The following is a 72,089-nucleotide window of genomic DNA, read 5'->3' as shown; positions in this document are numbered from 1 at the left end:
GTTACCATTACCATTGTGTAAGCTGCACTTATCAATTGTTAGGAGAAAATACCTATTTAGTGAATTTACAGTCATTTTTTTTTCACCATCTGCTTCTTATTTAGGTTTCTTAGTTTCTTCCATGAATAGACATTGATTATTTGACATGCAAGACAAGTCACGTGTATTTCGCAAGTAATTCAGGAAGACATATTTCATGCAACGCATTTAGCTGCTTGAAAAAGATATATATTTAAAATATAAAATGAAAACTTGTTAGCTAGTTTTTTTTTTAATTTATGTTTATATTTTTATGAATTTGTTTTTTTACTTGGATTTTCTTTTTCTGAAGAAAGGAAGTAAATTAATGATAGACCTACAATTAGATCTGCCAAAGTGGGTGAATACCTAAGAAAGTTGATGTTTTTCGCTGATAAATAATGTGAGTGTGAAAGTTTAATCATATTTATGGTAATTTGAGTTGTTTTTCCAATTAAAGTAAAAAAAAACAAAACCCAAATTATGGTATTTCATATATAATAATATTCCATTATAGAAAATAAATCTTGTAACAATTCATCAACTAATTCTTGCAAATCTGACTTGGTTTATATTGGTATATTAACAGGTATGTTATGGTTAAACTATCAAAAGAACCCACCTCATCACAACCAACGCTAACATAGTAACTAATTATATAAATAAATTGCCAGTTGCCATCTCATGGAACATGTATGATTTAAATAAAAAAAAAATTCAGTCATGAGTTGAAGTATATGATGATTTTCTAATTATACATGAATTGATGCTACTATTTGTTTACTTATGGTGATGGGAATTACTATTATTTATAGTATTAAAAGAATAATCTAAGGTTGCAAGAAATATCCCTCAGATGAGAGATTAGGTATTTTAGGTTCCCAATCCAATCATGCTTTGTGGCATGGCGGTGATTAACATACACCCAAAATTCTTACATTATAAATTAATTTTGACTTTAAAGCTAATGTTACTAATACTACTAAATTAATCTATCCGGAAACAAACTTTGTTTTCTTCATTTTATGTTGTCGTTCTTCTTTCTTTTGTTTTTTTTTTTTTTTTATTAAAGATAGGAGACTCGAATCCGCAACCTCTTAATTGAGTATGGGGAGACTATGTCATTTGAGCTATTACTCATTGGTTCTTTCTTTTGTTTCTCTCAACATTTAGATCATTTGAATTAATTAAAACATTACCCTTTTTTTCATTTTACAAGTAATAGTAGTTATTGTAAGATTTTTTATTTTAATTTATTTTGTAAAGTTAAAATCACTAAATTGTTACGGATGAGATAAATAAATAGAGGCCATCAATTGTGATGTCCTTAATGGTTTGATTACATCATCAAAATAGCAAAATTGCAAAATGAACATAGAGAGATGAAAACTTGAAAAGTATAGAATAAGTGCCAAAGCATATTCTTTCTCCCCTACCTCTTCCTCCTCCTGCTTATTTTCTTTTTTTTTTTTCACCTTAAATGGAACATTTAAAGATGACTCTAACAAATTAGCAAATATCAAATTTGTCAAATAACGAGAAAATTTTTTTTTTCTGTATAAATCAAATTATAATTCTAATGCAAGGAAATACATTATATAAAAAATCATCATAGTTATTTAAGTTGAACTAATTACATTTCTAATAATAGAATGTAGATATTAGTAATTAATTTAAAAAATAAAGAATGCTAATTTGATAACCATAACATTTCCAACAATTAATAATTAAATATATATTTAGATAAATAGTTATCGAAAATAATGTAATTGTCAAATCAATAATTAAAAAAAAAGAAGGAAATTGCATGCAATAAAGATGACATGAGGTGGCCTTTTTTAATTGGGTTCTCTCTTCACCAAGCTGCAAACAAATGATTAAAGTGGGCCTTCTCACTTCATCCCATTCCCATGTGCGCCCAAGGACTCTATTCATGAACAATGCCACAAAACTACTTGTGCATAGTACCATATTTTAATGCGCAAAAGAAACATCAATTATGATTAAATTTTGTATAAAATAAAATATAAGATAATGACAAAAAATATTTAAAATAAATTAATTATTTACTGATATATTTTTTAATTTTTGTTTATATATATTTTTTTACTAGGTATATTGCTGGTAATGCCCAACAAGATATAGTACACATATTTTATTACTAAGCTTTTTTTTTTGAAAGATAGATATTATTTTATTATTATAAAATAATAATATTTCTATAAGGAAGTACAAAAAAAATTGGGTATTTTCAATTATCACCAAATGTGATCGAAAGATAAATAGTTTAAGAAAGAGTAAAGTAAGAATAAAGAGAAATTATTAGCATTCATCAGGTATGGCTATTGAGTTCACGCACTGCTGGCTTCTTGCACTATCTCCGATACTGGGCTTATTAGCTTCTCAAAGATACACCTATTCCTCGCTTTCCAAGTGCTCCAACACAGCGTCGCGATGAAGAGGATCTTTTGTCTACCTTCGATTTGAGCCGCTGTCCAAGATAAGGCTCGTTGCCACCAATTGATGAAGGTCTCCTCTTCTCTGTCATAAGTCAGGGGTTATTAAGCTTAGACTCCAGATTATTGAAGACAGAGGGCATTGGAACAAGGCATGAGAAATTGATTCATCTTTCAGCATGCATCTTGGGCAAGTGGCGGGGGTGGATGCAAACCGGCTATAGATTTGTTACAAAACCGGAAGCTTTTCATGAAGACTCTTCCATAAAAAAATATTAATTTTATGAGGTAATTTCAATTCTCAAATGCTATTCCATACTCTGTTGTTCTGTATGTTCTGAGGCATCAATGAACTAGAAGAATGAAAGAACCTATAAGCAACTTTGTATCCTGACCCAACTTCGTATATATCAGATTTTTTCCAGCACCAATTAACTTCATCCTCCTCCTCTGTTGGTTTGATGGAAAAAATTTTATTGCATATATCAACTGGAAAAATTGACTCAATCAGGTTTCTGTTCCATCTTCTATCAGGATTTAGTAGTGCACTAACATAATACACTTGCAGATTCAGTGAGATTGTCACGGCAGCTTGAGGGACATTAAAGGACAATGGTGGTGGGAGCCAGGGATCATGAAAGATGCGGACATTAGCACCAGAGCCTATTTTTCATAACAAGCCTTTCTCAATCACCTTGCGGCCTTCAAGAACACCTCCAGCCCCACGACGGTATGCTTCCTATCTCTGCATGTAAGAAATCTGTATATCTGAAATATTTAGCTTTGAACATTCTTGACAGTGTAGAATTAGGGTATTTCATTAGACGCCAACATTACTTGTCCAATAAGGCCAAATTTTGTGCTCTTAGATCTTTGATCCCCAACACTCCATCTTTCTTCGATCTCGTCATTGTGTCCCATTTAATCCAAACCATTCTTCGTTCTGCGCCTTTTTGACCCCACCAAAATTGCGAGAGCATGCTATGAATCTCAGTTAACAGCGTGTCCGGGAGCTTGAAACAAGAGAATGTGTAAATAGGAATCGCTTCCCCCACCGCTCTCAATAGCGTGTGCCTGCCACCTGAGGACAATAAACATCTTTTCCAACCCATAATCCTCTTCTGAACTTTATCCTTGATAGCTCCAAAGGTTGCTTTCTTTGATTTCTGAACTATGGAGGACAGCCCCAAGTATTTGTCTTAGGCTCCGATATGTTCAATATTTAGTGTCTGCGCAATTGCTAGTCTTGTGTTCTGAGGTGTGTTGTGACTGAAAAAGATGGCCGACTTGTTCAAATTGACTTTTTGCCCACTGAAACCCTCGTAGATCTCTAGCAATTCCAAAATGCTTTGGCTTGTATTAGGTGAGCCATTGCAAAAAAGGATTGAATTATCAGCAAACAAAAGGTGATTAACTGTTTGGCATCTCCGATTAACTTGAACTCCTTGAATAAATTTGTTTTGCTCTGCCTTGTGTAATAAGAAGGAAAGCCCTTCCGCACAAAAAAGAAATAGATATGGAGATAGGGGGTCACCCTGTCGGATGTCCCTATTTGGCCTAAAGTAGTCAAAAGGTTGCCCTTCCACAACAACAGAGTAAGAAACAGTCATTACTAATTCCTTAGTCCAGTTAATCCATTTAGCATCAAAGCCCAGTTTTTCCATGATGTACCATAAGAAGTATCATTCAAGCCTATCATAAGCCTTGCTCATATCTAGTTTAATAGCCATCTCATGATCTGCTCCACTTCTCTTATTTTTCAAATAGTGCATATATTCGTGGGCAATTAGAATATTATCTGAAATGAGTCTACCTTTGAGAAAAGCACTCTGATTTGGGCTTATAATTTTATTCATAATACCTTGTAGTCGGTGCACCATCACTTTAGAAATAATTTTATACATAACTGAGGACAAACTAATCAGTCGTACCTGAGTCATGTCACTGGCATCTGGCACCTTTGGAATCAAACGAATTTGAGTATGGTTGAAACTTTTTAGAATTCTGCCACTGTGAAAGAAATTTTGCACTGCCTTAAAAATGTCACCTCCAACTATATCCCAGAAAAAGTGAAAAAACTTAGCTGTAAACTCGTCATCACCAGGAGCACACTGAGCATGAACACTGAACGTAGCTCTTTTGACCTTGTCCATAGTTACCAGCCTTTGGAGCCTACGGTTCATGGAAGCTGTAACCTTAGGCTCCAAATCCTCCAAATATGGATTCGGATCAACCGAACAAGAAGAAGTAAAAATATCGCAGTAGTCTTCAGCTACCTTTGTAATATCCTCCGATTTCGATGCAATCTCTTTGTTCCTCCCAACTAATCTCCAAATTCTGTTCCTTCGCACCCTTGATTGAAATTTCTAGTGAAAGAATCTGGTATTCTGATCTCCTTCTTTTAGCCATTTGACTCTAGATTTTTCTCTCCAATAGCTCTCTTCTTTCATATATGCTAGCTCCAACTTCTCTTCCAATCTGGTAATCTCCTCTCCCCCATTGATTCCAGCCACCCGCAGCTCCTCTAGGCTAGCTTGAAGGTCCTTAATTTCTTTTCGAGAGTTTGCTTTGTGAGTTATCTGCCATTGAACTAATCTATGTCTACATTCTTTCAACTTTTGGGCCAAGGAGAACATAGCCGAGCCTACTACTTCCATTTTTCACACTTCGCTGATAATTATTTTGACATCATCTTCTCCACACCAACGTTCCTAGTATTTAAAATGCCTTTTACTATGCCAGGATTGAGGTTCAGTTTCCATCAAGATAGGAGCATGATCCGAGCCTGATTCTGTGAGCCTGTGCACCACTGCATTCAAAAACTTTAGCTTCCATCCCATCCCTACTAAATAGCGGTCAAGCCTCTCCTTCACCAAATCCTCTCCTTGTCTTCGGTTTGTCCATGTGAAAGGCCGTCCCACCATTCCAATATCCACTAATTCATTACTATCAATAAAATTAATGAATGTTGCAATGGTAGTTGCTAATTTTTTGCCTCCACCCTCCTTTTTCACTTGATTTATTATAGCATTAAAATCTCCCGCTATTACCACTTTTCCAGTTGTTGACTCATTGTTGTAAGCTCCTCAAACTGTAAGGCTCGAATTTGTTCCGAACAGCTCAAATGGATACCAATGAACGTCCATACCCCATTGTTTCCAAACTCCTTAACTTCAGCTGCTACAAAGAATTCCCTGCTATTTATAATTTGAACATTGATGCTGTCCTTCCAAGATAGTGCAAATCCTCCTGCCATTCCTGACGGGTTAACAATATGCCAGTTTTCATAGCTGCATGCCCGGAGTTTTGCTTCCACCTGTCGAGATTGGTTCTTTGTTTCACTTATGAACACAATCTCGGGGGAGTGGGATTTACATATCCCTTTTAGGGTGTGAATTGTCAAAGGTCTCCCCAAACCCCGACAATTTCAAACTATAGTTCTCATGGCGCCTTGGGTGCCATTTGTAGGCTGGCACCCTCCACCCCCTATTCAACTGCATTTTCATCCTCTGTTCTTTCTTTCTTTGTAGATCCTTCAACTATACCACTCATCAACCTTTTTTTGGATCCAACTTTAGTATCCAACCCTCCAGTACCTTGTCTTGCTAATTTTTTCCACTTCCTGCCTTCTTCTGTTGTGAGACATTGCCCAATAGTGAATTGCATAGGTTGTCCTTCATCCTCCTTGGCATTGGACTGACCAGCTATGATAACCTCCATGCATTCTGTTCTAAAGTTGGCTGATTGAGGTGACTCAGGTGCTGCCTTGTTGCCAGCGTTTTGTGGTTTCAAACTTTGTTCCTCCTCTTGCATTGACATCCCTGCAAATTTCTCCAATAAGCAGTTTAAGACTGGATTTTTTTTACGTTGAGTAGCCTTATTCTGATTCTGAGCTGAGTTATTGAATGTTCTTTCTCTTTTAGAGTTAATTCGTATTCCCACTTGGCTGGCTTTAACCCATTCGCCAATGTCATCCTCTGTTACCCTATCACTCTCTGTGTCCTTCAGCAGATCATGGCAGTTTTCACCTCGTGCCCCAATTTTGCGCAGTAGGTACAGAACTTTCCAAGTCTCTCATAGCGCAATGCCACCTCTACCTCCTTTTTATTAGGTCCTGCAATAATTAACTGATCCCTCACTTTCTTGGTAGCTTCAATATTGATCTTGGCCTTTACAATCCTAGTTTCTCTGCCTCTCATATGAAATTTACCTACCTCCAACACTGTGCCCAACCTCTCTCCCAATTTACGTCCAACTTCGAGGGTTTTAAACGATTCTGGCAAACCCCAAAATTAAACCCAAACTGGAAAATTAGAAACAATCTCTTCATCACCGTTCTGATCTTCCTTCCATCTCTTGACATGGAGCACGTAATCCTTGAAGAGTCATGGAGAACCACATTCAACATGCAAGACATCCACCTCTTTATTAAAAAAGAATTGGAAGTAATTGTCCCCTTTGTCACTCACGCTAAATCCCTCTGGATTTTCCCATATAGCCTTTAAAACATTCCCCATGGTTTCAACTGAGAAGGTTTTGGAAGCAAAGAGTGTGCCATAGAGACTATTGGAGCAAGTGTTAATACCTTCTGATATGTTTGCCTCTTCCAGTAGAATCACATTCCTACCTCCTTTTTGGTTGTCTTCCTCGGTCCGATCTTCACCCCTCCTTGCCTCAGCCATGCTGATTATGTAGATTATCTTTGTCAAACTAGTTGTCAGAGATTTGTTTTGAAATTTAATTGACATTGATAGTGTAGCCTTGACGGCAAAGACTCTGTTAAAAATCCTAACAGAGTACTAAAAAATCCTAACAGATCACTTTAAAATTTTTTTGTTGGAATATATTTTATTATTAAGTTAAATTTTAAAATGATCTCTAAATTTATAATTGAATTTTAATTTTGTCCCTTAATTTATAATTGTCTCAAACTTTTTCTTAAATTTAATAATTGTGACTCATGGTCAACACATTGAATTAGTAAAATGTTACTGTTTTATTTTTGACACACAAATAGAATAAAAACGACATCATTTAGAATATTTAGAGAATTTTAACATGTTAGTATTATTTTTTGTCTCTCTCACAAAATCTCTTCTCATATTTTTTTTAATGGTACCACTTTAGGGATTTTCTTGGCGTTCTCTCTGAATAGATCCTTTATATACATCGACACAAAATTGAAAATCTCTATAGATTCTTCCGGGTCTCTGTTCTCAGAAGAAAAAATATCATCTAACTCTATTAAATACACTGAAAGAATTAGAAGCAGCATGCTAAGAGATTGAATTAGGTGACAAACTCGAGCGCATCATGTCCGAAAATATCGACAACCAGGGCCACAACACGGGATCTTGAACATAGAAAACTCAATTCTTATTTGATGTGAGGGAGAGAGTCGGTTACGCTGAGTTCAATTTGGACAGCAATGTTTTGCTCAGCTTGCATGTGATCTTTGTTTACTGGAGGAAGAAGAATTGAATGAATGGTTGGAGGAAGGGCTTGAAGGTAAGATTGGGAGGAAGGTGAGAGTGATAAACCAACGGAGGGGATGAGTCACATGACTTGGAAGTGTGGGTGGAGATTAAGGAGACATTTGGAGAATTCAAGAACTAAAACAAAGTGGGTGAAGCCATCACAAGGAACCACTACGATATTAGATCAATTGTTTTAGGGTTTCTAATCTTGTTGTTTATCCAAAAGATTTAATGGAGCTACCAACAACGGTGCTGCCTCCACCCATCATCACCCTTTTGAAATGCGCCTAATAATGATAGAAAAGAAGGAGAGTGGCTTCTAATGATGGAAGTAACTCTCAATAGGATTAGGGTTATAAACTACTAAGAGAGACTAAATTGAGTTAAATAGGTATAATAGCTATGTAATATAACCGTGTTTGTCCAGTGTGACTTCCCTTCATACGGGTCATCATTTCGATACTTCAAGGACAACCGTGAATCACTATTATTAAGTTTTAGCAAGAAAATTGTAAATTGAGGGACGAAATTGAGGCTCGATTACAAATTGAGGAACTATTTTAAAATTCAACTCTTTATTATTGCTGCTAATGAAATAAGTAATAAACATGTTTAGTAAAAACTAGATATATTAAAAAATTATATCCAACGTATTCCATTGATAGTGAAAACAAGACATGTATATTAATATTTCTTTTGTACGAATAACAAGATAAGATCATGTTTACATTATGGTTTGAATCAATTTTAAAAAAAAAATCAATGTAATTTATTACAATTTGAATGATATCAAATTGATTTTTATTTTTTTAATTCAATTTAATTTTATTCAAAAATAATAATTTATATTGTATCAATTTAAATTTATTTATTAATTTAATCTGACTCAAACTATTGTCATTTAGACTAACTGATTTCAATTATAAAAAATAATAATGTAAAACTTTTAAAATTATAAAATTTTTAGTTCCCCCTTATTACATTAATTTTATTTAAAATACTGATTTATAGATGATAAAATCATAATTATAAATTAAATTTGCGAGAAAATAAAACAACTATTTTAATAAGTTAAGCATCAATGTAATTCTTAAATTTTTCATATGAATTTCAAATCGTTTTTCGAATTTTTGATTGACTTAATTTAGAAACTAAATTTTCATTTTATGACTCATCTTAGTATCTCTAATATTTTTCATGCATTATTGACATATTAACGTTATATACTGTCTAACATAGACCGTTAGTATCACATGTCAAAACATGATTCAATCACATATAAAATGGAGTTGACATGCACTTAGTGATACGTAGTATGTCGACGTACTATTGTAACATGAATTATTCACATGCATATTACTGACATGTCATTATCTTAAATTATTTAAATTAATCAATTGAATTTCAATATCCGAAAAATTCTGACCATGATAAAAATAATCTCAAAAAATGTAAACGAATAAAATAATCCATAAAAATAATAAATTTTGATAAAAATAATCAAATATTAGTTATTTTTGTTTCTGTTAATAAAAATATTGAGTAGCTAATAAAAAAATAACTACTTAATATTTTTAATTATTTTAAAAATTACACAACATTTTTAATTATTTTAAAATATTAAAAAAATTTTCCAAATCAAAATCCCTACCTTCATCTCCTTTCTTTATTTAGGCTGCCTCCAAATTAGTGAAATCACACCACACACTATGCCAACTCCATCAACCACCATGGATGGAGCAACAACGAAAATTAGGAATGGATCCTTTCAATTGTTAAAAAAAATTAAGAGTGTAAAGTGTAATTTTTAATTTTTTATTGTTCTCTTTTATATTTATTTTTAGTTCAATTTATAAAATTAATGATGAAATATCACACTTTAACCTCTCAATTGTTAAAAAAAATTGAGAGGATCCATTTCCACGAAAATGCCTTTCACGCTTTTCAGGATTTCGATCCAAGCCCTTTACTAGGTTGGGCTCCATTCAGAAGCTCAATCAGTTGCCGGTACTCCTTCATCAGCTGTGGGATGCTTAGACGGTACTAGTGCTTGAGTAAACGGTGAATACGGAATAACTCGACCAAAAAAAAAGGGTTCAGAAGTGAAAATAGATAATAAGTGAAGAAAGGAATCGGGACTCGCCCTGGATCTCCGAATAGCCTCACCTGAAACTGGTATACACACTGAGCCACCACGTACCCCTCTTGCCCGTCGTATGCTATGGATGGTCACACTAGCCACCGGCTATTTTATGGACACCAATCCATACATTTTGACCTCCAATTGGTTTGACACGGTGTATCCCCTCGGATTTTGTCATAAATGAATTCTCATAGCTAGACACATGTTGATAATAACTTCGAAGCATCCGGAGAAGCACCTAAAAGTTAGTAACCATAATCATGTGTCAAGCTAGATATGCAACAAGCAAAATTCAGATTTGCATATAGCCAAAAAGTCAGTAACAATAATCATGTGTGGTATGTTTTTACCAATTTGGAAACACAGGAAGTAGAAAAAGGAGTTGGGGGTAGAATTTTTTATTTAAATATTTTTATTTTTTTAAAATAATTAAAAATGGTTCGTAATTATTATTTTAAAATAATTAAAAAAGCTAAATTATCTTTTTTATTAGTCAATTCACTGTTTTCTATTAACGAAAACAAGAATAACTGACTTTTAGTTATTTTTTTTGTCAAAATTTAAACTTTGGATTATTTTTTTATTGTATCTTTTGTGGTTATTTTTATTCCGTCGAAATCTTTTGGATATTAATTTGGTAGTTAAGTCGCAACTTAAAAGTCAACTTGAATTGCCTTTTGAAAAAAGTATTTACTTTTTTATCTTTAAAAAAAATTTAACCAACAATTTTTTATATTTGGATAGACTTTTTAAAAAGAATTTTTAAGTATTAAAAACATCTATTGTTTATACTTTTTTTAAAAGTAAGGTATTACTAGTTTTTAGAAAAAACAAATAATTTACTTTTTTTTAATAAAAGTACCTTTTTTAAAAAACGTATCTAAATAAATTTTAAATTGAATAAAATTACTTTATTTAAAAAAAATACTTTTTTTACTAAAAAAATCAATTAAACTGGCAATTAATTTATTCCTTAAAATTAAATGTTATGAATCAAATTAGTCTCAAAACCGAATTTTTCATTTTTCCCTCAATAATTCAAACTTCTTTTTAGTTTTTAAACCTATTAATTTTCTATGTATTTTTCACATGTACCTTAAATAAAATTCTTGTCACCTAATAAAAAAATATTTCAAAAAACTTAAGATACAACAAATTATTTTATAAAAATAAGAACTGTAACACCCTAACTATCAAAATGTCACGTTTCTGGCTGCATTACTATGATAGATCGGATATTACAATGACCCTTAAACTATTTAATGCTAAAATATAAGCCTATTTAAAACTTAAACCGTATAATCGCTCAAAAGACTTTTTAATTGATAACATACATTCATACTTGCGATGCAAAAATCAATACTTAATATATATATATAAAAGTTTTACAAGCATTACATAATCAAATTCCTATTCCTCTTATAACATAGATGCATATGATGAAAGCCTGTCCTACTAGCCATGAGCTCACGCATCGGTTATGTTACTAAATCCGACTCAGATAAGCGGGATTAGACTACCATCCTTATCCGTAGGTTCCATAGACAAGCAGGATTAAACCACCATCCTTGCCCGGAACATGCAAGCGGGATTAAACCACCGTCCTTGCCTCCACAGTAAGCGGGATTAAACCACCATTCTTACTGGGTACACATAACAATATACAAGCGGGATCACACCACCATCCTTGCTAAACAATTCATCAATACGTGAGGGGAATAACACCAACATCCTCATTGCAGGCGGGATAAAACCACCATCCCTGCACAACGGTTTACGTACTGAGCAAGCGGGACTATACCACTATCCTTGTCAGGATAGAAATCCTCATCATATTCTCAATAATATCCACAATCAATCAGACTTAAAATCTTATTTCAAAAAAAAATCATTCTTGACCCATTTACTTTCAATAACAAACATATTCAAGGACCACTTTTTCTCAATTCAATTTTCTTTCAAAACAAAGCCACTTTTCACAATATCTGTCCAAAACTCCCAAAAGACTTCAAAACAAAGCCAAATTTAAATTCTCTTCTGAAAACTCAAAATCATTCATTCTAAATCAAAATTTGGTCATAAAATTTCTCAACAGAGTCTCAAGACTTTAGGGGAGACTAACCTAACTCATTTCCTTAAATTCATTGAAAACCTCTAAAACCTTAGCTTCTTAATTTGAATAAAGAAAAGAAAATTTAAACCAAAATCAAGTCATGTATCCAAATATTCCAAACCAATTTCAAAACTAACTTACTTAAACCAAAACCAAATTATTTAATCCAAAAACTAATTTCAATTTCATTCTTAAATCGGAAATCTTTTCAAAGGCTCAGAATTGTTTAGTCTTGCTAAGCCGAAATTTAAAGAACATTTCAAAAACAAAACGAATTTAATTAATCAAAGTTCAATCTCTTTTAAAATCCACTAAAACTCCTCCAAAGGCACTTCCTTAATCAAACTTCAAAACATAGGCCCTTTCATATTTAAATCAATCGAAAAACATAAACTTTTCTTAAACAGCTTAAACTCAAAACACCCATTTCTTAATATATCAAAAACCAAATAATAGGACCTCTCAAATCCAAATTCTTTTCTAAATCATATTTTAAAATAGGATCTTAATTTCATAAAAATTCAGCAGCATTTCTCCTAAAACTTGGACTTTGCCACTCTTTTTGGGTCCCAACCAAACCTTTTTGCAACCTTTTCCACGGTTTCAAAACCAAATCAGTTTAAAATCAGACTAATTCCAAAAATTCATATCATTCTTGATAAGGACCGTTATAAGATCGGCATTACAGACCATAACTCGGCAATTTACGTTATTAATTGGCGCTACATTATTAATCGGCGTTACAGTTACTAATCGGCAATCAACGTCATTAATCGGCAACTTACGTTATAAATCAGCTTAACGGACTGCTTTACAAAAGTGAAACGTCCAACCTAACATTTCACCCTTATTATTGCTCTATAATACAGGCAATAAAGCAGAAGCATAACGGACTGATACATTTTCACCTACAAATGGTATGATCTCCTATCCTAAAGGGAGATTGAATTCTCAATACTGACTTAAGTTTCGGAGTGCCTTTGCAGGTACACTCCCTCCTGTTTCTTGCTCAAAGCTCTACGCGATTGGACATCCTCTTGGAGTAAAACTTGGATTACCACAAAGCTTAAAGGTCGGCACCGAAGATAACAACTCGGCGTCGATTCTCAGAGACCGAGCTCTCCCTTCAGGTATCCATACAAGAACAACTGGCTCCCACCGTGGGGCCGAGAATATAATCTCTTCCATATATCGTCGGCCTCGAGGTTCTCGTTTGAAGTCATGGTTGAACAACTTCTGCCCACACCATCCGAGCTCCTTCAGATGGTGACCGAGTTGCGGCAAGCCAACCAGCGCATGGCTGAAGAGAACCAAAGAATGGCAAATCAAATTGCCAACTTGAATAACACCTGGATCGAAAACAACAACGATCGGCAAGAACCGACAGGAGAAACCGAGCATCAATCAGGACCAACACACGTCTCTGGCACTGCTCGGCATGAGGAAGACCAACCCGAGCATGATGAGAAAGCTCGGCCAGAAGATGAGAATGACCACTTGGAAAGCTCCCCTGGGCCCTTTACGGCCGAAGTGATGAATTTCGTGCTGCCTAGGAGATTCACTTTGCCGACCACCCTGACTCCCTATGACGGGTTGGGTGATCCGAAGAAATACATCAAAAAATTCACCTCCATAATGATAGTAAACGGTGCATCTGATAAAGTTTTATGTCGTTGCTTTCCATCTTACTTAGACGATCCTGCACTTGATTGGTTTTGTTCTTTGCCTGCAGGTTCTATTTCTCGCTTTCGAGACCTATCAAAGCCTTTTGATGAGCACTTTGCTGGATCAGCAATTTTCCTACACGACTCTGATTACCTGAATACAATCAGGAAAGGCAAGCAAGAAAGCCTGAGGGATTACATGACGCGCTTCACAAAGATAGCCATGAGTATACCCGACCTCCACCCCGAGTTGGAACTGCACGCCATAAAAAGCGGACTGCGACCAGGAAAATTCCAGGAAACTATTGCTGTAGCCAAACCTAAGACTATGGCCGAGTTCCGTGAAAAGGCTAAAGGATATATCGACATCGAGGAACTCCAACAAGCTCGGAAAACAGAAAAGTCTCACTACAGAGACGACGACAAAATGCGAGACAACAAGAAGAATTTCAAACTAACTCCACGATATGAGTCCTATACTAAATTCAACACCAAGCGCGACGACATCATCAAGGAGATCTTGAATTTAAAATTAATCAAGCCACCAAAAAAATCCGGCAGTTACTCAGATTCAAAAGGCGCGGACCGATCAAAATACTGCTCTTTCCACCAGAAGCACGGACACACTACCGATGACTGTGTCATCGTCAAAGACCTACTGAAACAACTAGCTCGGCAAGGTCACCTGGACAAATACATCAGCGGCCACATATAGCGGCGAGCACCCCCTTCTGGAGACCAAAGCTCGGCCACGTAGCATGGCCGAGATAAAGACCGACCAAACAACAACCATCCCGAACAACCAACACGTATAATTAACTGTATTTCCGGAGGTTTTGCAAGTGGAAGAGCCACAAACTCGGCAAGAAAGAGATCTTACCGAGCTATGCTTTCCATCAACGTCGATCAAACTCAACAGCAGACACTACCATACTTCCTGCAAATAACATTCCAGACAGTCGATCATAACAACAGTATAGCAAATCTCGATGACCCGGTCGTAATCTCCTTGCAAGTCGGAGATCTCCTAGTAAAAAAGGTGTTGCTAGAGCCTGGGAGCAGTGATGATGTCCTATTTTACTCCACATTCCAGAAAATGAAATTGAGCAGCAACATCCTCCAACCTTCTACTGTAGACCTGGTAGGTTTCTCAGGTGAGCGAGTCCCGATTATGGGCTCTGTGTGGTTACAAACTACACTCGGTGAGTTTCCCTCGTCAAAAACTTCAGACATTTAATACTTAGTTGTTGATTGCTTCAGTCCTTACAATTTAATACTTGGCCGACCTTTCTTAAATAGGTTCGGTGCTATAGTATCTACAATTCATCTTTGTGTTAAGTTCCCTTTGCAGGATAACACAATTGTAACCATTCACAGTGATGCCCGAGAAGTCAGGGAATGCTACAACAACAGTCTCAAAAGACCTAACTCAAACACAAAAGCCCATGTTTACAACATCGGCAGCCTAGATGACCTACCAGCTCTGGCCGATCTTGATCCCAGAGGAGGAACCCTCGAAAGACCAACCCCAACAGAAGATCTGTATAAAATCTCTTTCACAGAAACCACGGACAAATTCACATACGTCGGCTCAACATTATCCTCAGAAGAGAAATCGTCCTTCCAAGTATTCTTACAGCGAAATGCCGACCTGTTTGCTTGGACCCCAGCTGATATGCTAGGCATCGATCCATCAATTATATCCCACAAATTGGCATTAGATCCATCTGTCCGACCAGTAGCACAGAAAAAGAGAAACCTCGGCCAAGACCGAAAACAAGCTTCCTTGGAAGAAACCAAGAAGCTCCTCAACGCGGGCTTCATCCAAGAAATCTGATTCACAACATGGCTGGCAAATGTCGTCATGGTGAAAAAACATAATGGTAAATGGCATATGTGTGTTGATTTCACCGATCTCAACAAAGCATGCCCCAAAGATTCCTATCCTTTGCCCTCTATTTATTGCTTAGTTGATAATGCCTCTGGTTATGAAAAACTCAGCTTTATGAATGCATATTCTGGCTATAACTAGATCCAAATGCATCCATCCGATCAAAATAAGACAGCCTTTATTACTGAATATGGAAACTATTGTTATAAAGTCATGCCATTTAACCTTAAGAATGCAGGTGGAATATATCAACGTCTAATGGACAAAGTCTTCGCCAAACAGATCGGCAGAAACATTGAGGTCTACGTTGATGATATGGTCGCCAAGACAAAGTTCGGCAACAATCACCTTAACGACCTTGCAGAAATCTTCGCTCAACTAAGAAAATATAACATGCAGTTAAATTCTGAAAAGTGCACATTCGGCGTCCAGAGCGGCAAATTTCTCGGCTTCATGCTCACAAACCGAGGTATCGAGGCAAATCCAGAAAAATGCTGAGCTATTTTAGACATGACAAGCCCACAAACCATCAAAGAAGTCCAGCGATTAACAGGGAAACTTGCTGCACTCTCTAGATTTTTACCCTGCCTAACTTCTAAATCTTTATATTTTTTCCAAACTTTAAAAAAGAAAAAAAGCTTTCCAATGGACTGATGAATCTGAACAAGCATTCACAACTATCAAAGAAACTCTTTCAAAATCACCAATTTTACAAACCCCCCCTCCAAGGGGAACCATTATACTTATATTTATCTATCACTAACTGGGCTATAATCTCTGCTCTTATTGCAGAAAGGGAAAAGAAACAATACCCGATCTATTTTACCAGCAAAACATTACAGAATGCCGAGCTTCGATATCCGAGCATTGAGAAGCTAGCTCTAGCCCTGGTCTTCTCAGCCAGAAGACTCTGACCATATTTTCAGAGCCATGAAATTTATGTTCGGACAGATCATCCTTTGCGACAAGTCCTTCAGAAACCTGAGTTGGCTGGCTGATTAGTAAAACGGTTGGTGGAGCTATCAGAATTTGATATCAAGTATGAAGGCCGATCATCCATCAAATCCTAGTTCTTGGCCGACTTTATCGCCGAATTCTTGGTACCAAGTACAACTGAAGACTACATCGAATGGTCTTTATACGTCGATGGGTCCTCGAACCCACAAGGGTGTGGAACAAGTATCATTCTTGATGATAGCCACGGCAACGTCATCGAACATTCCCTCAATTTTTTATTTAAAGCAAGCAACAATCAAAGTGAGTATGAAGCGCTAATTGCTGGCCTTAGACTCGCTGCCGACCTAAACATCACCGAACTTAAGGTATATTGCGACTCCTTACTTATTGTCCAGCAGGTAAACAACTTATACCAAGTAAAGGACCCTTTGCTTTCTAAATACTTGGATATCGTACAAAATTTACTTTCAAAATTTTCTAAATACGAAATATAGCACATACCAAGGGAGAGTAATGGCCGAGCTGACATTCTGTCTAAACTCGCCAGCACTCAACCAAACGGATCATCACTTTATCAGTCAACACTGTTCAAGCCAAGCATTGAACTAACACAAATCTTAAGTGTAACACAGGAAGCAGACTGTAGATCTCCATACATAGAATATCTCCGGACAGGGATCTTGCCAGGCGACGTCAAAAATGCTCGAAACTTCCGCCGACAAGCCTCTTTTTTTACAATTTATAATAATTGCCTATATAGACGAGGATTCTCTCGTCCATTACTTAAATGTCTTTGCAGAACAGAAGCCGAGCTTGCACTTGCTGAGGCGCATGAAGGGATTTGTGGTACACACCTCGGAGCCCGAAGTCTATCTTCAAAAATCCTTAGAGCTGGATTATACTGGCCGATAATTCGTCAAGATTGCCAAGCAAAAGTTAAAAGCTGTAAAAACTACTAGAAACACAGTCTAATCACACATCTCCCGGCTGAACTCCTACACAGTTCCGAGGTAAGTGGGCCTTTTAACCAATGGGGCATAGATATCCTCGGCCCTTTCCCCACAGCAACAGGACAGGTAAAATTCCTGGTTGTATCAATTGATTATTTTTTCAAATGGATAGAGGCACAGCTCCTAGCCAAGATCACATCACAACAAATGCTTTTTTTTGTCTGAAAATATATTATTTGTCGATTCGGCATTCCTCGGCACATTATCACAGATAATGGTCACCAGTTTGCCGATAAAAAATTCACATCGTTCTTGCAGGACTTGAAAATAAAACAACACTTTTCATTAGTAGAGCATCCACAAACAAACGGGCTAAGAGAAGCTGCAAATAAGGCAATACTACATGCTCTAAGAAAGAAACTAGATGATGCAAAAGGCCTCTGGGCCGAGCTTATCCCAAAGATCATATGGGGATACAACACCACAATTCACTCAACCACAAAGGAGACACCCTTCCGGTTAGTCTACGGTTCAGACGCAATGATACCAGTGGAGATCTCTCAATCCTCACTGCGCACCGAAATGGCCGACCATACTACAAAAGACATAGCTCGGCAATCCAAACTCGACCTCGTAGAAGAAGTCAGATCGTCGACAGCAATCAAACATCTGGCCATGCAACAGCACATAGCTCGAAGGTATAATAAAAGACTTCACCCAAGGTCTTTCCAAGTAAATGACCTTGTACTCAGGAAAACAGAACAAGCTAGACGACCATCAACACATGGCAAACTAGCAGCCAATTGGGAAGGCCCTTACCGAGTCACAGAAGTCATCGGCAATGGAGCTTACTGACTACAAACCTTAGATGGTAAAGATCTTCTTAATACTTGGAATGTATCTTCTTTTAAGCTATATTACAGTTAAAACCAGGGATAGGCAAGTACTCTTTTCCCACTACCAATATTTTTTCCAAAAAGGGTTTTGCTTGGAGAGGTTTTAACGAGGCTAGCCTACCTGGGCCTTTGAAATCAAAGGTTTCACAATAAATAAATTTATTATCCAGTCCATACTCTTTGTATTTCATACTTTTCATTTATTTGATATTTATACCATCGATCTATACTCCGAACCGACTATTCGGTAACAATCAGTCCAGACAGTCGAACTATAATCTTACTCCGACCATTCTGATACTATCAATCAAACGAACTACCAATCTATATTCTGAATCTAATCATTCAGATTCTATCCTTCAAACAACTAACTGATCTAACTCAAAATCCGATCAATCAGACTCTATCAGTCAAACAAACCGAACTTACTCCAAAACCGATCATTCGGAACCTCTCAGTCAAACTAAATATCCGATCTTAATCGGAAGCCAATCATTCAGAATTTATCAATCAAATAACCGATCTAACTCGGAATCTGATCATTCAGAGTTCATCAATCAATCCATCAAATAACTGATCTTAGTCAGAATTTAAACACTATGATACTATCATTTCAATCAGATAGCCAATTACAATTCGAACACAACCGTTCGGCAAATATCAGTCAAAACAAATATCCGATCTTAATAACAGATCGCCGAGCAAATACTTAGAAACTATCTTTATCAAAAATTGCTGCCGACCATTAAATAGAATCCAGTTACACAAAATATTATCAATGCCTATTAATCGGCATCTCAATAAACTCGGCCTACTCGGCCTTTCCATGATACTTCTCCATCAAAATAATGGCATTTCACCATTAACACGATTTTACCTAATAAACATGTTTGGCTCAAAGCCACAGTCACAAACCAGATAAACACCCATAGAAACAATAATATTATCTCATAATCATAACATGCACAAAAAGCATGTAACCAAAAACACCAAGAGTTATTTTTCACAAAACAGTAGCAACATAATATCACAAAATTAAGCTCAACTCAGGAGCAAAATAAGTCTACCAACAAAAAGCAAAAGTATAACAGCAGCAAAACAAAACCCTACTAAGCATTTTCATTTCTTTACTCAACAGCACCATCATCTTCGACCATAACGCCATCCTGCACTATTTTAACTGGATCCATCGATGAGAAATCCACACCAGGAGCTAGAAATCTCGCCTGAAGGGAAGCCCTCTCAAATCCTTCAAGGAAGGAATTAAGAATTTCTCATTGCTTGTTCTTCTCCACCTCCTTCAACTGAGCGGTAACCTCAATCATACGAGTACTCAGAGCAGATAAGTCAGATTCTTTCTTATTTAAATCTTCAACATCTTTGGTATAACTATCCTTCACCTCTTTCAAATGCTTCTCAACCTCAACTAACTTCACCTCTAGCTCTAAAATCTTAGCAGCCTTTATAGCCAACTCTTCCTTCAAACTCGGATCCTCCTTTTTCTCAACAAACTTCCGATGAATTTTTTCACGGCTCCATCATAAACTCGCCAGTCGCAGTCCCACCACCTGAAAATCATACATTAATATTCCACAAAACAAAAAACAAATTCAAACCTTTTGCCTCAAAAATAGAATTACCTGCAAATACTGATCAATGGCAACATCACCAACCTCGTCAGCCAGAGTTATATCTGCCGACGATTGACAACACTCATCAGCAATAACCATATATGGGTAATCCATTCCCCATAAAGACGAAGAATCAGTCTGATCAGCAATCCCGTGCAACCTTTTTTGATTGTCAAAAAACTTATGAACTTCTTCAATTGGCACATCATCCTTCTCATCATCAAAAACATCGGACAAATCCACCATGTCACCTTTTCTTTTCTTAGCAATAACTTTCCTCCTCCTCGGCTTCGGTTGATCAACCTCGCCAGCACCAACAACTTTCTCAACTTTGGACATCGAACCTTCCTTATCCAGGTTCTTACTTTTCACACGTGCCCTCAAGTTTGTTGTAGATACACCAGGATACTTTCCACCTGAAAACAAACAAAAACCACTTTTCATCAACATATGTCAAATACTGAATACAAAATAAAACCCCAACAAGCTCACCTAAGTAATCTACCACAACCTGCTTACTTTCTTCCCACTTCAACAAATCGAATACTGAGATCGATTCCTTCCGATCAATAGCCTCGACCAGATATTCAATAATACACTCATCCCTAGGCTTGATAAACTCCGGGCCGAGTATATTATTGGGCTCAGAACACCACCAAATTGGGAATCTGTCCCCTAAATGCTCGTCCACATAAAAAGGAAAATCCCCTTCAACACTTCTCACCTTCAGATACATCTCCTTAAATTCCTTAAATGACGACTTATACAGCTTAAATATTGCAAATCTCGGCGAACTATTCAAGTTCACCCACCCACTTTTCCACACACCCTTTGCTTGAAAAAGTGAGAAAAATAACTCTACAGATGGCACTTCTTCCAAAAACTCCATCAATACCTCAAATGCACGAAGAAAAGCCCACCCATTCAGATGTAGCTGAGATGGAGCACAGTTCATCTACTTCAAAATCTGACATTTAAAATCGCTAAATGGAAGCTTAACCTTCAACTCTTTAAGAACACAACTATACATAAAAAAGTATTCAAAACCCTCACCCCTATGAAAAACCCTATCACTTTCAGAACAGGACAGTAGCTCCAGTCGAATTCCAGAACCAGACCTAACAACTTTACTCTTATCCACTTCATCTACAGCTCCCTGATCCAAGAACAATGACACATGACTCCTAACATCCTCATTAACCCAGTCATAAGACCAGTCTATCCTCTTCTTCTTATCCTTCTCAAACCCCATCAACAGCAACAAACAGAAACAGAGGAAGAAGAAAAAAAACTCAATGAAGAAGCAAAGACAAAAAAATTTTCACATACCTCTTTTACTCATTTTCTTCCCTTTGGAAACTCCACAACCAACTTTATCTCACAAACTCAAAAATGATGTAGATGCTACACTATTGGTATTCCAGTAACAGTTACCAATGAGTTACAAAAACCCCTTCAGTAACAATAACCCACTTCTCAGTCCCATCAACCGCCCAAAGAGCAATCTTGGAAATGACAGCACACTTAATGCCATCATTACTTCTCTCTCTTCATTTAAAAACTGTTTACTTTTTAATATATCTTTTTTTATTAACCCTTTTTAATAAAACATCTTGAGCTGGGGGCTCCAGATCCAACACATTTTCCGACGTAATACACTTACGCAACTGCCGACTTATGCTTCATTTAAAGCTCAACCTGTTTCATTAAAACATACTCTCAGGTTAAGCTTGGGGGCTATGATCAGGACCATTACAAGATCGGCATTACAGACCATAACTCGGCAATTTACGTTATTAATCGGTGCTACATTATTAATCGACGTTACAGTTACTAATCGGCAATCAATGTCATTAATCGGCAACTTACGTTACAAATCAGCTTAACGGACTACTTTACAAAAGTGAAACGTCCAACCTAACATTTCACCCTTATTATTGCTCTTTAATACATGCAATAAAGCAGAAGCATAACGGACTAATACATTTTCACCTACAAAAGGTATGATCTCCTATCCTAAAGGAAGATTGAATTCTCAATACTGACTTAAGCTTCGGAGTGCCTTTGCAGATACACTCCCCCCTGTTTCTTGCTCAAAGCTCTACGTGATTGGACATCCTCTTGGAGTAAAGCTCGGATTACTACAAAGCTTAAAGGTCGGCACCGAAGATAATAACTCGGCGTCAATTCCCAGAGACCGAGCTCTCCCTCCAAGTATCCATACAAGAACAATTCTCATTTTTCAAGAAAACAAATTCAACTCAATTCATTTTCAATAAACCAAACTCGTTTTCAAAACTTCAGAAGAAATAACTTCAAAGAAACACTCCAAAAACAATCCTTTTCATAAAACTGAATAATAATCAAACCAAACAAGCATTCACATCCATCCAAGACAACCAAACAAGACATAAGACTTATACAATCACTAAAAGTACATTTCTCACATGAATATCCATATATAGCAACCCCGAAATATAATGTTTAGTTTTTCGAAAAGGCCCCTACCTCGACAAGCCGAACCTAAAACCCAAACATTGTCAACAAACCCTTTTCTCTTGGCGCACATGATGAGCGGATAATTTATACACTTTTTGGCATTATTTTTAGTATGTTTTTAGTAGAATCTAGTTACTTTTAGGGATGTTTTCATTAGTTTTTATGTTAAATTCACATTTCTGGACTTTACTATGAGTTTGTGTATTTTTCTGTGATTTCAGGTATTTTCTGGCTGAAATTGAGGGACTTGAGCAAAAATCAGATTCAGAGGTTGAAGAAGGACTGCTGATGCTGTTGGATTCTGACCTCCCTGCACTCAAAGTGGATTTTTTGGAGCTACAGAACTCAAAATGGCGCGCTTCCAATTGCGTTGGAAAGTAGACATCCAGGGCTTTCCAGAAATATATAATAGTTCATACTTTGGTCAAGTTTAGACGACGTAAAAGGGCGTTGAACGCCAGTTCTACGCTGCTGTCTGGAGTTAAACGCCAGAAACACGTCACAAACCAGAGTTGAACGCCAGAAATACGTTACAAATTGGCGTTCAACTCCAAGAATGACCTCTGCACGTGTAACATTCAAGATCAGCCCAAGCACACACCAAATGGGCCCCGGAAGTGGATTTATGCATCAATTACTTACTTCTGTAAACCCTAGTAACTAGTTTAGTATAAATAAGACTTTTTACTATTGTATTTGATATCCTGGATTGTATTTTTGATCCTGTGATCACGTTTTGGGGGCTGGCCATTCGGCCATGCCTGAACCTTTCACTTATGTATTTTTAAACGGTAGAGTTTCTACACTCCATAGATTAAGGTGTGGAGCTCTGCTGTTCCTCAAAAATTAATGCAAAGTACTACTGTTTTTCTATTCAATTCAACTTATTCCGCTTCTAAGATATTCATTCGCACTTCAACCTGAATGTGATGAACGTGACAATCATCATCATTCCCCCACGAACGCGTGCCTGACAACCACTTCCGTTTCACCTTAGATTGAATGAGTATCTCTTGGATCTCTTAATCAGAATCTTCGTGGTATAAGCTAGATTGATGGCGGCATTCATGAGAGTCCGGAAAGTCTAAACTTTGTCTGTGGTATTCCGAGTAAGACTCAAGGATTGAATGACTGTGACGAGCTTCAAACTCGTGAGTGCTGGGCGTAGTGACAGACGCAAAAGGATAGTAAATCCTATTCCAGTATGATCGAGACCCTCCAGATGATTAGCCATGCAGTGACAGCGCATCGGACCATTTTCACAGAGAGGATAGGATGCAGCCATTGGCAAGGGTGATGCCTCCAGACGATTAGCCATGCAGTGACAGTGCATCGGACCATTTTCCAGAGAGGATAAAAAGTAGCCATTGACAACGGTGATGTCCTTACATAAAGCCAGCCATGGAAAGGAGTAGGATTGATTGGATGAAGACAGCAGGAAACCAGAGGTTCAGAGGAACGAAAGCATCTCTATACGCTTATCTGAAATTCTCACCAATGAATTACATAAGTATTTCTATCCTTATTTTATTATATAAATTTCGAAAACTCCATAACTATTTTATATCCGCCTGACTGAGATCTACAAGGTGACCATAGCTTGCTTCATACCAACAATCTCCGTGGGATCGACCCTTACTCACGTAAGGTTTATTACTTGGACGACCCAGTGCACTTGCTGGTTAGTTGTATCGAAGTTGTGAATGAAAAACGATTTATTAAGACGTGCGTACAGAGTTTTTAGCGCCGTTGCCTGAGATCACAATTTCGTGCACCAAGTTTTTGGCGCCGTTGCCGGGGATTGTTCGAGTTTGGACAACTGACGGTTCATCTTGTTGCTCAGATTAGGTAATTTTCTTTTTGTTTTATTTTCAAAAATTTTTCAAAAAAATCTTTCAAAAAAATTTCTCCTTTGTTTTCAAAAAAATTTTAAATAAAAAATATTTTCAAAAATATATTTTTCTTCAGAATTTTTAAGAATGAATTCTAGTGTTTCATGAAGCATGTTGAAGCCTGGCTGGCTGTACAGCCATGTCTAATTCTTCTGGATAGGGAATGTCAGGCGTGTCATGTCTGAGTTACATACTAAAGCTTGGCTGGCTATTAAGCCATGCCTGACCCTTTGATTGGAGCTTTAGACTAAAGAGCATAAGATTCCTGGAATTCATATTAAAAATTTTGGAATCCTTATTTTTCTTTTTCAAAATGATTTTCGAAAAAATTAAACGAAAATACAAAAAAATCATAAAATCATAAAAATAAAAAATAGTTCATGTTTCTTGTTTGAGTCATGTGTCATGTTATAAGTTTGGTGTCAATTGCATATTCATCTTGCATTTTTCGAAAATTCATGCATTCATGGTGTTCTTCATGATCTTCAAGTTGTTCTTGGTAAGTCTTCTTGTTTGATCTTGATGTTTTCTTATTTTGCATCTTTTCTTGTTTTTAATGTGCATTTTTGCATTCATAGTGTCTAAACATGAAAGATTTCTAAGTTTGGTGTCTTGCATGTTTTCTTTGCATATAAAAATTTTCAAAAATAAGTCTTGATGTTCATCATGACATTCAAAGTGTTCTTGGTGTTCATCTTGACATTCATAGTGTTCTTGCATTCATCACATAGTTTGATCCATAACTTTCATGCATTGCATCATTTTTCATGTTTTTCTCTCTCATCATAAAAATTCAAAAATAAAAAAAAAATATCTTCTCCTTTTTCTTCTCTTAAAATTTCAAAAATTAGATTTGACTTTTTCAAAAATTTTAAAAATCTAGTTGTTTTTATGAGTCAAATCAAATTTTCAATTTAGAAATCTTATCTTTTTCAAAATCTTTTTCAAAAATCAAATCTTTTTCATTTTTCTTAGTTATTTTCGAAAATTTTAAAAATATTTTTCAAAAATCTTTTTCTTATCTTTATCTCCTAATTTTCGAAAATAACATCATCAATTAATGTTTTGATTCAAAAATTTCAAGTTTGTTACTTGCTTGTTAAGAAAGATTCAAACTTTAAGTTCTAGAATCATATTTTGTGATTGCTTGTGAATCAAGTCATTAATTGTGATTTTAAAAATCAAATCTTTTTCAAAACTAATTTCAATCATATCTTTTCAAAAATATCTTCTTATCTTATCTTTTTCAAAAATTTGATTTTAAAATATCTTTTCTAACTTCTTATCTTCTTATCTTTTCAAAATTGATTTTCAAATTTGTTTCAACTAACTAACTAACTTTTTGTTTGTTTCTTATCTTTTTCAAAACTACCTAACTAACTCTCTCTCTCTAATTTTCGAAAATATCCTTCCTCTTTTTCAAAATTTCTTTTTAATTAACTAATTATTTTAATTTTTGATTTTAATTTTCGAAAAATCACTAACCTTTTTCAAAAACTATTTTCGAAAATCACTAACTCTTTTTCAAAAATAATTTTTGAAAATTCTCCTTCTCTCTTATCTCCTTCTATTTATTTATTCATCTACTAACACTTCATCTCACCCAAATTCGAACCCCCTCTTCCATCTGTGTTCGAATTTTTTCTTCTTCTTTTCTTCTACTCACACAGGGACCTCTATACTGTGGTAAAAAGGACCCCTATTATTATTATTTTTCTGTCCCTCTTTTTCATATGAGCAGGAGCAAAGACAAGAACATTCTTGTTGAAGCAGATCCAGAACTTGAAAGGACTCTGAAGAGGAAACTAAGAGAAGCTAAATTACAACAATCCAGCAAGCACCTTTCAGAAATTTTCGAACAAGAAGAGGAGATGGCAGCCGAAAATAATAATAATGCAAGGAGGATGCTTGGTGACTTTACTGCACCTAATTCCAATTTACATGGAAGAAGCATCTCCATTCCTGTCATTGGAGCAAACATTTTGAGCTTAAACCTCAATTAGTTTCTCTGATGCAGCAGAACTGCAAGTTTCATGGACTTCTATCTGAAGATCCTTTTCAGTTCTTAACTGAATTCTTGCAGATCTGTGATACTGTTAAGACTAATGGAGTAGATCCTGAAGTCTACAGGCTCATGCTTTTCCCTTTTGCTGTGAGAGACAGAGCTAGAATATGGTTGGACTCTCAACCTAAGGATAGCATGAACTCTTGGGATAAGCTGGTCAAGGCTTTCTTAGCCAAGTTCTTTCCTCCTCAAAAGCTGAGTAAGCTTAGAGTGGATGTTTAGACCTTCAGACAGAAAGAAGGTGAATCCCTCTATGAAGCTTGGGAGAGATACAAAGGACTGACCAAAAAGTGTCCTTCTGACATGCTTTCAGAATGGACCATCCTGGACATATTCTATGATGGTCTGTCTGAATTAGCTAAAATGTCATTGGATACCTCTGTAGGTGGATCCATTCACTTAAAGAAAACGCCTGCAGAAGCTCAAGAACTCATTGACATGGTTGCTAATAACCAGTTCATGTTCACTTCTGAGAGGAATCCTGTGAGTAATGGGACGCCTATGAAGAAGGGAGTTCTTGAAATTGATACTCTGAATGCCATATTGGCTCAGAATAAAATATTGACTCAGCAAGTCAATATGATTTCTCAGAGTCTGAATGGAATGCAAGCTGCATCCAACGGTACTCAAGAAGCATCTTCTGAAGAAGAAGCGTATGATCCTGAAAACCCTGCAATAGCAGAGGTAAATAACTTAGGTGAACCTTATGGAAACACCTATAATCTATCATGGAGAAATCATCCAAATCTCTCATGGAAGGATAAACAAAAGCCTCAACAAGGCTTTAATAATGGTGGAAGAAATAGGTTTAACAATAGTAAACCTTTTCCATCATCCACTCAGCAACAGACAGAGAACTCTGAACAAAACACCTCTAACTTAGCAAACTTAGTCTCTGATCTATCTAAGGCCACTGTAAGTTTCATGAATGAAACAAGGTCCTCCATTAGAAATTTGGAGGCACAAGTGGGCCAGCTGAGTAAAAGGATCACTGAAATCCCTCCTGGAACTCTCCCAAGCAATACAGAAAAAAATCCAAAAGGAGAGTGCAAGGCCATTGAATTGATCACCATGGCCGAACCTGTAAAGGAAGGAGAGGACGTAAATCCCAGTGAGGAAGACCTCCTGGGACGTCCAGTGATCAATAAGGAGTTTCCCTCTGAGGAACCAAAGGAATCTGAGGCTCACTTAGAGACCCTAGAGATTTCATTAAACCTCCTTATGCCATTCATGAGCTCTGATGAGTATTCCTCTTCTGAAGAGAATGAGGATGTTACTGAAGAGCAAGTTACCAAGTACCTTGGTGCAATCATGAAGCTGAATGCCAAATTATTTGGTATTGAGACTTGAGAAGATGAACCTCCCTTGTTCACCAATGAACTGAGTGATCTGGATCAACTGACATTGCCTCAGAAGAAACAGGATCCTGGAAAGTTCTTAATACCTTGTACCATAGGCATCATGACCTTCGAGAAGGCTCTGTGTGACCTTGGGTCAGGAATAAACCTCATGCCACTCTCTGTAATGGAGAAACTAAGAACCCTTGAGGTACAGAAAGCCAATTTCTCATTAGAAATGGCAGACAAATCTATGAAAATAGCTTATGGATAAGTAGTGGACATGTTAGTAAAGGTTAAAGACCTTTACATCCCTGCTGATTTTATAATCCTGGATACTGAGAAGGATGAGGATGAATCCATCATTCTTGGAAGACCCTTCCTAACCACAGCAAGAGCTGTGATTGATGTGGACAGAGGAGAATTGATCCTTCAATTAAATGAGGACAACCTTGTGTTTAAAACCCAAGGATCTCTCTCTGTACCCATGGAGAGGAAGCATAAAAAGCTTCTCTCACTGCAGATTCAACCAAAGTCCCCACAGTCAAACTCTAAGTTTGGTGTTGGGAGGCCACAACCAAACTCCAAGTTTGGTGTTGAACTCCCATATCCAAACTCTAAGTTTGGTGTTGGGAAGTCTCAACAATGCTCTGAACATCTGTGAGGCTCCATGAGAGCCCACTGTCAAGCTATTGACATTAAAGAAGCGCTTGTTGGGAGGCAACCCAATTTTTATTTATCTAATTTAATTGTTCTTTCATGTTTTATCAGGTTCATGATCATGTGGAGTCACAAAATAAATATAAAAATTGAAAACGAAATCAAAAAATAGCAGAAGAAAAATCACACCTTGGAGGAGGATCTCACTGGCATTTAAACGCCAGTAAGAAGCATCTGGCTGGCGTTCAACGCCAGAACAGAGCATGGTTCTGGCGCTGAACGCCCAAAATGGGCAGTATCTGGGCGTTTGAACGCCAGAATTGCACCCTGGAGAAGAGCTGGCGCTGAACGCCCAGAACAAGCATGGTTCTGGCGTTCAACGCCAGAAATGGGCAACAAATGGGCATTCAACGCCCAGAACAAGCACCAATCTGGCGCTGAACGCCCAGAGTTGTGTGCAAGGGCATTTTGCATGCCCAATTTGGTGCAAGATTGTAAATCCTTGAACACCTCAGGATCTGTGGACCCCACAGGATCACCTCAGGATCTGTGGACCCCACAGGATCCCCACCTACCTCCACTCACTTCTTCTCACCCCTCTTTCACACAATCCCATAAACACTCTTCCCCAAAACTCTTCACCAATCACCTCAATCTCTCTTCCCTATCACCACTTCACCACTCACATCCATCCACTCTTCCCCATAAACCTATCTCATAAACTCCACCTACCTTCAAAATTCAAAATCAATTTCCCACCCAAAACCCACGCTTATGGCCGAACCTTACCCCCCTCCCTTCCCTATATATAGCCCTCCATTCTTCCTCATTTTCACACAACATAACCCTCTCTTCTCTTCTTGGCCGAATACACCACTCCCCTCTCTCCTCCATATTTTCTTCTTCTTCTTCATCTATTCTTTCTTCTCTTACTCGAGGGCGAGAAAAATTCTAATTTTGGTGTGGTAAAAGCATAAGCTTTTTGTTTTTCCATTACCATTGATGGCACCTAAGACCGGAGAATCCTCTAGAAAAGGGAAAGGGAAGACAAAAGCTTCCACCTTCGAGTCATGGGAGATGGAAAGATTCATCTCCAAAGCTCATCAAGACCACTTCTATGATGTTGTGGCCAAGAAGAAGGTGATCCCCGAGGTCCCTTTCAAGCTCAAGAAGAATGAGTATCCGGAGATCCGACATGAAATCCAAAGAAGAGGTTGGGAAGTTCTAACAAACCCCATCCAACAAGTCGGCATCCTAATGGTTCAAGAGTTCTATGCCAATGCATGGATCATTAGGAACCATGATCAAAGTAAGAACCCAAACCCAAAGAATTATATCACAATGGTTCGGGGGAAATACTTAGATTTTAGTCCGGAAAATGTGAGGTTGGCGTTCAACTTGCCTATAATGCAAGGAGATGCACGCCCCTACACTAGAAGGGTCAACTTTAATCAAAGGTTGGACCAAGTCCTCATGGACATATGTGTGGAAGGAGCTCAATGGAAGATTGACTCCAAAGGCAAGCCGGTTCAACTAAGAAGACTGGACCTCAAGCCTGTGGCTAGAGGATGGTTGGAGTTCATCCAACGCTCCATCATCCCCACTAGCAACCGATCTGAAGTTACTATGGATCGGGCCATCATGATTCATAGCATCATGATTGGAGAGGAAGTAGAAGTTCATGAAGTCATCTCTCTTGAACTCTATAAAATAGCCGAAAAGCCCTCTCCTGGGGCAAGGCTAGCTTTTCCTCATCTTATTTGCCATCTATGTTATTCAGCTGGAGCTTTCATAGAAGGAGACATTCCCATTGAGGAAGAGAAGTCCATCACTAAGAAAAGGATGGAGCAAGCAAGAGAGCCCATTCATGGATCTCAAGAGACACATGAAGCTCATCACGATGAGATCCCGGAGATGCCTCAAATGCATTTTCCTCCACAAAACTATTGGAAGCAAATCAACACCTCCCTAGGAGAATTAAGTTCCAACATGGGACAATTAAGGGTGGAACATCAAGAGCACTCCATCATCCTTCATGAAATAAGAGAAGATCAAAAAGCAATGAGGGAGGAGCAACAAAGACAAGGAAGAGACATAGAAGAGCTCAAGGACATCATTGGTTCCTCAAGAAGGAAACGCCACCATCACTAAGGTGGACTCATTCCTTGTTCTTACATTCTCTGTTTTTCGTTTTCTCTATGTTAAGTGCTTATCCATGTTTGTGTCTTCATTACATGATCATTAGTATTTAGTAACTTTGTCTTAAAGTTATGAATGTCCTATGAATCCATCACCTCTCTTAAATGAAAAATGTTTTAATTCAAAAGAACAAGAAGTACATGAGTTTCGAATTTATCCTTGAACTTAGTTTAATTATATTGATGTGGTGACAATGCTTCTTGTTTTCTGAATGAATGCTTGAACAGTGCATATGTCTTTTGAAGTTGTTGTTTAAGAATGTTAAATATGTTGGCTCTTGAAAGAATGATAACAAGGAGACATGTTATTTGATAATCTGAAAAATCATAAAAATGATTCTTGAAGCAAGAAAAAGCAGCAAAGAACAAAGCTTGCAGAAAAAAAAGAGCGAAAAAAATAGAAAGAAAAAAAGAAAAAGCAAGCAGAAAAAGCCAAAAGCTCTTAAAACCAAGAGGCAAGAGCAAAAAGCCAATAACCCTTAAAACCAAAAGGCAAGGGTAAATAAAGAGGATCCCAAGGCTTTGAGCATCAGTGGATAGGAGGGCCTAAAGGAATAAAATCCTGGCCTAAGCGGCTAAACCAAGCTGTCCCTAACCATGTGCTTGTGGCGTGAAGGTGTCAAGTGAAAACTTGAGACTGAGCGGTTAAAGTCAAGGTCCAAAGCAAAAGAAGAGTGTGCTTAAGAACCCTGGACACCTCTAATTGGGGACTTTAGCAAAGCTGAGTCACAATCTGAAAAGGTTCACCCAATTATGTGTCTGTGGCATTTATGTATCCGGTGGTAATACTGGAAAACAAAGTGCTGAGGGCTACGGCCAGGACTCATAAAATAGCTGTGTTCAAGAATCATCATACTGAACTAGGAGAATCAATAATACTATCTGAACTCTGAGTTCCTATAGATGCCAATCATTCTGAACTTCAATGGATAAAGTGAGATGCCAAAACTATTCAAGAGGCAAAAAGCTACAAGTCCCGCTCATTTAATTGGAGCTATGTTTCATTGATAGTTTGGAATTTATAGTATATTCTCTTCTTTTTATCCTATTTGATTTTCAGTTGCTTGGGGACAAACAACAATTTAAGTTTGGTGTTGTGATGAGCGGATAATTTATACGCTTTTTGGCATTGTTTTTAGTATGTTTTTAGTAGAATCTAGTTACTTTTAGGGATGTTTTCATTAGTTTTTATGTTAAATTCACATTTCTAGACTTTACTATGAGTTTGTGTGTTTTTCTGTGATTTCAGGTATTTTCTGGCTGAAATTGAGGGACTTGAGCAAAAATTAGATTCAGAGGTTGAAGAAGGACTGCTGATGCTGTTGGATTCTGACCTCTCTGCACTCAAAGTGGATTTTCTAGAGCTGCAGAACTCAAAATGGCGCGCTTCCAATTGCGTTGGAAAGTAGACATCCAGGGCTTTCCAGCAATATATAATAGTCCATACTTTGGCCAATTTTAGACGACGTAAAAGGGCGTTGAACGCCAGTTCTACGCTGCTGTCTGGAGTTAAACGCCAGAAACACGTCACAAACCAGAGTTGAACGCCAGAAATACGTTACAAACTGGCGTTCAACTCCAAAAATGACCTCTGCACGTGTAACATTCAAGCTCAGCCCAAGCACATACCAAGTGGGCCCCGAAAGTGGATTTATGCATCAATTACTTAGTTCTGTAAACCCTAGTAACTAGTTTAGTATAAATAAGACTTTTTACTATTGTATTTGATATCCTGGATTGTATTTTTGATCCTGTGATCACGTTTTGGGGGCTGGCCATTCGGCCATGCCTGAACCTTTCACTTATGTATTTTCAAACGGTAGAGTTTCTACACTCCATAGATTAAGGTGTGGAGCTCTGCTGTTCCTCAAAGATTAATGCAAAGTACTACTGTTTTTCTATTCAATTCAACTTATTCCGCTTCTAAGATATTCATTCGCACTTCAACCTGAATGTGATGAACGTGACAATCATCATCATTCCCTCATGAATGCGTGGCTGACAACCACTTCCGTTTCACCTTAGATTGAATGAGTATCTCTTGGATCTCTTAATCAGAATCTTCGTGGTATAAGCTAGATTGATGGCGGCATTCATGAGAGTCCGGAAAGTCTAAACCTTGTATGTGGTATTCCGAGTAAAACTCAAGGATTGAATGACTGTGACGAGCTTCAAACTCGCGAGTGCTGGGCGTAGTGACAGACGCAAAAGGATAGTAAATCCTATTCCAGTATGATCGAGACCCTCTAGATGATTAGCCATGCAGTGACAGCGCATCGGACCATTTTCACAGAGAGGATAGGATGCAGCCATTGGCAAGGGTGATGCCTCCAGACGATTAGCCATGCAGTGACAGCGCATCGGACCATTTTCCAAAGAGGATAAAAAGTAGCCATTGACAACGGTGATGTCCTTACATAAAGCCAGCCATGGAAAGGAGTAGGATTGATTAGATGAAGACAGCAGAAAAGCAGAGGTTCAGAGGAACGAAAGCATCTCTATACGCTTATCTGAAATTCTCACCAATGAATTACATAAGTATTTCTATCCTTATTTTATTATATAAATTTCGAAAACTCCATAACTATTTTATATCCGCCTGACTGAGATCTACAAGGTGACCATAGCTTGCTTCATACCAACAATCTCCGTGGGATCAACCCTTACTCACGTAAGGTTTATTACTTGGACGACCCAGTGCACTTGCTGGTTAGTTGTATCGAAGTTGTGAATGAAAAATGATTTATTAAGACGTGCGTACAGAGTTTTTAGCGCCGTTGCCTGAGATCACAATTTCGTGCACCAGCACGCTCCACCATAGCCGCAACCACAACAACTTTAATCATGGCACGTAAGAACCGAACTCAAACCTAAAGCATCAACATTTCAAGGACCTTATAAACATATCACAGAATAGCGACTAGAAGAAATCAGAACAGGGAAAAGCTTACTGAACCTACGAATATCTGGAAAACGGAACAGCGGTGACTTCGTTGACGACGCGACAGCTTGATGTCGCATGCACGACTACTGAACTCAGCATGCACGAACCACAACTTGACCCTACGTTAACAGAACCTCAGAGTTTACAACCAAACAAAACAGAAAGCTTATACGCTAGCGACGAGGGTTTCAGAACGGAAATACCTACTGTAACAAGGAAGAATAGCTTAACTGAACGGTAGTAGCTCCGGTGGTGGCTCTGACGGTGGCAACTCGCGATAAATAAACTCCTAGCACAAACAACCTCAGCAACAACTCTCATGGTAATAACGAACTTAACGGATAAGGAAGATCTGAAGCAAGGTTAGAGCTTACCAAGACAGAAGCTTCAGTGACAGTTTATGACGATAGAGGCTTGGCCACCCACCTCCAGGAGCAGGGACGGAGCAAGCGACGGCGGCTGGACGCGGCAGTGGTGGCAGAACCGGCTCCCTCTCTCGTCGCGCACTCTCTCTCTTTGCGCACTCTCTCTCTTCGACTTCTCCCATGGATAACGGTGGCGTTGTGAGGACACGGTCTCATGCATAATGTTGCGAGTACTTAAATGCTTGAGGCAACAATTTCTTATATTTTGATAATTCTTACCAATTTTCAATTTACTGCTAATATCTATGTAAAAGTCAAGTCAATTAACCTCTTCTCTTATGTTTGGCCCAAAATGCATTGTAGACCAGGTAATTACAATACAAATTAGTCCAAGTCCTAGAGAAACTAACAAACTGTTAAGTTGCATTCGATAGTGATCTATCTGCATAGTGCCAGTGATGCGAGTCATGAAGAAATCTAACTTGCGAAATATGTGTTCAAATATAAAATACATATTAAAAATTAGTTAAATAATACATATATTTAAGTAAAAACTAATACATACCATTGTTCTTGTGCAAAATTATTAATTAAAATATGTTAGATAATTTAATATATTTAATTAAATTCAATCTAATAATTTTCAATTATCAATTTCACATGAAAATAATTGTACGTGAGTTTTCGTCATGTATTCATATACAAATATATATTAACTAATTTAATAACTGATTTTTAGTATATACGTTACATTTTTTAGCTATGTTCAATAGTTTTGATTAAAATTATATTATCGGTTTAGTTAATATATGTGGTAGACATGCTAACGTTAGTTAATATATTAAAATTATACTTTTATTTTATCTTTTTTTTTTTGTTTTTATTCCTTTTAAATTCTCGTTTCTTTTTAATTTTATTTCTTCTTATTTTTTACCCCTCTTACTCTTATTTGTTTTAGTTCTTTTTCTTCTATTTTCGTGTACCTCACCGGGGTTCTCTTCACTATGACGTTGAGAATCTCAATTTTCCTTGATTTTAGTTGTTTATGCAAAGAAACAGAGATAAAGAGTCTCTTCTGTACGACTCGGAGATTGAAAGCACTCTTCGGAAGCAAAGGAAACAAGCTAGAGCTCAAGAGGTTCAAGAAATCTTTAGGGACGAGTCTGAAGAGGAAGCTGAACCCAGTATGGCTGATAATACTGGGGTCAGTAACCCCAACAATGTCCTACCAGTAAAAAGAACTCTGGGGTCATATACTAAACCCTAATCCCAGGAGTTTTGTGGGAAGTATTGTACCACCAGTTGTGCATGTAAATAACTTTGAGTTGAAGCCTCAATTCATCTCTTCGGTCCAGCAACATTGTCAATTTAGTGGAAGCCCACAGGAGGACCCTAATCTTTTTATATCTAATTTTCTGAGGATATGTGATATAGTCAAAACCAATGGGATTTTCGCCGACGTGTACAGGTTGATGTTATTCCCTTTTGCTATAAGGGACCGAGCTAGTCAGTGGCTTGAGACACAACCTAAAAAAAGTATAGCAACCTGGGCAGATTTGGTTAGTAAGTTCTTAACTAAATTCTTCCCACCTCAGAGGTTGACTAAGCTGAGGACTGACATTCAAACAACTTGAAAGATAGTCTCTCTATGAAGTTTGGGAAAGATACAATGCTATGATAAGGAAGTGCCCTCCGGACATGTTTGCGGACTGGGTACAATTACAGATTTTCTATGATGGTATCACTTCGGCTTCTAGGCTCTTTCTGGATAATTCTGCAGGAGGCTCTTTGCATATGAATACCACTAATGAAGCCTTGGATTTGATAGAGATTGTGGCCAATAATCAGTACTTATATTCCTTAGAGAAAACCGTAAAGAAAGGTGTCATGGAGTTGGATGCTTTGGATGCCATTTTGGCTCCGAGCAAAGCTATGTCTCAACAGATTGCCGCCATCACTCAACATTTGGGAGGTATGCAAGTGTCATCTGTTGCTACCCAGGATCCTTCTTTTGATATGAGTGGTAGAGTGTCTCAATTTGGAAACCTTGGTTATGGGCAACCCCTTCCTGAACAAGTTAACTACATGGGTAATTCTTTAATACCGGCTAATAATTATCCTTTTTCCAAGACATACAATCTGAGATGAAGAAATCACCCAAATTTTGGCTGGAAAAATCAGAATCAGAATCAAAGGCAGTCCAACTTCAACAAGAACAACCCCCACCAAAACCAGTTTAACTAGCAAAATCATTTCAAATAGCAACATCAATCTTTTCAATCACAAAATCCACCCCAGCTGTCTAGGATAGCTCAGCATTGGAAGCACAATTGGCAGGACTTTCCAAGACCACTCATAGTTTCATACAAGAAACTAGACTTCAATTCAAAACTTGGAAGTGCAGATGGGACAATTGAGCAAGCGAAATGCTGAGAGGCCTCCTAATACATTCTCCAATGATACAATTCCAAATCTAAGAGAGGAATGTAAAGCGATATACGTGATGAGTGAAAAAGAGGTGGACACTCAACCCTCTAGTGATGAAGAGCCAGTTGGAGAAAATATGAAAGAAGCCGAAGACCTTGAGGAGACCATTATCTCTCTGCTTATGCACACCAAGACCTCAGTGGCTAAGTGCAATCCAAAAGTCTCGCCTCCTCAAAAGCTTCAAGAAGAACACAAGAATGAACAATGCTTAACGCTCTTTGAGGTATTTAAGGCGCTCCACATCAACACTCATTCAATAGAAGTTCTTAAGCAAATACCAATGTATATTAACTTCATGAAAGAGTTGTTATCTAAGAAAACACCTATGAAGGGAGACCAAATAGTGGTGTTAACCAGAGAGTGTAGTGCTATCATTCAAAGAAACCTGCCAAGTAAAAAAGTCCGATCCCGAGAGTTTTCAAATTTTCTGTATCATTGGAAATAATACCTTTGAGAGAGCATTGTGTGATTTAGGGGCGATCATCAATTTGATGCCACTCTCTGTGATGAAAAAGTTGCAAATTCAGGAGGTAGAACCAACAAGAATAGCTATTCAATTGGCAGATAAACTTGTAAGGCTGGAATAATGAGTGATGGAGAATGTTTTGGTAAGGGTGGAAAAGTTCTTCCTCCCAACAGATTTTGTGATTCTTGACATGGAAGAGGATGACAACTTCTCCATCATTCTATGAAGACCATTCTTAGCTATTGGAAGATCTCTCATTGATCTGGAAAAAGGTGAATTAATACCGAGAGTGCACAATGAGCAGTTGGTCTTTCATATCTTCAAAGCCTCATATCACTCCAATAAAGGGGAGAAGTGCATGAGGACTGAGTCCACTGATCCATTCCTCCCGGAACCACCTGATGATACAAAATATGAGCTACAATCCAAAGCTTTTATGGTGGAGATTAATAAAATTCCTCCTAATATTAAATCTAAGTTTGGTGTTGGATATTAGGAGTCAACTCCAAAGGAGGCTCCCAGGAAGACGGTACCTAGGGGTTGGAGGAACAAGAAAATCCCCACTGAAGATTTCTCTCCAGGATTGAAAGTTGCATTGACTCACAATTTGACATTTTCTTATACAGTGAACAGGATCCTCTCTCTTGAGCATGTTGAGTTACTCCATGAAGACACATGGAGAAGATTCATAGTGAGAGGGGAGGTGCTGAAGCAATATGATCAACCTCCTCCTTAACAGCAGGGGTGAACCGTCAAGCTAATGACGTTAAAGAAGCGCTTGTTGGGAGGCAACCCAATACCTTTAGTATCCTTTAGTTATGTTTTATTCTATGCATTTTATTTATTTTGTTTTTATATCTCACAGTTTTCCTTGTTTTTTAACTGTATTAGAGTCATGCATCTTGAATAGCATAGGAACAGGTGCACTTTAAATTGAGCTGGGAGCTCTGAAGAGGTAGAATCAGATTTAGAAGGTTAGGCGCTAAACGCCGGGACCTAGCGTTTAGCTTCAGAAGCCACACATCTTGAGGACTTGCCATTGCCACCCTGGCGTCTAGGGCCGATTTTGGGCGTCTAGCGCTATGGTGTACGCACAAGGGAGAGTGGTCTCTTGATTGCGTTCAAGACTACCGTGTCTTCGTCCGGTCATTTGCGCTTCTTCGTCATTCAAGCTGTATCGCCATCTCTTCTCTCTTCTTCAAGACCACCGTCCTAGTGCCGCCATTCCAGTAGCACCTTCGAATCTACTCCAGTCGCCGTCCCTGCTATTCCACTGTCATGGCAACTTGTTTCTGCCATCACAACTCGTCAAATCGTCTCAAGTGTGTTGCCTCTATTTCATTATTCTCAAACTCGCGAATTAACTCATAAACTTGTACAAGTTTGGGTAATCAAATTGAATTAACTCGTACATAAACTTGTTTCTGAGTAAACTCGGCTAGAGTCGCATAAACTCGGTCAAAATCGCGAGTTTGATGGCGGTGCCCGTTTTAGCCCAAAAAGGCGCCGTTATGGCCCAAAATCAAAAGAAAATTGCAACCATATGGCTTTGGCTCATCACTCACTCTTCTCTCCCTCCCTTCGCCGTTCTCTCTCTCTCTCTCTCTCTCATTATTCTGACCTCTCACCTCTGTCCATCTACTGTCTACCGTTCGTTGCCGATCGGTCACCTGTACGCACGTCGCTCCCTACTCTCTGCTCTGCTTCTCCTTCTCTCGTTCTCTATTGAGTTTGTTCTGTTCAGTTTCACTTCAAGTGGAGCATCTGTCGTTTTCTGTGCTGCCGTCGTTTGTCGCGTTGCCGGTTGCCAGTGCTCGTCGATTCTTCTGCCATCTGCCGCGCTTTCGTCTTCTGTTCGCGCACCGCCGCGCTTGTCTAACTGCACAACAGTGACAATACAACTGCCTGGGACCTCTTTTCCATTCAGGTACGTTTTAAAAGATCTACAACTTAATTACTTCAATTCTTACTTGATCTATTTTCTGTCATAGTTGTTACTTGTTACTGAATTATGCAATAGTTGTTAATTCATTGTTAATTACTTAATTCATTGTTAAACTTAAGTTAATTATGTAATAGTTGTTCTGTGATAGTTGATAGTTGTTATTGCGTTTTTATTTGTTAGTTGTTACTTAATTCATTGTTAAACTTAAGTTAATTCTGTGATAGTTGTTAGTTGTTACTGCATTTTTTATTTAGGAAGAATTTTGAATTTAATTATTTGTTAGTTGTTATTGAATGTCTGAATTCTGAATTTAATTATCCTAAAAGAAATGATGTTTCTAATAAAGATGGTGATGATAATAATGTTGATATTGATGTCATAGAAGATGAAGATATTAGAGGATTTTAGTTTTAGATTTTTATATAATTATTGCTTCGTTGTTTTTTTGTTCTATTGTGTTCTATGTTGAACTAGATGCTTTATCGTGAAAGATTTTAGTTTTAGATTTTTAGTTTATCAGTACTTGTTGTAATTGTTGTACTAATGTACTATTTTAATTTATTATGTGTTTTGAGTTGAAAATTGTTAAGTTTCAATGTCTATATTTGGGTAAGTATATATATTATATATGATATATATATTTTTTATAAAAAAAATTCAAAACAGATAAACTTGTATGATTTTACGAGTCGAGTCTAGGTCAGCTCCATGAGTTTATTTAGACTCGCGAATTTGACAACCTTGCTCTGTTCCACTTCTGTCGCGCCACTTCTATTCCATCGGGCTCCAACCGTCGTCTGTTCCAGTTCCATCGCCTGTGTCTTTTGGTTCGAGTTCCTCATTTTTGTTCCCTCTCTCGCATCTGTGTTTGAGTTCCAGCCAAATGGAAGGTGATTTTTGGGATTTTTTTCCCTTCAGTCATCATTGTTTTAGATTTCTTTGTTTTTGAGATTTAGTTTTATTTTTGGTTAGAATTGGTGATATGAATTTTTTACTTGAAAATTACTTTTTGGTACTTTCCTTTTCAAGTTGCTTACTGCTATAATTTGAGGAGATTGTGAATTTTTGCTTGCTTACTTGCTATTCTAGTTAGGCTTTGATTCTTTGAGTACACTTCTCAAGTTAATGTTTTCAGCAATGATGACTTTTAGATATTTTTTTTTGTTGCTTTGTTTTAAATTTTTTTATTGGTGTTATTGTGGTGTTAATGTGTTTTAAATATTCTTTTGATTTTTTTGGTTGATTGACTTTGTTCACTACTTGATGATAAATTTAAATTGATAAATCTGTTATTAGTTTATTGTTTGATAAAAATTGCACTTTTTTTCTAATGTTAAATTTTGTTTAAGTTTCTTGATGATAGATTGTACTGTTATTGATTCACTGTTTATTTAGTGCTTTTTTTCAGTTGTTAATTATTATGCTGAACTTATAAAAATTAAATTAAAAATTTTGTTAATCTTTGTTAAAACATATTAATTATTGTGCTGATTTTATTAAAATAATGTTAAAAATTTTGATAATTTTAGTTTATTTTTGTTAATTTTAATATTTTACTTATATTTTATTTATTATTTTATTATAAAACGATTATTACGACTGAACTACCGTTAAATCGGTTAACTATAAAAACGGTTCGATAATCTTTAGAACTTTCGAAAAAACGCACCACTTTGCTATCATAGTGTGTATGACATTGTTATTCCATTTAAAAAAAAAAGATAAAAATGTAAGTACAGTCGACTTTACGTGAAGTTGATAACTAAGAGTCGTTAGATAAAAATTTAGTCAAATAAGTCAAATTATCTAACGACTCTCAGTTATCAACTTTACATGAAGTCAACTGCACCTGAGTTTCCACACAAAAAATTATTTGGTAAAACTAGAAAATTAAATTCTAAAGTTATTAACCCGTGGCATTTACGTGCAGAGAGTGGAAAAAGAATCCAAATAAACACATTAACACAACGGAGCCTATCAGAACTCCTCTCTTCTCTCACTCGCTCTTTTCTCGCCCGCGACCACCACCATCATCACGCAATGAACATCTCACACCTCACACTGGATTCCCACACGCTCTTCAACCCTCAATGCCCTTCATTCTCCTTCCTCCGTTGCACACCTCGAAACGTAGTCGTATGCTCAGCCAAGCCCGTAGCCCCTCCTTCTCTTCCACCCAAGCTCGCCACCGCCCAATCCTCCGACGGTCGAATCGGATCTCTTAGTCAGGTCTCTGGCGTCTTGGGTTGCCAATGGGGTGATGAGGGCAAAGGCAAACTCGTCGATATCTTAGCTCAACACTTCAAGATTGTTGCTCGTTGTCAGGTACTACTCCCCCTCTCATTGCTCTCGAAGTTCCTTCCTTTTTCCCTTTTTATCCCTCTTCGCTATCACACAAATCGTGAGTAATTCAGGAAACTCGGTGAAATTGATGTATGCTGAAGTTGTGTTTGTCGTGTTGGATGTTCTAAATGAAAAAAAGTGTTCTTTTTTTCCCTTAAAAAGTGTTTTGTTTGTTTATTTTGGTTTTCGGTGGTGAAATCGTTTCACTCGGTGCAGAGATAGTTGTTAAATTATTGTGTGGTTGAGTTTGCCTTGTTCTGGTGGTTGTTGCAACAGTGTAATTGAAGCTGTTTCTGCTTGATAAACCCACTTGCTAGCTAAATAGAACTGAATGAATCATTGTGTTGCCTAAAACTCTTGGAATGATTTAAGTTTCTGTAAATTTGGTTGGTAAGATAAGGAGAGTGACTGAACACGTTTATTGTTTTGCATGCTTCCTCGCTATAAGCTACCTTGTTGAATTTTGATAGTCTGTTGTAATATTTGGTCTCAATAGGTGCTGCTGATCACTATAATTTTGCCGGTAATGCTAGGGAGATAATCACCAAAATTACCTTGTTTACTTTAACATGCATATTTTATGCATGTAACATTTATAATTACATCTAATATTATTAAATTATTCCAGCAATAATTAAGATATGCAAAATAAGATAATTTTGGGCTGCTTTGGGCTGAATTTCTATTGTCTGCCAAATATTTTTGTTATTTTGCTCTGATAAATTGTGATTATGTTTTATGAGGGTGGAGCTAATGCTGGGCATACCATTTACAATGCAGAAGGAAAGAAGTTCGCCCTTCATCTTGTTCCTTCTGGTATTCTTAACGAGGATACCCTTTGTATTATTGGGAATGGAGTTGTGGTGCATCTTCCGGGGCTGTTTAAGGAAATTGATGGCCTTGAATCTAGTGGGATCTCTTGCCAGGGGAGGATTTTGATATCTGATCGTGCTCACTTGTTGTTTGATTTCCACCAAGAAGTGGATGGGTTAAGGGAAGCCGAACTTGCTAAATCTTTCATTGGCACGACCAAGAGAGGCATTGGGCCATGCTACGCTAGCAAGGCTAACCGTAATGGTATTAGGGTAAGTGATTTGAGGCACATGGATACTTTCCCACAGAAGCTTGATCTTTTGTTATCAGATGCAGCATCAAGGTTCAAAGATTTTAAATATGGTCCAGAAATGCTCAAGGAAGAAGTAGAAAAGTACAAGAGATATGCTGAGAGACTGGAACCATTTATTGCAGATACTGTGCATGTCATGAATGATGCTATAACACAAAAGAAGAAGATTTTGGTTGAAGGAGGTCAAGCAACCATGTTGGACATTGATTTTGGAACTTATCCATTTGTTACTTCGTCTAGCCCGTCAGCTGGTGGGATATGCACTGGTCTTGGTATTGCTCCAAGAGTTGTTGGTGACTTAATAGGAGTGGTATGTGGCTGTTTATCTTATGTTGGAGTTATTACATTACAAAAGACCTCTTTTTAAAGTTCAAACAAGCGCACTCAATGCTGCAATTTAAGCTTATTCGACACATATGAAATGGTTTCTTTAATTTTTATTTTGAAATTTGCAGGTGAAAGCATACACTACAAGAGTTGGTTCTGGTCCCTTTCCAACAGAAATTTTGGGTCCAGGGGGTGATCTCCTTAGATTTGCTGGGCAGGAGTTTGGTACAACTACTGGCCGTCCTCGACGATGTGGTTGGCTTGATATAGTTGCGCTGAAATACTCCTGCCAGATCAATGGTTTTTCATCATTGAATCTCACTAAGCTAGATGTTTTATCAGATCTTGGTGAGATAAAGTTAGGAGTCTCTTATAAACATGCTGATGGTACCCCGGTCAAATCTTTCCCTTCAGATCTCCGTCTTCTTGAGCAATTGGAGGTAGACTTCATCTATCTTTGTTCCTCTATGGCTGAACATTCCTTTCTTTTTTTTTTTCATGTTATTACTTATAAACAAACACAACTCTTACTGTGAAGTTGTAAGGTTTAAGAAGGATAGACGTCTTTTATTATTGCCTTGGAATTTTAAATGTATTTTCTTATAATTATTTATCTTAATGTTGCAGGTGGAATATGAAACACTTCCTGGATGGAAATCCGACATCTCTAAGATCAGAAACTATTCTGACCTTCCGAAGGTTGCCCGGCAGTATGTGGAAAGGATAGAAGAACTTGTTGGTGTCCCCATTCACTACATTGGTGTTGGGCCAGGACGCGACGCCCTCATATTCAAGTGATCTATTACTAATTCCTCAGAGGTCATAGTTGTGCTTTCATGCTTCTAAAGGCAAACTCGGGATTTTTTGTGGAAGAAGTAACTTATTCCCTCCAACTTTTGGAGGTTTGGGATGAAACATATTCATAGTGACTAGTGAAGGATTTGCCTAATTGATGTATTATTCTGTTATAAGCAGTGGTATTGTTAGATTTCTGCAGTAATTTGATATGGGGGATTTACCCTATAATTTTGCAGTTCTTGCAGGAATGCTGAGTAGTTAAAGTAGTATATGAATTTAGCTATATGGGAATAACCGAATAACATTTGTCCTTGCCTATGATTCATCTAGCAGAAATAATGTTGTACAGTTGTACTTAACAACTCCAGGGGCTTTTCATTCTCAATAGTATCTCCATAGTTTCAGTGTTGTGATCTTGTTTCAACTGATTTGTGTTTTCAGTTATCAGTTACCACTTACCACCGGTTTCAGTTGTTTCAGTTTTAGGAGTGGGGAATGAAAATTTTAAATTTCTTAAAAAATATAAGATGCAGTGTTGTCAAGCAATTTGTCTATGCTAATTTCTACCTTCAATGAGCAGCAAAAATATCTGCTACAAGGGTCAATAAAAACAAAGGAGACAGTTGTATGTGAGATGTAGACGAATGATAGAAGATGAAGGGTGATAAATGTGTTGCAAAAGGAAGTTACTTATATAATTGAGGGGAAATTGTAGAAGAATTTAGGCAATACCATTTAAGTGATACACATATTTTATCACCAACACATTTTAGTAATTAGAAATATAACTTATTTTATAGTTAGGTCATTCATTCGCTTAAATAGACATTCTCATAAACTTCGAACGGTATGGCGGATTAAGGGAGGTTTTGATTTATTGAACGTGGGGTTTGACTACTTTCTTGTGAAGTTTGATGTGGCTAAGGAGCGAGAAAATGTTCTCTTAGGAGGTCCATGGATGATCGAGGGAAATTATGTGGCTGTGAAGCCTTGGGATCAAGAGTTTAGATCAAGTGAAAACTGTTTTGGAGCAACTTTAGTGTGGATTAGAATTTTCGGATTACCAATTTAGTGCTACCAAGAAGATGCAATGCTCCGTGTTGCGACTGCAGTTGGCATTCCCGTCAAGGTTGATTTGGCAACAAAATTAGCTGAAAGAGGACAATATGCTCGAGCCTGTGTTCAAATAGATTTAGAATTGCCAGTGACTAAGAAGATTCTTGTTGAAGGTGTTGAATATGAGGTTGAATATGAAAGTCTTCACCTTATTTGTGGCTCCCGTCTCAAGTTTGGTCATGATATGAAGGTGTGCAAGACTGACAGCAATGCGGGAGGAGGAACTAATGCCAAGGTGGTCGGCGATGTAGCAAAGCAGCTAGAAAGTTCAAATTCAAAAAATCCAGTGCATGTGGAAAAGACAAGTTTTAATTTTGGCAAGAATATTAGAGATGTGACTGTAAATGTTGCTGTCCCGAATTTGGTGGAGAGTGATTTGCATATTGTTCATGTAGACCATGCACAACATGAGGATTTGGAAGGCTGGACTCAAGTGATTAGAAAAGGAAAGTATAAAATGGGTCAAAAGCCTTCTCCTAGCACCCATCAGGTCCAACCGAAAGCAAAGAAGACTCCTAACAAGGCTACCAATACTTGGACAAGGCCTAATCACCAACGTACAACACATGCTACTGGATCCAAAGTAAAATTAAGCAGGGGCATCAATATTGGAAAACCGGTTAGTGTGGCTTCTTCGGAGACCCGGCACAATGTTCATCATCAATAGCAAGGTGAGACAACAAATGGCACTGTGCGAAAGCGTCCTCGCCCAAACTCTTTGCAGAACTCACTAGTAGATAAGGATAGAGCATCGACGGCGGGTGTGGCGCAAGTTTCGACGGAGAAAATTGTGCTGCAACTTGAGAGTCCATTAAAGGCAGGATCGTCGAAGACAGGGACATCATGTTGAGTCTCGGGTTTGTTATTGGAACTCCCTTTTTACTGTTTTCTTATGGATAGTTTCAATATTATAGCCTGGAATATGAGAGGTGCGTCTAACAAGATGGCCCGTGTGCATTGCAAAAATTTGCTTAGAATATATAAACCATCTTTCTTCTTTCTCTTTGAGACTCATACCATGTTTAATAATTTGAAGAATTTTTGGGATAATTTGAGTTTTCATTGTGTTGGTATTGAGAAAACAGTAGGACAAAGGGGTGGCATTTGGTTTCTATCTTCTATTGCTAATGCTTCTTGTGTGGTTATTGACCAAATTGACCAATGTATCACAGTGAAAGTGAGTGTGGGTAACTTAGTTTGGCTTTGTAGTGCAGTGTATGGGAGTCCTCAATTCGAAAAAAGAAGTATGCTTTGGGATCATTTGCGTTCTATTAATTTAGGCCATAATGGATCGTGGATCGTCGTTGGTGATTTTAATGAGATTGTGGCAGCAGACGAGAGTACATGTGCTTATTTTTCTTCTCACAGAGCTAGTCTATTAGCTACTACTCTAGATGACTGTGAGCTCTTTGATCTTAAAGTGACTGGTAGGAGATATACTTGGTATAGAGCAGTTCAGGCTGGCAGGGACTTGACTAAAAAATTAGATAGAGCTCTAGTTAATGAGGCGTGGATGACAATGTTTCCTGAGGGTTATTCTGAAATTTTTAGCAGGCTTCATTTTGATCATTGTTCTATTTTAGTTCGTTGTCATGGTGGCCCCAGAGTGAAAGGTTCTCATCCTTTTAGGTTCCAAACTGTGTGGACAACACATCCTTCTTATAAACATGTTATTAGTAAGGCTTGGAATCAAGAGTTTGGAGGCGTTACTGAAAGGCTTAAGATGGTTCAACAAGCTTCTTTAGACTTTAACTCAAAGATTTTTGGAAATATTTTTGTGCGAAAAAGTAAGCTGGAATATCAGATTGATCAGATTCAACGGCGTTTGGAGGTTACCGATGTGTTATCTCTGAGAATTAAAGAAGCTGAGCTGAGGGAAGTTTACAATAGGCTTTTATTGCAAGAGGAACTTTTTTGGTACCAGAAATCTAGAGAGCAGTGGGTCAAGTATGGGGATAGAACACTAAATTCTTTCATCTTCAGACTTTGGTGCGTAGAAACCATAATAGAGTACATGGATTATATGTTAGAGATGGGTCTTGGTCTACTGATCCAGATATTCTCAGGAAGAAGCCCTCTCTTTTTACAAGAATCTCTTTGGTACAACGGAAGAGGTTGAGGTTGATTGTTTAGGAGATGTTCCGATGCCCACTCTAAGCACCGAGGCTTGTGCTAAGTTAATTGACCCTGTCTCTTTTATGGAAGTCAAGTTAGCAGTATTCAGTATGAGCCCTTTTAAGAATCCTGGTCCAGATGGCTTTCAAGCTTATTTTTTTAAAGAATATTGGGAGATAATAGGCACTGAGATTTGGAATATTGTTCGGAGTGCTTTTTTGGGAGAGTACTTAAATCCTAGCATCATGGAAACTCTGATTGTGCTTATTCCTAAAATTGATAACCCTACCTTTATGAAGGATTTCAGGCCTATTAGCTTGTGTAATGTTGTTTATAAAATTATCACCAAAGTATTGACTAATCGACTTCGGCCTTTTCTTCCAGATATTGTTAGTCCTTTACAAAGAGGTTTCATTCCGGGTCGTGGTACTCCTGATAATATTATTGCGGCCCAAGAAATTCTAAATTTCATGAAGCACACAAAATCCAAGAAAGGTAGTTTTGCTTTTAAAATTGATCTTGAAAAAGCTTATGATAGGGTGGATTGGAGGGTTTTGGAGAGTACTCTCATTGCTTTTGGTTTTTCTATCATCACTGTTAATTTGATTATGAATTGTGTCCGTGCATCATCTCTTTCTATTATGTGGAATGGGAATAGACTGGATAGTTTTACTCCTAGAAGGGGGCTTAGACAGGGCGATCCAATGTCTCCTTACTTATTTGTGCTTTGTATGGAAAGACTTGCTTGCTATATATCTCATAGGTGGTCGAGGGTGTGTGGAAACCAGTTTCTATCACTAGGGGTGGCCCAAAATTTTCTCATTTGATGTTTGCAGATGGTCTCTTACTTTTCTGTCAGGCTACAAAGAGTCAGGTCCAAATGGTCATGCATTCTCTTAACATTTTTTGCAAGGCATCTGGCATGAAAGTGAATCTTGAAAAGTCTAAAGCTTTTTGTTCTAAAAATGTGACTGCTTGTAGAAGAGATATTTTTACTAGTGTTTCTTCAATACGTTTTTCTTTGGACTTAGGAAGATATCTTAGAGTTAACCTTAATCATTCCCGTACCAGTAGGGCTTCTTTTCATTCGGTGAATGAAAAGGTGAGGGGAAGATTAGATAACTAGAAAGGAAGGCTTCTCAATAAAGCAGAGAGACTTTGCCTGATCAATTCTGTTGCAACATCCATTCCTGTCTATCATATGCAAGTATCTTTTTTTCCAAATTGGGTTTGCGATAAATTGTCTTCTATGATGAGACAGTTTCTTTGGAAGGGTCCAGTTGATGGTAGAGGTCTTTCTCTTGTTAATTGGAGTACCGTGATTACTCCAAAGAAATTTGATGGCCTGGGTGTTAGAGATCCTATGTGTGTTAATATATCTTTACTTGGTAAATTGGTTTGACAACTTTTTCATTGTCAGGACAAGCCTTGGGTTGCTCTATTGAGGGCGAAGTATCTGAGGAATGAGGAAGTTTTAGATGGCCCTGTCCCTTGCAACGCTTCTCATGTTTGGAAGAGTATCTCAAAGGCTTTTGGTGCTCTTAAGGATGCCTTCTCTTGGTACGTTAGGTTACTTGATCAATCTTTTTGGTTTGAGAATTGGAGTATTGAGGGCCCAATTGCTCAAGATGTCCCTTTTGTACATATATCTGACTCTGATTTAACTATTAGAGACGTTTGGAAAGATGGTCAATGGAATCTCCATGATATTTTCTCTATCATTCCAGAAGATGTCAAACAGCATTTGAATGCTTATAATCCGGATTTGAATGCTGGAGAGAGTTCGGGTTGGTCGTGGGGTGTGGCATCTTCTAGACTCTACTCAGCTAGGAGTGGGTACAGTTGGCTAGCCAAAAGAAACTTTGACTGGAATGAGCATGATAATTGGTTGTGGGTATGGCGACTGTATATTCCTGAGAAGTACAAGTTCTTGATTTGGCTCAGTCTTCATAATGCTATTCCTACGGCAGAGTTTCATTTAGGTCGTGGCTTAGCTTTATCTAGCACCTGTCATCAGTGTCAGAATGGTTCTAAATCCATTCTTCATTGTCTTCGGGAGTGCCCTAGTGCCAAGGAGGTCTGGAACCTTTTAGGCCTGTATTCAGATAACTCGGATTTACGTGATTGGCTCTACAGAGGTGCAAGGAGTGGAGATGTTTTTCTTTTCTTTTCGACCATATGGTGGATTTGGAGAAGCAGGAATCATGACTTATTTAATATAGATGATTCTTGGAATGCTAGTAAAGTGGTGAGTTTGATTCGTAGTTCAATAAGGGAGTTTCACACTATTTTTGCTATGTATCAATCTTTGTCTCCTCCTTCGCTTTGTTTGCATTGGGTTCCACCTCCAGTTCATTCTATTAAATTGAATTGTGATGCTAGTTGTTTTGCTCCTCTTGGCTATGCTGGTTTTGGTTGTATCATTCGCAATCCTGATGGATGTTGGTTGAAAGGTTTCACTGGGAAAGTCGAAGTATGCAGTGTTCTTTTTGCTGAATTGTATGCAATTTGGAGAGGTTTACTTCTTGCTTGGGAGAATGGATTTCGTGAGGTTATTTATAAAACAGACTGTTTAGAAGCTCTTTTCTTGGTAAACCAAAGAATGCTTGGTAAGGATATTCCGAAATGGGATTTGGCAAAGCATATACAGGAGGTTATGAATTGGAATTGGAGAGTCTCTATTCTTTTAATTCAGAGGAATGCAAATAGTGTTGCAGATTGTATGGCTAAAGCAGCCGCTTCTGATGCGGACATTCACTCGAATTGGAGCCAACCATGGAGTGAGTTTCAACATCCAATAGATTTAGATATGAATCTAGCCAATTAATTTAATTTTGTCTCTTTTTTTTTCTTTTTTTTCTTTTCTATTTAGTCACAAAAAAAAAAGACATGAGAATTGGAGAAAAAAATTTACTAAAATTGAAATGTTATTCATTTCTTTGACTTAGATATTAGTGTATAAGAGTTGAAAAATTAAAATATTTTTAATGATTAATATATATTTTTATTTTTTTCGTATTAATCAGAAAGAAAAACTTATAAACTTCAAATTGGAAAAAAAATTCAAAATAAAATTGAGTGCAAGCAAAATAAAATACAAATTTCTCGCAAGAAAGGTGGTTAAAATGAAATAAAAGACCAACACATACTAGTAAATAGCTTCATTTAGCTCTCTCACTCGCTCTCTCTTTGGTCTGCAATCCTTTGATAGCAACTGTGACACAGAAACAATAGAGAAAGGAGCGACTGAGAAGAAATCATCACCCCTCTCTCTCTCTGCAACAGTTCATCAGTATCACCACCCTTTTTCTTGACTTGGAAAAGGTACCTACTACGTAGCTAGTAGCTACATAACACACATTATTCAAAAGCTCTCGCTTTTCTCGTTTAATCCATTGCCCATCTTGCATACTCGTTTTGTGTGTGTAAAAATGGAATTAGAACTGAATAGACTAATATGACTTAAGCCCTGCAACTAAAGTTTCCAACTTTAGGAGGCCTCTCTGTATCAATTTACAAATTCAAGACCAATTTTACTGTCCCATGTAATAGCAAGTGTTCATGGGGTGATTAGAAAAATGGAAAAGGTTATAATTTTGCAAAGAATGGTTTATGTTGGGCGGTGGCTTCAGAATGGATGAATGATGGAGCTTCCTTTTCAAATTTTTTCCTGTGTTTTATTTTATTTGGACGCTTAAGAAGCTGAGATATCAAGATCAATCACCGCAAGTATATCAAAGAATTTGGATACTACTCAAAAGAGAGGTTCCACAATCCTTAACTTGAAGTGTGTGGATGTCCAAGTAACTTGTTTTTTAGTTTATCACTTATGATATATAATCTTATATTCCATTCTGTTTTCTTTTCTTTTTCATGAGAATAAATGAGGAATTTGAATTTTTATGTTTGCCTTATTTTATAGTGTTGGAGATGATATTAAGCCGGAATCTAATAGCTCATAAAAGCAAGCTGTAACTGATTATGGTTGAATAATTTTCTTTTGATAGTATTTGTTTTTGTAACTTTAGTTAGAATGATAGAAAAGTTTGTTTTGATTAGAGGTTAAAGCTATCAATAGTAATTACCTCATAACCATAGTTAATTTATTTACCATATTGAGTTAGATTTTACTAAGGTTAATTTTCTAATAGCTATAAATAGTGGATAACAATATGTACTCCAATGTACTCTGTGGTTTTTCTTTTAATTTTAGGTTTTGTATTTGTTCATATGACAAAATTCACTTTCTATGAGTCTTCTTCTTCCATTTCAATCTTATTTTTTCGATAAAATCAGATCCAGATCATGATTTTATCATGGTGCAGTGAGCGTGGAGGATCGTGAAAGAGGTGAAGCTTTTGGATACAAATAGAGCATTGAATTAGTATCAATGGCCAACACTCCTTCTGAACTAATGTTGAGGGACGGCTCACATGAGAGCTTTCAGCTTCGAAATCTAACTCGCATTATAAGCCAACTATCAAGTTTGCAGCCACAATCGAGTACCAATTTACTTGAAGATCCAACAAGTGTTTACTTCCTACCCCCAGCTTTGAGCAATTCATTTCATAATTTCAACAATAATCCAAGTAGTGTTTCTAGAGAAAGAGGACGAGGAACTTGTGGAAGTAGAGGTGGAAGGAATTCAGCACCTAAGACCTGTTCTTATTGTCACAAGGCAGGGCATCTTGTGGATACTTGTTACCACAAACATGGATTTTTATCTCATCTACAAAGGCAGAAATGGCCACGAGAGACTAGCAACAGAGTTATGGCTAATCATATTGCTGCTGAAATTGAAGAGAGCAACACCCACAATGTCAAGCAGGACAAGGAAGCTGATGATCAATCCCAATTCAATAAGAGTTTTGAGAGATGCACTGCTTACCTTTCTTCGGCAGGAGTGTGCACAGTTTTTTCAAGGAGCAAACGTGAGAGATGTCAGTCAATCAAATGCAGGGAGTGGAGGTATACCTTTAGAGACTTATAAACTTTGCATGAGCTCTCATATTGCACGATTTTTGTCAGTAAAAAGTTTTTTCTCAAATTCGTGGGTACTTGATACAGGAGCTACTGATCATGTATCACACTCATTGCATTTTTTTTTACAAATTTTAGACATATTAGACCAATTCTGGTAAAATTACCAGATGGAACACATACAACTGCAACTATAAGTGGAACTGTGATATTTTCAGCTACATTCTATCTCACGGATGTGCTGTACATACCAAGTTTTAACTTCAATCTTTTATCTATTTCCAAACTTACAGAAGGCCTGCATTGCAAATGTGTTTTTACTGACAAACCTTGTGAAATACAGAATCGGACCTCTTTGAAGATGATTGGTACAGCTAGAGCAAAACATGTATTATACATGCTAGATTTTCCTGCATTAGAGTTAGCACATAAAGACAACATAGAAAATACAACATTTAATAGGAGTACTAGGATTCTAGACATGCAAGGTCATAGTGACAAGATTTTACTTTCTTCTAATCTTAGGACAGCAAATTTGGTTACACAAACTTCAAATTTTTCTATTGAGAATTTATGGCATTTTCGATTGGGTCATGTACCCCAAAGAAAATTTGACATTATTAAACAAATATATCCTTGTGTGCATTTTTCTGTATCTACTTGCTCTAAACCATGTGATTTTTGCCATTATGCGAAGCAAAAACGGTTACCATATACCCTTAGTGAAACAACAAGTTTAAACAGTTTTGATTTAATACATATTGATATCTGGGGGCCAATGTCACTCATTTCTCTACAAGGTTATAAATATTTTTTAACTGTAGTAGATGATAAAACCATATTTGTATGGATTTATTTCATGAAATTAAAGTCAGAAGCCAACAGTTTGGTCTAGAATTTTGTTGCCTATGTGAAAACACATTTTAATTCTCAAGTAAAGATTATTCGAACTGACAATGGTCCTGAGTTTAAACTTGATATTTTTTTATAATTCACAGGGTATAGTGCATCAAACATCATGTGTTGAGACACCTCAACTAAATAGTATTGTTGAGCGGAAACACCAACATACTCTTAACATTGCAAGAGCATTAATGTTTCAATCGTCCTTGCCAAAAACTTTTTGAAATTTCGCTATTGGTTTAACTGTTCATTTAATTAATAGACTTCCAACTCCAGTTTTAAAAAATAAAACCCCTTATGCTACCTTATTTGGTAAGGATGCGGACATTAGTCACCTTAAAGTGTTTGGATGCTTGGCTTTTGCTTCAACGTTAACTCATGGAAGAACAAAATTTGATAAACGAGCAAGAAAGAGTATTTTTCTTGGCTACCCAGCTGGCACAAAAGAATATATTCTGTTTGATATTCACACTAGAGAACTATTTTTGTCTCGAAATGTGGATTTTTATGAACACTATTTTTCTTATAAATCTTTTGATGATGAGATGCTCACAAAATCCATAAATGCCTCTTCTCTACCTATTGCTGATTCTAATTTTAATAGATTTGATCTTTTTACTTATGATTCCTTAAATGCATTTCATCCATCTCATGCAACTACTGATTCTTTTCATGAGTCTAATGACCATACATCACTCATTGATTCACATGTAGCTTCTATTAGTCCACCAAATAGTGCATCATCTAATTCTCATTCAAATGATAACATGCATAATCAGGATCTTAGACGATCAACTCGTACACATAAACCACCTTCTTATCTTCAAGATTATCATTGTATGTTTACTTAGAACAGGAAGCTCTAGTAACCAATCATGTTCCAAGCGGTACAGTCTATCTCATATGGTGGATTATGGGAAGCTATCCCATGTCCATAGAGCCTTTTCCCTAGCAATAACCACAACAGTTGAGCCAAAGACTTATGAACAAGCTGTGCAACATGAATGCTGGAGAAATACAATTAGTGCAGAATTGCTCGCTCTTGAGAAGAATAAGACTTGGTCTATTACTTCTTTGCCTATTAGAAAGCGCATCATTGGATGCAAGTGGGTTTTTAAAGTGAAGTTTAATCCAGATGGTAGTGTTGAATGCCACAAAACATGTTTGGTGGCTCAAGGTTTTCGTTAACGAGTTGGCTATGATTACTTTGATACATTCAGTCCAGTTGTAAAAATCACCACTTTACGACTGATTCTTACTCTTGCTGCTGTCCATGGCTGGAAACTTCACCAATTAGACGTTAATACAGCATTCTTGCATGGTGAGTTGCAAGAAGAGGTTTATATGAAACCTCCCCAAGGTCTCGATGTTCCAAATGGTGCTGTTTGTAAGTTAAATCGTTCTTTATATAGCTTGAAACAGGCAAGCCGTCAATGGAATTTAAGATTAAGTGGTTTTCTTCAACAACATGGTTTTATCAAGTCTTCTCATGATCATTCTCTGTTCATCAAGCACACTAAGCTTGGCTTGGCTATTATTATTGTTTATATTGATGATCTTGTTTTATCTGAAAATAATCTATTTGAAATCGAAGCTATTAAAAGGGCTCTTAATGCTAAATTTAGTATTAAAGACTTAGGCCGGTTGAAATACTTTCTTGGAATGGAAGTTTCTCGTAGTTCCAAAGGAATTGCTTTGTATCAACGTAAGTACACTCTTGATTTGCTTGAGGAATATGGTATGTTAGAAGCTAAACCTGCTTCAGTTCCTATGTTGTATAATGGCAAACTTTCTAAGGAGAGTGGCACAAGATTACCAGATCCATTACAATATAGAAGACTGCTCGGATGACTCCTATATCTCACCAATACTCGTCCAGACATTGCTTTTGCAGTTGGAAGCTCAGCCAATTTTTGGATTGTGCAACTGATGACCATTACAAGGCAGCACTACATGTTCTTCGATACATCAAGAAATCTCCTTCTAAGGGCCTTTTCTTCTCTTTAAATAATGATCACAAATTGACTGGTTATGTTGATTCGGATTGGGCAACTTGTTCCGATACTCGTCGATCAATAACTGGGTATTGTTTTTTCCTAGGTTCTTCATTAGTGTCTTGGAAGAGTAAGAAGCAAACAACTGTAGCATGTTCTTCCTCAGAAGTTGAATATCATGCCATGGCACAAGCAACTCGGGAAGGTCGATGGCTTCTTTATCTTCTTAATGACTGCCATGTATCTCATCCTCAGCCAATCAATCTGCGCTGTATATTGCAGCTAATCTGGTCTTTCACGAAAGAACCAAGCACAATGAAGTAGATTGTCACATTGTTCGTGAAAAGTCTCAAACAGGGGTGCTGAAATTGCTACCTATTAAATCAGCTCATTAAACAGCTGATTTACTTACTAAAGCGTTATCACCGGGTGTCTTTGAACCTTTACTTTTTAAGTTGGGCATGCTTGACTTACACGTCCCACTTGAGGGAGGATATTTTGTGGATGATAAGAGGTTAAAGGTTTCAACACGTCTTAATTCAAGGGAGGATGATAATAATATTGCTGGACTTGCAACTAATTCAATCAGTTTCAACTTGAGGGAGGATGTTAGAGATGATATTAAGGTGGAATCTAATGGCTCACAAAAGCAAGCTGTAACTGATTATGGTCGAATAATTTTTTTGATAGTATTTGTTTTTGTAACTTTAGTTAGAATGATAGAAAAGTTTGTTTTGATTAGAGGTTAAAGCTAGCAATAGTAATTACCTCATAACCATAGTTAATTTATTTACCATATTGAGTTAGGTTTTAGTAAGGTTAATTTTCTAATAGCTATAAATAGTGGATAATAATATGTACTCCAATGTACTCTGTGGTTTTTCTTTCAATTTTAGGTTTTGTATTTGTTCATATGACAAATTCACTTTCTGAGTCTTTTTCTTCCATTTCAATCTTATTTTCTTCGATAAAATCAGATCCAGATCACGATTTTATCATATAGTGTGCTATTTGATTAATAAGTAATAATTGATGAGTGGAGTTTCAGTTGGTATTCTTATATGGTGCTTCTCTTCCTCTTTTTTTTTTCATGAATATAGACAGGGCTTATGGGAAAATCTCTGATTGAGTTCCAGTCTACAAAAGGAGATGTTCTTCCTACACACAAGGTGAATGATTGACTTTCTTTTATCAATTACTTTGCATTTCATAAATCTTTGACTGTTATATCGTTCGACTCATATTTGAAGAAGTTATCTTTAGTATTCAGTTTTATATGAACCTATTCGATTGTTCACATTTTTCAGTCTTTAAGTAATTTTCTATGTTACATTTTCTTCCGCCTTTTGTTATTCACAGTATTTTATAAGACTTGTATGTGGCAAAAAAGGTTGCCACAAATTACTGACACGACAGTTTTCTTATGTATTTGATCAATATTGTTATACCATTAGGAGTTAATGAAGTCTTATTTTTGTAATTTAGTACTCATAACGTCATCGTTTTAAAACTCAACAAGGCTGATCTAGGTTCTCCTGCTCTTGGACAAGGTGTTGTTTATAGATTAAAGGTAATTCTTAAGTCTCTGATTGATTTAATTTATGGAAGAAAATTGCCCATGCTGTTAGCTACAGGTGGTCCGAGCATTGGACACAACTTTGACTTGTTGGTTTGATACTAACAGAACTCATCAATAACTTTTGCTTTTGATGACATACCTGAAGATGGTTTAAACAGTCCCCTAAGGCTGGAAAAGGTTGCAAATAGCGGGTGGGGTGGCTGCCGCTTATTGGCGGCCACCACTTGGCTAACTTCTTCATCGTTAATATACTCCCTCGCAACATTTTGAATATTTTGCATGGTCCAGACAGGCTTGGTAATGAAATGCCTCCTGAAGTTCTCATTCAACAAGCCGTTTGTCAAGCATAGGCTCGCTACCGAGTCTGTCAAGCCATCAATCTCTAGACATACATCATTGAACCGGTCAAGGAATTTCCTCGTCGGCTCGCCAGCGCGTTGGGTCACACCTAACAAGTTGATCGGGTGCTTGACCTTAGCTATCCATGTAGTGAATTACGCTAAGAACCTCTGCGCGATATTCGTGAAGGCCGTAATGGACTCTTGCAGAAGTGCGTTAAACCAACGTATCGCTGGACCTGCCAGGGTTACAGGGAAAGCACAGCACCTTACAGTATCACCAATACCCTCCAGGTTCATTATGGCCTCAAAGGCCGTCAAATGTTCCTGAGGGTCTTTCATCCCATCATACCTCATATCTGTGTGTTTGTCGAAGTTTTTCAGTAGCCGGACTTTGAGGAGAGAAGGGTGGAAAGGGGTTGCTCCCATAATGACAGGGTCCTACCACTTCTTTCCTCTGTCTCTCCTGATCTCCCGGCGGCCTTCCGACCTACCGTGGGTGTAGGTGTGAGATTGAGTGTCGGCTTGTTCGTGTTTGTTGTCCCTCCTAGGGCTTCTCCTGCGGTCTTCCGATCTCTTGGTGGGAGATCAAGTGCGAGACGGACTTGGGCGAGAGTCTCTACTGTGCTCGGGACGATAGCGGTCCCTCGCTGCTAGCTCTCTCTCCAAATTCTGCACTCGGTGCCTGAGTTCTTGCATAATCTTTGAGTTGTCATCGCCGGTGCCACCGAACGGGCGTCTCTCAGGAGATCGGGAGTGGGTGTTTCCTTGCCGAGATAGAGGTCTCGGACGTTCCTGAGAAGAGGCTGCTGAACTCACCCTGCTCCTCAGGCGGGCTCCCCCCTCCTCTCGTACTTCCTCCATGTGAGGAAAGAGCTCCATACTCGCGCCAGGTTCCCACAGTAGGCGCTAATGTTTGGTCACTCGGGTGAATGGCGGTTCGGGTGGAGTCGGGACTGGAGCAACTAGTTGAGATGGGAGACCTGGACCTGAGTGCGAGCTTCATGAGTAGGATGATTGTACGAGTCATCGGTAGGTCGGCGGGTGGGCCACTTGCAAGGACACTCTGATGCTAAAGTTAGTGTCTGTACGATAAGGCAACTAATTAGGGTAAGAAGGTGACGTACCTCTGGAGAGGGATAGGTCCCTCCCCATTTATACTTCATACTCGGGTGGGCTCATTCTCTTGAGTCCGTTCATCTAGAATCTTCTACTAGCTGTCCAGGTTCTTCGTAGGTCATGAGGTGGCACGCGGATCATCTCCAGGCGCGGGTCGAATGTCTAGCGGGTCGGGGATCTGCAAGTGAATCCATGGCCGTTGTTGGGCTGGACCGCAACAAATATTAACTAATGAATTGATTTCATAGTATTTGTTTGGTATGTATGTTTCATTATAATTGATTTTTATATCCTTCGTTATTGAATTTCTTGTTAGGTACTACGAGGAGATAATAGTGGCCTTGCAAATGATATTCGAAAAGAAATGAAGGTAAATTCTTAGAGTAGAAATTAAAGAACTAATTTATTATCATTTACCAAGGTTGATGGTGATCATCTAGCTGCCGCTCAAAAGAATCTCTTTTTTTTTTTTTTTTTCAGATTTCATAATTGATGACACTATCAACTTCGTGTAGCATAACTAGATATAATTACAACAACCAACCCTGAAGAGAAAGCTATGAATGAAAAGCTATTGCATAACTAGATAATATATATGAAATATAATTTGCACTAAATGTGATGTGTTTCTTTCAGGCATTGAATGGAAAGCTATTGAAAACTAAAGACAAAAGTACAAGGAGAGACATACAAAGGGAACATAGAACTCTATCCAAAGAAGAGCATAAAAGGCAGCAGCTTGCTATAACAGATGTAACTTAAACGGCAGTAGACAGATGTAATATTAACTATTCTGATTGAGGCCTATTCTAAGAAACTCGATAATATGTCATTTGATTTGGTGATTATTGATGAAGCTGCTCAAGCACTTGAAATAGCATGCTGGATTCCTCTGTTGAAGGTAATGTTCATTGGCATTTGAACTATATTTTGATGTGTTGACCTTAACACTAAATATTTCTTTGAACTGCAAAAAACTAATGCTTGTCTCTAAACATAGACCTGATCAGCAGTAAATACAGTTTTATAAGTCTAATGTCATCTTGACTATACTGAAAAATTATTTATAATGAGATTTTTTAATAATTTATAGAAAATATTTACAATTATTATTTTTTTAATTTATTATTGAATGTACTCTTTATTGTACTCATTATGGGTATTATTTGTGATCAAATGTTATTGCCTTACTATTACATTCGAAATGGATTGTAAATCTAATTGGTTGCATTCGATTTACATTTGTTCCATAGTAAATCGATACAAGTTGATTAGATTTATCACTATAATGCCTAAATCGAAGTAGGTGAGTTCGATTTATGCGGATTTATGCAACACTACTAAATCGAATGCCCCTAGTTTGATTTAGTGGTTTACTACTATAATGCCTAATTCAAATTACCCTAATTCGATTTATATAGATATGTGAACGAAGATATCGATGCAACGTTTTTTGTTTTAAAACTTTCATGTAATATTGGCATTGATTTGGTTTAATGATGTGTTTTACCCCAATTTTTAAATTCAATATTCTACATAATCAATACTTCAAGAAATTAATATTATTCAAATGCAAAGCAGTTAAAGAAATGAAACAAATGAATGAGTTAATAAAATATATATGAGCCTTCTACAATAATCCACCATTGGTAGGTGGAGACCTTTTTTATGAAACAAGATGCCAAAAATGAAAAACTGAAAAAGAGTTTTCAAATAAAGAGAAGTTCCTAAATCAAATTAAAAAATAAATTAAAGATGTTGATTAATGCAACACATGAAAAAGATGCTAGAAAATAGTTTGAATAGCCAACTATGAAACAAAGCCATGAAAGGTAATCTAGTTAATGAATGAGAGAGAGCAAGAAAGACAAAGTACTACATTTGCACGTGAAAGTATTTACCAAACTATGCTTTTACTTGGTTGAAGAAAGGTTGGAAAAAAAAATACTAAAATAGTATCAAAAAATTTATATTATTGACAAAAATAATTCTAAAAAATGCAAACAATAAATAAGTTCCTAAAATATTTAAAAACATGATAAAAAGAATTAGATATTAAATATATATTTTAAAAAAATTTAGAAATCAAATTTTAATGTAATTTTTTTGTAAAAACTATTAAAGAAATAAAATCTTTTTATCCTTAAAATTTGATAATTTTATGTCAAGTGAATTATTTTTAAAAAATATTATTATGAATGACTAAATTATTACGAAAAATAAAAAAAATTCTAGTGTCAAATTTTGCGTCAAATTTTTTATGCACCTTTTAAATATTTATTTAAATATTAGCACAAAAATTCAGATCAAATGGATAAGTCACTTGTTCAATATGAAAGTTTTTTTATTATTTATAAAAAATATAATATTTATTGTTTATTTTTGTCGCACTTTTAAATCATTCAAGGATTTATTTATCGTTCAATCTTTAAAGGTTATTTTTGTTAATGGTATAAATTTTTGGATACTATTTGAGTAATTTTTTCCGGAAAATATCAAAAAGATAGAGGAATATGTGAAAGTATAGATTAGAGGAGAGAATTGAAGAGAAAAGAATAATGTGGGAGAAGTAGTAATTTAAAATTATGACAAAATTAATAAGATAAGAACATAGGAGAGTACCTGCAATGATCAAGTTGTCGGTCACTAGGGTTAAGAGTGAATCAAGTTAGTTTGAGCCCGACTCGTTAATAATTTGATAAGTTGAATTTATGAACTGTCGAGCCGAGTTTGAGCCTGAAATTGAGCTCATAAATTAAATGAATTGAGTTTAAATTTTGATAAGTTCAGCTTGAAGGGTATTTACAAATTTGATTAATTAATATTATTAATATTATTGATATTATTATTAATATTATTAATATTAATAAACGGTTACTAACCGTTTAGTACCATTTGGTTGAAGGGACACAACCTTTTAAGGATTGTGTATGTTCAAAATATTGTGTCTATTGGCTAAAGGGACACAACTCTTTAAGAGTTGTGTATATTCAAAACATTGTATCTATTGGCAATAGAAAAGATACAATCATTTGTATACGTAACTAATCATAATTGCTATGTGCAATATGTATAAATAAGTCCTTGTTCACTATTTCAGATATGACGTACCAAGTGTACAAATTACTCAACCATTAAGAGATTTTCTTTGTTCAAGAGAGTTGAGAATTTCTTACTATTGCTAATTAAGAAATTCTTAGGTTTCATTGTATCCTGGGAGAGTATTGTCATCAACCCTATAGCAACTAAGTGTGGGGACAAATATCTCTCTAAAGAAAGCGATCTAATCGTGCCTTGAAACCACTACATAAATATAAGATTTTGTCATCTTCTCATACTCATATACCCAACAAGTTTAGAGAGATATTTGTTGAAGATGGCACAAGATCAAAACACCACGTTCAAGGTCATGAATCAAGAGTTTGTCAAGTTAGATCGCTTTGATGGAACGAACTTCAACCGTTGGAAAGACAAGATGATGTTTCTTCTTTCGGTTCTCAATCTTGCATATGTGATTGACCCAAAGACTACACCAATTGCCGATGCCGCTGAAAACGTCACACCGGAAGAGAAAGAAAAGATTGTTCAATTGAAGAAGAAATGTGATGAAGATACTTTCGCATGTCGAGGTCATATCCTCAACACTTTATCCGAACGACTCTATGATCTCTACATGTCAATTCAATCACCATTAGAGATTTGGAAGTCTTTGGAAGAAAAGTACAATACCGAACGACAAGGAACAGATAAGTTTATCATGATGAAATATTTTGAATTTATTATGAATGATACTATGCCTGTCATGGATCAAATTCATGAATTACAAATCCTTGTAAGTAGACTTCGTGATCTACAAGTGGTGATCCCTGAATCATTACAAGTTGGAGCAATTATTTCAAAATTGCCTTCATCTTGGAATGGTTATAGGAAAAAACTTTTACATCTTGGTGAGGACTTTACAATTGAGAAATTACTAAGGCATATACGTATAGAGGAGGAAACTCGAAAACGTGATGCTGTGTATCTTTCTCAAAGTTCTAAAGTAAATCATATTGATGAAAATAACATCAATAAGAAGAAAAGAAAGTTCTCTAAAGATTCAAAGCAAGATAAGAAGAGACAAAGAGAGTGTTATCATTGTCACAAGAAAGGACACTATATCAAAGAATGTAGACTTCTGAAAAAGGAAAAACCGTACCTTAGTGTGTAACACCCTACCATACAGAGACTTATGCTTAAGTCATAATTCAGAGATGGCAAGGTATTACGACCTCTAAAACAAAAATTTAGTACGTATAGTAGTATGAATAATTGATTATAACTAGGAGCTTTTGTAGAAAAAGGGGTAAACAAAAACCGTAACTCGAACGCGCAACACTCCGATCGATAACGTAACGAGCAAAGGATAAGTTAACGCAAGATCATATATATAAAGAGTGTCAAAAATGGGAATATCAAGACTCAAGATCCGGCTACGAAGATAACCGGTCCGAGCATAGCAATATATACATATAATAAAATAAGGAAAACCCCAAGGAAAATCCAAAGGGACACAAATACAGAAACCTATCCTCCAAAACCTCCTATAAGAGGAGTCATCACAGTTTGTATTATTTAATGGAGATAAAAGTATCTAAACAAGATATATAACCCAAAACAGAGTCCCGAGAACAAAGGATCTTCGCTAATCCAGAAGTCTCCAGCATGCCTCAACGAGAAGCCTCGCGTCCTGCATCTGAAAACCACAAAATCCGCATGGGTGAGAACCAGAGGTCCCCAGCACGGTAACAGCTTCCACATATATAATACATAATAATAGAGGAAAGCCGAAGGCAATCTTAGAACTTCCTCCAGATAATATCAAAGCTTATAAACAAACTAAACCGTAAGTGGCAACTGACTAAAGATCCTTCAGTCTAACTAATACTTCCCTTTCCAATTCCTTCAGACCTCCCAACCACCAGCAGGAGTATAAAACAGCAAACACAGTTATAACAGACAAGAGATATACAAATAGGAACAAATAAGGCAATTAGACAAGTAGCAAGTAATATACAGTCAAATAGGCAATCACAAACAATTCATATAGTATGCATATGATGAATGCCTGTCCCTAGTGGCTGATGATATCATCTGTCGGTTATAGAGCCAACCCGACAAGTCCTGGTAGCTAGCCATTGGACTGTCCCTCTGTCGTGTCTCCCCAACTCGAGTTATACTCAATATAAGCTTGATCATAATCATGATCCATATCCATCACCCTCACTGGTGAATATTTATCCATCACCATCACAGGTGAATATTTATCCATCACCATCACTGGTGAATATTTATCCATCACCATCACTGGTGAATATTTATCCATCACCATCACTGGTGAATATTTATCCATCACCATCACAGGTGAATATTTATGGGGGTGAGCTCGTCCGGGGCTTTCACAGTGCCCGGCCACCCTGACGACATAGGGTTAACAGAGCTTCGAGTCTCAACCTGGAGCACGTGGTGGCTAGCCACTGCTTTCTCTCAGGGAAACTCTCATCTCCGATAGTGGAAGTGCAAACATTCACAATTCATTCAACAGCATATATGCATTTATACTTAGCCATAATCATGGCTCCGCCGTAACACGGCAATAATCCAGCCATCTGGCTCACGGTTAAATCCATAACCAGCCAATTCATTAATAATTACGGCCCTTCGGCCCATGGCATAACAAGCACTTCCACCGCCATCCACCGCATCTCACATAATCATCTTTGATCCTCAATGATCATCCATTCTCCCTTGCTTCACTCGCAAGTTACCACATTCACTAGCCCCTTTTCTCATTGCTAGGCATATCATAACGATTTACGACATAAGTGGTGAGATCGGAGGCTTAGAAGTATGAAATTTGGCTTTTAAAACTCAAAAATCAACTTTGGGATGAAAACAGGGCCACGCGTACGCGCACTCCACGCGCACGCGCGGATGGCCAAAAACTCATCGACGCGCAAGTGCCATACGCGCGGGTTGAAAAATATCCAAACGGCGCGCAAGCGTCAGCCACGCGTGCGCGTGGGTGCTCTTGCGCCTAGGCATAAAACTGGCACAATTCTGGCACAACTCTCTGGAAAATAGCTAGGCATATGGCGCAGCGCATCGACGCGCCCGCGCACACCACGCGCACGCGTGGATGGTGCTTCCTGGAAGAATGGCGCGCACGCGCCAAGTGCGCCTACGCGCGGAGGGTTAATCTGCTAAAAATTTTTCTAAGTTAAAAGCTGCAGAATTCACAGATTCAACCCCCAATCTTCCGACGGTCATAACTCTCTCATTTTAAATCATTTTTCACCCGTTCTTCGAACGGCATGGACATCCCAGATCCAATTTCATTTCTAAACAGATTTGACATAAATTAGAGATTCGTAGTCCAAGTTATGTCCCGTCAAAGTATGCCCAAAAACCATGTTTTCATACAAAACCATAAAGTGCCATTTTCAAAACAAGCCACTTTCAACTCTTTTCAAAATCAATCAAAACATGCCAATTTCATCCTTTTTCTTTGAAATCAATCAAAATGTACCAAAATCAATATCAAGCCATCCTCAACTCACACATTGACACTTTTACCAAAATTCCCAAAACTACCTCCAACCATTTTAACACTTCTCAATCAATGGCTAAAGGACAAACACAATCTCATGTCATACATCCTTCTCATCCCAATTTCCAATAATATCAATTTCCAAATCAACCATCATTATACATGATCAACATCATACTCACCATCAACATGGTACCACCCATCAATTCAACCTCAATCATCCATCAAGCATATATCACAACATGCATTTCTCATATATCGCACAATCAAGGCATCAATATTCATAATCACATATATGAACACATCATATATCTCAACCATTCAACAACACCAACAATTCAATGCCTATCTTAGGGCCTCTAGCCTAAGTATTTCCTACCACATTACATATTAGATACGGGAAACCGAAACCATACCTTAGCCGATTTTCCAAGCTCAACCGGAGCACTTCCAAATCACTTTTCCTCAAGCTCTCAAGGTCTCAACACCTCCAAGAACAGATTTTGTCACATAAAACCCTCTCCCAAGCTTTCCAAAATCACCAATCAAGTTCCAATATTCACATATACACAACCTAAGCCACAATCATCATACCAAAACACAAGAGCTCAATACCCAAAACCACAAGTTCAACATTCTCACTAGGGTTGAGAATCTTACCACACCCAAGGTCCAAGGAGACAAGATTAACCTTCTCCTTCAAGAGAGTTGAGTCCTATAACATCAAAGAACCCAAAATCTCAATATTTTTGCTCATGAAACTCGAAATCAAGGCTGGAAATTCGAAGAGCAAAACGTGGCTTACCTCAAGATTGATTGTATGGGTTTTTTAGAGCTCTCTACGGTGAACGTGTGGCCGCAAACGGTGCGGCAATCGGAGCTCTAGATCAAAAGTTATGGTGGTTTGAAGATCAACCAAGGGAGAGAACTTGAGAGAGTATTCTTCCCCCATCCATCTTAATTTTCAGCGTGTGTTTGTGTGTTGTGAGGAGAGAGAGTGCTGAAAACTAGGGTTTTGGTTTAGTTTAGTTGGGCCAAGGGCCCACTTTGGGTCCGGTTGGCCCGGTTTGGCCCGTTCGGTCCAATCTTGGTCCGTTTTCTATAAAATTGGTACCGAAATTCTCGTCTCAATCTCCTCTATCACATTTAGCCATAAAAATAACATTTTTGGCTTTCTAGAATAAATTCTCATTTATGGGTTAATTAGCTGTTAATTAACCGGGTTTTACATAGTGGATATGGTTAATTCAATGTTACTAAATGCAAAATTGCCTTACAATTTGTGGGGTGAAGCATTATTGACATCATGTCATATCCATAATAGGATACCATCAAGACATAGAAAGGTTTCTCCTTATGAAATTTGGAAAGGAAGGAAACCTAATTTAAATTATCTTAAAGTGTGGGGGTGTTTAGCCTTTTATCGAGTTCCTGATCAAAAGAGAACTAAATTGGGGCCAAGAGCCATAAAAGGGGCTTTTATAGGATATGCTCAAAATTCTAAAACATATAGAATATTAGACTTAGTGTCTAATGTAGTTGTTGAATCAAGAGAAGTAGAATTTATTGAAAATAAATTTATCAATGATTCAACTTCTAATTCAGAGTATCTCTAAAATGATACTAATATTTCACAAGAAATAAATAATCAAAATAATAAACGTCTAAACGACAAAGAGTTGATTGAACCAAGGAAGAGCTTGAGAGTAAGAAAAGAAAAGGACTTGGGTCCAGATTTTATTTCTTCTCAGGCTATCACCTTTTTGGTAGAAGGAACTAGGAATTCTGTAACAAACAAGATTCCTATTGTGATGAACATAGAGAGTGATCCTCAAACGTTCAAAGAGGCTATGGCTTCAAGGGATTCTGCTTTTTGAAAAGAAGCAATAAACGATGAAATGGACTCAATATTATCTAACGATACTTGGGTCATAGTTGATTTGCCTCCAGGATCAAAGCCTATAGGATGTAAGTGGGTATTTAGAAGAAAGTATAACACTGATGGTTCATTACAAACCTTTAAAGCAAGGTTAGTGGCCAAGGGGTTTAGACAACAAGAAGGTCTAGACTATTTTGATACCTACGCACCTGTGGCAAGAATGACTTCCATTAGGGCTCTTATAGCATTAGCATCCATACATAAGCTTTATATACATCAAATGGATGTTAAAACGGCTTTTTTAAATGGAGATCTTAATGAAGAAATTTATATGGAGCAACCGGAAGGCTATGTGCTACCCGGAAATGAAAAGAAAGTTTGTAAATTAATTAAGTCTTTGTATGGGCTAAAACAAGCACCTAAACAATGGCATGAGAAGTTTGATTCAGTGGTGTTATCAAATGGCTTCTCACATAATAGTGCGAATAAATGTATTTACTCAAAATTTACTAAAGATTATGGAGTAATTATTTGTTTATATGTTGATGATATGTTAATCATCGGAACAAATTTAGAAGGAATTCGTATAACGAAGGAGTATCTAACTTCTAAATTCAAGATGAAGGATTTGAATGAAGTTGATACAATATTAGGCATAAAGGTACATAAGAATGAAGTTGGCTTTACTTTAAGTCAATCTCATTATATTAAAAAGGTATTGGAAAAGTTTGATCATCTCACAATTAAAGAATCCAATACGCCGTATGATCCTAATCTTAAATTAGAAGGAAACATGGGAAGACCTATAGCACAATCTAATATGCTAGTGCTATAGGAAGTTTAATGTATGCAATGCATTGTACTAGACCTGATATAGCATTTGCTGTGTGCAAATTATCAAGGTTTACAGAAAAGCCTATCAATCAACATTGGAAAGCTATAACAAGAGTTCTTGGTTATCTCAAGAAAACCATAAACTTGGGATTACATTATAGTGATTATCCCGCAGTTTTAGAAGTTTATTCCGACGCAAGTTGGATTACAAATCTTAGTGATAACAAATCCCCTTCAGGATGGATTTTCACCATAGGTGGTGGAGCAATAAGTTGGGCCTCAAAGAAACAAACATGTATTACACATTCTACTATGGAGGCTGAGTTTGTAGCTTTATCAGTCGCAGGTAAAGAAGCGGAATGGTTAAGAAATTTGTTATATGATATAAAGCTGTGGCCACAGCAAACGACAGCCATTTCAATCTTCTGTGATAGTGAATCAACCATGTCTCGGGCATATAACAAGGTTTATAATGGAAAGTCTAGACATATAAGTTTGAGACATGAGTTTGTGAGGCAACTAATAGATGATGGTGTAATTACCATTACTTATATAAGATCTCAAGGAAATTTAGCAGACCCTTTGACTAAAGGTTTGTCAAGGGATAAAATCAAAGAAACTACTGCTAAAATGGGATTAAAACCTATTATTGCTAAATGATGGGAACAACTTTATTCTAGTAGACCACTAGTTTCAAGGTTTAATGGGTAATAACAAGTTATTTAGCAATTGGAGCACTAACGTATAGGATTTAGTGCTATTTATAATAAATTAGGAGGGTGAGTTTAAACTCTTAATGGAATGATAATATTATCTATCAAAAGATTCCACCTATATGAATATAAGAGTGGTGCCGCTCTAATCGAGAATTTTAGAGGTTTTATTCTCGTAAATATTCATGAAACCAGGATGAGCACAAGGCCATATAAGTGCTTAAAATTGTAAACTCTTGAACTTGGAGGGTATAAGTAATGTGTGTGATTTTTGGTACTAGCATATGGAGTATAGGTTTAATCGATTAGACATCTATTACTTCGTTAGAACTTTAAAATTTACACTAAAAGAATGTTTAATCTTAGTGACACATTCTTTATGCATATACTTGTATGATATTTAAATTTTGTAAATAGTGAGGGATTGAAGGGTATTTACAAATTTGATTAATTAATATTATTAATATTAATAAATGGTTACTAATCGTTTAGTACCATTTGGTTGAAGGGACACAACCTTTTAAGGATTGTATATGTTCAAAACATTGTGTCTATTGACTAAAGGGACACAACTCTTTAAGAGTTGTGTATATTCAAAACATTGTATCTATTGGCAATAGAAAAGACACAACCATTTGTATACGTAACCAATCATAATTGCTATGTGTAATATGTATAAATAAGTCCTTGTTCACTATTTCAGATATGACGTACTAAGTGTACAAATTACTCAACCATTAAGAGATTTTCTTTGTTCAAGAGAGTTGAGAATTTCTTACTATTGCTAATTAAGAAATTCTTAGGTTTCATTGTATCCTGGGAGAGTATTGTCATCAACCCTATAGCAACTAAGTGTGGGGACAAATATCTCTCTAAAGAAAGTGATCTAATCGTGCCTTGAAACCACTACATAAATATAAGATTTTGTCATCTTCTCATACTCATATACTCAACACAGCTTATTAGCTTGTAAACTAACTAGATTATATATATATAGAGAGAGTTCTTAATATATGAATTATTTAAAATATAAAATATATACCTATAAACTACGATTTAATAAATGAGATTAAATGAATTCTATAAATTATATAACCTGAAATAATAATTTTAATTTTTTAATCTAACAATTATATTAATACTTCAAAATAATAATAATAAAAAAAACGATTCAGGAAACTTAATAGAAAGTAAATGACATTATTTGTATGGGAAGAGACATAAATTGAGCACTAATTCTCCTTCCTGTCTTTTAATTTTCACCTCCTCTAAGAATTACCTCAACTCCACCATTAATCTCAATCTTAATTCGTCTATAGTTTTTGTCGTTCTCTCTTCTGATTTGCTTCTAAGTTAATCAAAATAAAATCACATACAAAACTAATTATTTGACATGGTATATTTTTTTAATAGGTGAAAAAAGCATAACACGTATCTCTTGTGAGCTATTCTAAATCTAAAATTTTTACATAAGTAAAATAAGGTATAGTTATTTGATAACTTATTATTATTATTATTATTATTATTATTATTATTATTATTATTATTATTATTATTATTATTATTATTATTATTATAGGTGACTCATAAATGAAGCTTCTTCTATTGAAATGCAATTGGCCGAGAAAAAAATAAAGTCATACCAAATAAAAAAAGTGAACTAGAATCTTTTATTGGCTCTAATATTTCTCAAGAAGTTAAAATTCTTCCGCCTAATTCTTCAAATACCAAGGGAAGTGGAAAACAACTTTGCAAGGCCTGCAAACAATATGCAAATCATGAGAACCACAATTGCCCCACAAAGACTTCTTCCTAAATTTTGGTAATCAATCGTATTATTTAGTTTTAATTTAATATAATTTATCCTCATACTTCACTTTCTAATTTCATTATTATTATTATTATTATTATTATTATTATTATTATTATTATTATTATTATTATTATTTGCAGCAATCAAGAATATGAAGTTTTGTTACTATAACCATGTGTTTGGAGATAATTGTTGATTTGGTGGATTATAAGTGAGTTGTTGCTTTAGTTTGTGTGTGAGTAGTATATCTTAATTTGTGTGTTGGTATTTTTTATGCTTTAAATATTGTAGTTATGAAATGTCTTTTGTATAACTTGCTACAAATTTATAATTTGTGACCATCTTTGACGATAATGTCAAAGGGGAATGTATCACAAATAATTAAATTAGTGTTTATATGATTTATGGATTTGTAATTTATGTTATTTTATGTGATTTTTATTACTAATTAGTTTTGATCACAATGTCGAAGGAGATGTATCACAAATAATTGAATTAATTTTATATGATTTATGAACTTGTAATTTATGTTATTTTATGTGATTTACATTACTAATTAGTGTTTATCATGAATTTTTATAAAGTTAAAAATTAATTCAAACTTATAACTTCTCGTTACATCATTACTCTTAATTTTACCATGTCATAAAACTCCATCATGCAGTAAAATTATATTTGCTTATATATTATTTATTCATAGACCAATCAACTTATTTTATTAACAGATAAAATTATTTTATTTCATAACTCATATATTAAATTATATATTAAAAATAAATTAAATAATATATATTTATATATAAATATGTAATAACTATTTTTAATATGTACACAATATTTTTATGAAAATATTTTAATAAAAATTTACATATAATTATTTTTATATAAAATTAATAATTAATTATTATTAAATAATTTAATATATTTAAAAATTATCAATTATAAATTTTTAATTATTAACGTGATATGAACACAAATACATGCAATTTTTTAATACATATTTTCATATTAATAATTATAATACCAAAATCTGTATATTATCATTTGTAAACAAAAAATTATTGTAAATACACTAAGAAAGCTGACAAATCAATGAATAAATATAGATATATATTAACAAATTAACATTATCACTCCTATGCGTATGCGGTATACACTGTGCATTTTACGTTCTTCGATAAAATTAAAGATAGATCTACTTTAAGGTAGGGATACAATTTTAGGATTAAATTTTTTTTAAATAAATTATGTTTGTCAATTTTTTTTAAAATAATAACGGATGTTATTTTATAACTAAAGTAACTCTTCATTCTTAATTAAAGAATAATAAATTATTTATTACGATATTTATTTCATAACTAAAGTAACTATTCATATATTGAATTATATTTTAAATAATAAAATTAAAAATATCTAAAATTATAAATATACTTTAAAATTAATTATTCTCTCTCTTTTTAATTTTAAGGATATTAACAACTCCTCTCTAATTTTAAACATATTAATTATACACATTTTGTCTTTAAATTTTATAGTTTAATCTTAGTCATTTATTTAGATCTAATGGTTTATTTAGATCTAATGGTTATAATTAGACTCTCTCATTTCTCATTTTTCATTTTTTACTAGATATCATATCTCTCTTTCTCTCTCTCTATATATATATATATATAAAAGACATAAAAAAAATTTATAATTGATAGACAATATATAAAATTAATCTTTTTAAATATTTGTTAATATATATAAATTATAATTTATTGATATAGAATTATAAATTATGTTTCTGTTATTTGAGCTAGTCTATGAGCTTTCGATGAGTCGAGTTTGAACTTAAAAAATAGACTCGATTGTAATGAATCGAATCGTAAGCCAAGTTTAATTTGTGTGACCTAAACTTGAACTCAATCTAACTCAACTCACTTCTAGTTTTATCGGTCATATTAGTAATGCTAAAATAGGAAAGATAAATTTTAACACCAAATTCTTCTAATCCTATTGTTATATTTTATCAAGCGACCTAACGCTAAAATAAGAAAGATAAATTTTAACATCAAATTCTTTTAATCCTATTGTTATATTTTATCAAACGACCTAACGTTGTTGTTTCACCTTTACCTTTCTATCAAGTGTTTTATTTTATTGGAAAGTTCTATGGTATGGATAGAGTTAGACATCCAGAGGTATGGATCCGACGTGGACGGAATGCAGTTTCGACGCGTGCACGGAATTCCTGTGTCATTGAAGCAGGTGAGCTGATAGAAAGGTCAGGTCTCGTATTTCGTTCTATGAAGTTTAACAATTTAACAAAATTGATTAAATGTGTGGTGTAATTAAGCTTTATTGGATGATAGGTTGAATAAAATGTTCAAAAGTTTTTTCGATCTATTGGTTGGATTTTGGAAGCCCATGATAATTAATTACTGATGAAAAATTTCAAAAAATTTTGAAGAGTGATATGACATAAAC

General features: G+C 36.3%; 5 protein-coding genes, 1 non-coding gene and 1 pseudogene across 7 annotated transcripts; 6 read left to right on the top strand and 1 right to left on the bottom strand.

Annotated features, from left to right (window-relative positions):
- The first annotated feature begins 13,428 nt into the window (after nt 1–13,428).
- On the top strand, nt 13,429–14,586 carry LOC148547535 (uncharacterized). Its single transcript, XM_088495488.1, has one exon. The coding sequence runs from the start codon at nt 13,429–13,431 to the stop codon at nt 14,584–14,586; it is 1,158 nt and encodes a 385-aa protein (XP_088351614.1).
- A 1,323-nt stretch (nt 14,587–15,909) lies between these two features.
- LOC148547534 (uncharacterized) lies at nt 15,910–18,524 on the top strand. Its single transcript, XM_088495487.1, has 6 exons — nt 15,910–16,231; nt 16,555–16,652; nt 16,833–17,117; nt 17,214–17,361; nt 17,480–17,565; nt 17,988–18,524. Exons 1-6 carry the CDS (start codon nt 15,910–15,912, stop codon nt 18,522–18,524), a joined length of 1,476 nt encoding a protein of 491 aa, XP_088351613.1.
- Nucleotides 18,525–26,853: 8,329 nt separating this feature from the next.
- On the bottom strand, nt 26,854–26,961 carry LOC148547533 (small nucleolar RNA R71). The gene has a single exon (XR_015898618.1). It is a non-coding gene; the product is annotated as a small nucleolar RNA R71 (small nucleolar RNA).
- A 14,014-nt stretch (nt 26,962–40,975) lies between these two features.
- On the top strand, nt 40,976–44,058 carry LOC107613685 (adenylosuccinate synthetase 2, chloroplastic). 2 transcript variants are annotated; one of them, XM_088497386.1, is made up of 4 exons: nt 40,976–41,379; nt 42,141–42,833; nt 42,979–43,290; nt 43,478–44,058. In XM_088497386.1, exons 1-4 carry the CDS (start codon nt 41,095–41,097, stop codon nt 43,646–43,648), a joined length of 1,461 nt encoding a protein of 486 aa, XP_088353512.1. In that variant the 5' UTR covers nt 40,976–41,094; the 3' UTR covers nt 43,649–44,058. The 2 variants fall into 2 exon arrangements, with proteins under 2 accessions (XP_088353512.1, XP_088353513.1); XM_088497387.1 differs by having other exon boundaries at nt 40,990–41,586; nt 41,644–42,833.
- Nucleotides 44,059–45,707: 1,649 nt separating this feature from the next.
- Nucleotides 45,708–49,706, top strand: LOC107610797 (uncharacterized). Its single transcript, XM_088495486.1, has 4 exons — nt 45,708–46,711; nt 46,821–47,475; nt 48,300–48,483; nt 48,565–49,706. Exons 1-4 carry the CDS (start codon nt 45,708–45,710, stop codon nt 49,704–49,706), a joined length of 2,985 nt encoding a protein of 994 aa, XP_088351612.1.
- Nucleotides 49,707–61,168: 11,462 nt separating this feature from the next.
- LOC148547532 (uncharacterized) lies at nt 61,169–62,002 on the top strand. The gene has a single exon (XM_088495485.1). It carries the CDS (start codon nt 61,169–61,171, stop codon nt 62,000–62,002), a length of 834 nt encoding a protein of 277 aa, XP_088351611.1.
- A 5,110-nt stretch (nt 62,003–67,112) lies between these two features.
- LOC148547531 (secreted RxLR effector protein 161 pseudogene) lies at nt 67,113–67,754 on the top strand (annotated as a pseudogene).
- Nucleotides 67,755–72,089: the final 4,335 nt, after the last annotated feature.

The sequence above is a fragment of the Arachis ipaensis genome, chromosome B8 (assembly GCF_059453495.1).
Source record: "Arachis ipaensis isolate K30076 ecotype BB chromosome B8, ASM5945349v1, whole genome shotgun sequence".
NCBI lineage: Eukaryota > Viridiplantae > Streptophyta > Magnoliopsida > Fabales > Fabaceae > Arachis > Arachis ipaensis.
Note: the sequence above shows the minus strand (reverse complement) of the source record. Positions and strands in the feature narration are given on the sequence as shown.

Bases quoted from the DNA above. Each gene is read 5' to 3' on its own strand.
- LOC148547535 (XM_088495488.1), top strand. From the start codon at position 13,429: ATGGTTGAACAACTTCTGCCCACACCATCCGAGCTCCTTCAGATGGTG.
- LOC148547534 (XM_088495487.1), top strand. From the start codon at position 15,910: ATGCATCCATCCGATCAAAATAAGACAGCCTTTATTACTGAATATGGA. The intron at 16,232-16,554 runs GTATCGAGGCAA...CTCTTATTGCAG, and splicing joins CTTCATGCTCACAAACCGAG to AAAGGGAAAAGAAACAATAC. The intron at 16,653-16,832 runs GTCTTCTCAGCC...ATCAAATCCTAG, and splicing joins AGAAGCTAGCTCTAGCCCTG to TTCTTGGCCGACTTTATCGC.
- LOC107613685 (XM_088497386.1), top strand. From the start codon at position 41,095: ATGAACATCTCACACCTCACACTGGATTCCCACACGCTCTTCAACCCT. The intron at 42,834-42,978 runs GTATGTGGCTGT...TGAAATTTGCAG, and splicing joins TTGGTGACTTAATAGGAGTG to GTGAAAGCATACACTACAAG. The intron at 43,291-43,477 runs GTAGACTTCATC...TTAATGTTGCAG, and splicing joins GTCTTCTTGAGCAATTGGAG to GTGGAATATGAAACACTTCC.
- LOC107610797 (XM_088495486.1), top strand. From the start codon at position 45,708: ATGGCCCGTGTGCATTGCAAAAATTTGCTTAGAATATATAAACCATCT. The intron at 46,712-46,820 runs GTATGGGGATAG...CTACTGATCCAG, and splicing joins TCTAGAGAGCAGTGGGTCAA to ATATTCTCAGGAAGAAGCCC. The intron at 48,484-48,564 runs GTATTGAGGGCC...ACGTTTGGAAAG, and splicing joins TTTTTGGTTTGAGAATTGGA to ATGGTCAATGGAATCTCCAT.
- LOC148547532 (XM_088495485.1), top strand. From the start codon at position 61,169: ATGGCACAAGATCAAAACACCACGTTCAAGGTCATGAATCAAGAGTTT.